At 36.1% G+C, this 72,089-nt stretch overlaps 3 protein-coding genes, 2 long non-coding RNA genes and 1 pseudogene across 12 annotated transcripts; 4 read left to right on the top strand and 2 right to left on the bottom strand.

Annotated features, from left to right (window-relative positions):
* Window positions 1-19,928: 19,928 nt before the first annotated feature.
* LOC126876117 (uncharacterized) lies at window positions 19,929-65,939 on the top strand. Its single transcript, XR_007693930.1, has 2 exons — window positions 19,929-20,566; window positions 65,383-65,939. It is a non-coding gene; the product is annotated as an uncharacterized LOC126876117 (long non-coding RNA).
* LOC126876101 (venom serine protease Bi-VSP-like) lies at window positions 25,183-42,913 on the bottom strand. The gene is made up of 7 exons (XM_050639011.1): window positions 41,137-42,913; window positions 29,239-29,942; window positions 28,327-28,617; window positions 27,622-27,819; window positions 27,356-27,451; window positions 26,460-27,283; window positions 25,183-26,049 (listed from the first exon to the last, which is right to left on the bottom strand). Exons 2-6 carry the CDS (start codon window positions 29,339-29,341, stop codon window positions 27,261-27,263), a joined length of 711 nt encoding a protein of 236 aa, XP_050494968.1. The 5' UTR covers window positions 29,342-29,942; window positions 41,137-42,913; the 3' UTR covers window positions 25,183-26,049; window positions 26,460-27,260.
* On the top strand, window positions 25,969-38,468 carry LOC126876108 (omega-amidase NIT2-A-like). 3 transcript variants are annotated; one of them, XM_050639019.1, is made up of 4 exons: window positions 25,969-26,051; window positions 30,717-30,901; window positions 31,296-31,464; window positions 37,773-38,468. In XM_050639019.1, the coding sequence occupies exons 2-4, from the start codon at window positions 30,818-30,820 to the stop codon at window positions 37,802-37,804; spliced, it is 285 nt and encodes a 94-aa protein (XP_050494976.1). In that variant the 5' UTR covers window positions 25,969-26,051; window positions 30,717-30,817; the 3' UTR covers window positions 37,805-38,468. The 3 variants fall into 3 exon arrangements, 2 of the variants coding, with proteins under 2 accessions (XP_050494976.1, XP_050494975.1); XM_050639018.1 differs by lacking the exon at window positions 37,773-38,468 and adding an exon at window positions 31,739-32,298; XR_007693928.1 differs by lacking the exons at window positions 31,296-31,464; window positions 37,773-38,468 and adding an exon at window positions 33,290-33,492.
* LOC126876115 (katanin p60 ATPase-containing subunit A-like 2) lies at window positions 42,980-46,397 on the top strand (annotated as a pseudogene).
* Window positions 46,703-54,928, bottom strand: LOC126876099 (survival motor neuron protein-like). 6 transcript variants are annotated; one of them, XM_050639005.1, is made up of 7 exons: window positions 53,481-53,825; window positions 53,324-53,412; window positions 52,961-53,143; window positions 52,745-52,835; window positions 47,148-47,403; window positions 46,948-47,027; window positions 46,703-46,879 (listed from the first exon to the last, which is right to left on the bottom strand). In XM_050639005.1, exons 2-7 carry the CDS (start codon window positions 53,375-53,377, stop codon window positions 46,821-46,823), a joined length of 723 nt encoding a protein of 240 aa, XP_050494962.1. In that variant the 5' UTR covers window positions 53,378-53,412; window positions 53,481-53,825; the 3' UTR covers window positions 46,703-46,820. The 6 variants fall into 6 exon arrangements, 5 of the variants coding, with proteins under 5 accessions (XP_050494962.1, XP_050494963.1, XP_050494961.1 ...); XM_050639006.1 differs by having other exon boundaries at window positions 53,333-53,412; window positions 53,481-53,823; XM_050639004.1 differs by lacking the exons at window positions 53,324-53,412; window positions 53,481-53,825 and adding an exon at window positions 54,722-54,928.
* LOC126876116 (uncharacterized) lies at window positions 54,331-56,194 on the top strand. The gene is made up of 4 exons (XR_007693929.1): window positions 54,331-54,661; window positions 55,077-55,189; window positions 55,354-55,486; window positions 55,862-56,194. It is a non-coding gene; the product is annotated as an uncharacterized LOC126876116 (long non-coding RNA).
* Window positions 65,940-72,089: the final 6,150 nt, after the last annotated feature.

Genomic DNA, 72,089 nt, shown 5'->3' with positions numbered 1-72,089 from the left:
CCGCTTGTATCAGATGCGGGATGTTGGTTGATCCTTTTTCACCGGTCTCGATTATCCTATTTCTCTTTATTCGCCTATTTTTTAAACACAAATGTAATATCGTAGAATAAATTTGAATTAGAGATCGGTTGAAAATAGAAAAAACCGTGTACGTCGTCCTTCTGTGGTTCGTTTACATTTAAGAGCGCCTATGTGACTAAAGTCACCTAGTTCTTACAGAGATATGAGAAAAACAATAAAGAACGCTAGAGCAGAAGGACGGTTTCGGGTTCAAGGAGCGATGACCGAGAGGTCAGAGTATGCGAGTCGAAAAGCGAGTGTGTTGCGAGAGTCAGAGCGAATTGAGTCGTTGAAGAGTAGAGTCGTTAGAGCTAATTGAGTCGTTGAAGAGTAGAGTCGTTAGACGTTTCGAGTCGTCGAAGAGTAGAGTCGTGAGAATTAATAGAGTTGTTAGAGAGAGAGAGTGTATGTGTTAGATTCGTTGTGACGAGAGTGATCAAATAACTGTAAAGTTATTTGATATAGATACGAGTATTGCATTTAGTTTCCGTTAAATATCGTTCTCTGTCCAATTTATATCCGTATATTCAGTTTAATATTAATAAATTGTAAGTAATCGGGAAAAAATTTCTATCCTTATTTTCCGATATTACACAAATATAGATTTTTTACGATTATTTATATTGTTCATGACATCATTTGACGAATTCTTCGAGAACTTCGCAAGGGAACCAAGACATAAATGATATTTAAAATGTTTATAGCAGTTCTGAAGTAAAGAGAAGCGATATTAGTTTGAAATGATGGATCATTTCAATGACTTTATTATTTATTGCCTTAATAGCTATCTACATATTATTTTAGTTGCGTTTTTCTTTTGGATCGGAAATGACTATCCTGTGTTTCGTCAATAATTTGTCTTGCTTCTCTTGGTGCATTTCTAAAAGTAGTATTGACATAAATGAATTTTTTACTGCAAGAGTTAACATCACTTTTTTTCGACTTCTCTTTTAGGTTACAAGAGTACAAAGCTATATATAGGCCAAAACATGTATGTATCTTTCGATAAAAGATAAATTTTTATTCAAAACCTACGAGACTGCACGCAGATATTTCAAATTGCAGCGAATATTATCACGAATACTTCGCGTTAAACATGTTATATCTTTTAACATTTTCAGAGACGCGTAAACATCTGCAAGCTATTTATCACTTTATTCGATTGCATATTGTAGCGGCATATGAGTCATAGGACGATGCGAATCGAGAGTAACTCATGTTGTTGTTTTGCCTCGGGGCATTGATACCGTCTCGAGGTACGAAACTTGATAATAAACAAACTCCGGACAGAACAATATCGCCGCTACGCGCAACCGTCAACCGAAGTCGAATTTAAATTCGTTAGAGGGAGATCGTTAGAAGAGTACTGCCGATAGTTTTAAATACATTTGACTACACCAAATATCAACTCGTCTCATCACTATATACACCAACGCGTTTAATCAACCTCCACATAATCGAGAAATGATTTCAAATTTGACCCACGTTTCTATCGACTTCGCTTTCTTCTTTATTTTGGAAGAAATGCACATTCACTATTTATCAGCTAAGCGAACTCGAAACGAATGAAAATTCCCAACCACCACGTAGACCAAAGCCTATCAGCCTTTTTCGAACCTGTAGGTTACAACGAGATTCTTAATTAATTAATTTGTTTCTTATAGGCTACAGAGTCTGAGAATAAAGAATTTTTTTGACCGTTTTGTTACGACCTATGTTAAAACCACATCATAGGAATAAGATAATAATACAGATCGTAATCATTATATATCGGTACATACTATCAATTTGATTGTGCAATTAAATAACATAATATCAAAAGTAATCAAATGTTGGGATACTTTTGCGCGATAGTGTATATGTGTAAAACAATATGATTCTATAAATTCATTCACAATAAATCAAAAACAATGTTGTCTTGCTTATTCTAGTAAACAATCCAACCATTTAACTGTAAGATATTTGGAAAGTTCATGTAACAAGCATACAATATGCCACCCGGAAGGTACCAACTACGTTCCTCTATGAAATTAGTACAAATGTTTCAAGACTTATATATTATTAACATTTCACGCAACGTTTTTATAAGATACGTTAATCCGTAGAAACGACCCGTCGCAGTAAATTTATACATAGATCAGAGTTAGAAAATACAAAAGAACGATATTTTCTCTGAGTATACGAAGTTAAAATGGTGTTGGACGCAAATTAATTGGTTGGAAAGAGGCGCCTTGAAGCGTACTAAAAGAGGTAGCTTACCTCGTTGAAATACCATGGAACGAAACCCTGTTGGGCAATGGGCATTCTGCTGTAGCCTGGAATTCCTTTTGCTCCCGTATTCTTCTTCTGTTTTCCGTGGTTTTTGTTACAACACTCGCGACGTTTTCATTCAAACGAACACACAACGCATAAACGGAGAAAAACAAACGTTGAAGGTTGCGTCGCGTCACGCGAATCACTGACGCTACACTTATACGTTGGAAACAGGAACGAAACCGACGCAGGTGCAACACGGGGCCCGTGAAATGTAAACTATCGAACTAGGTATAATAGCACACGAAAGTATTTCTATTGTTTGTATGTGTGTGTGTGTGTGCGTGCGTGCGTGCGTGCGTGCGTGCGTGCGTGCGTGCGTGCGTGCGTGCGTGCGTGCGTGCGTGCGTGCGTGCGTGCGTGCGTGCGTGCGTGCGTGCGTGCGTGCGTGCGTGCGTGCGTGCGTGCGTGCGTGCGTGCGTGCGTGCGTGCGTGCGTGCGTGCGTGCGTGCGTGCGTGCGTGCGTGCGTGCGTGCGTGCGTGCGTGCGTGCGTGCGTGCGTGCGTGCGTGCGTGCGTGCGTGCGTGCGTGCGTGCGTGCGTGCGTGCGTGCGTGCGTGCGTGCGTGCGTGCGTGCGTGCGTGCGTGCGTGCGTGCGTGCGTGCGTGCGTGCGTGCGTGCGTGCGTGCGTGCGTGCGTGCGTGCGTGCGTGCGTGCGTGCGTGCGTGCGTGCGTGCGTGCGTGCGTGCGTGCGTGCGTGCGTGCGTGCGTGCGTGCGTGCGTGCGTGCGTGCGTGCGTGCGTGCGTGCGTGCGTGCGTGCGTGCGTGCGTGCGTGCGTGCGTGCGTGCGTGCGTGCGTGCGTGCGTGCGTGCGTGCGTGCGTGCGTGCGTGCGTGCGTGCGTGCGTGCGTGCGTGCGTGCGTGCGTGTGTGTGTGTGTGTGCGTGCGTGCGTGAGTGCGTGCGTGCGTGCGTGCGTGCGTGTGTGTGTGCGTGTGTGTGTGTGTATTCATATATATATATTATAAATTGGTTATATATATATATATATATATATATGTATAAGATTTATAAAATGAATGCTCGGTAAAATGTCTGTGATAAATAATACCAATTAAAATGGAAAAATTTTTAATTGCATTGCTTCGACTATACATATACATATACTTAATGTGACTTACTTTGTATGAGAAAAATTCTGTTTGTCAATTCGATATCGAGAGCTGATAATGCTAACATACGATGAAACGATAACAGAAGAATCCGAATATTCAGAACTTTTCACGATATATGTTAAATAATATTATGAAATAAATTAAATAATTACCCTGCATTGCTTCAAGCGTACGTGTTCACGATTCTCGGCGAAACCGAATATGGCAGCAGGAAATCAACCAATCACAACTTCAGAAGAAAGTAAAGTGCGGGAAGAAATCGCGGCATCCAGCTTCCTGCGAATCTATTCTCGATCTCGATGTAAGCAGTAATCTTTCGATAATCGTTTTGCAAAATGGCGTGTCTTAAACGAAGTGTATAGTAAAATTCGTATTTGAGAGACGCATAAATAAACGATATCAGGCTATTTCCCGCGAGAAATTCACGTTCGGTTGCAACATAACATGTCACGTATGTATTTTCGTCGAAAACTGATTTCGAGGGACGTGTATATGTTACGTATCAAGTTACTTGGCGAAAGTTCAACGACAGACTGTGACTTTAAAACAGTATGTATGCCTATGTTTGTTGTCCGAGAATTGGAAGAATCTGTCATGTTTTGTTTACGTCGGCTGTAATGGAGTGGTGTTTTTGTCTTGTGGTAACTGAATGTCTCAAACAACAAACTCGAGATTTCAATCGATCTTCGAAAAGAAGTCATACCCATTGGCCTTGGGTGAGTTGTGATTTTATTAACTTTTTAATTCATAATTGATAACATAAGGTTATTGTAAGACCGATGAAAATATGGATAGCAACCAATTGCAATTGAATATCTGGCCTGTCTTGCACTATTGAAATTTTGCAAGTCACTAAAGTTACCAGCATTAATATGTTCCCTTGCACAAGTTTGACGATAAAACAAATGAAATTTTACTATTTGCAAGTTATTTGATTATTCTATTTAACGAAAAATTATAAAATCATAAAATAGAATTCTATATAACCTGTAAATCGTAACTTCAATCAACTACTAGTCAATCTACTAGTACATATATTATAAATTGGTAAACTTTTGTGTGTGGGGGAGGGGGTGCTAGATGTAACACTGATACGACATTTTGAAAAAATATTTAATTATAATCATGAAAGGCGTTATTGAAATATTGAGTTTTTATTAATGTTCCTTGCAACTTCGAGTTTGCGTACTATATTTAAAATGTACATAAGATATAAAGTATATTGACAAGTAACAGTCACAAAATTGTTTCAAATGAGGATAATCATCCTAATATCAACTTATCAATTGTGATCTGATAAACAAGAATTCAAAATACAGTTAAACTGTGTTCTACATACAATAATCTTTTTCGGAGGAGATTTAAATATATGAACATATTGTGATATTTTGTCCATAATAACATGAATAATATAAAGTTTCGTATTACATATACTCTATTTTTTAATATATTCTGCATATCTCATTTTATGACAACAGACAAGCAAACTATATTCCCATTATAAGCTTCGCTCTAATTTCGCATCGTTTCACCTGAATATATCGTGAAATTTCATCCCGTCAAAATTTTGCGTCAATCTTTTTTATCTTAAAGGATTAAAGACAGTTGCAAAACGCCACGGTGTTTCGGGGTTTGTTTAAATTTCCGCCAAATGAAAAAGAAGTTTCGCGAAAAATGGTAGTTACTAACGGCACGTCTGGTTACAATTTTCGTTTACAATTCTTTTGGCGAGTAAATATGACGTACTGGGTCGATACTAAGTAGTCGGTTGTCCCTGAAATTTGAACTGTTGAGAACGAGGTAATAACAGGGCGACTGGTTTGTTGCTGTGTAACGTATACACGTTTCTGAATAGTTTTCTACTTTAAATGAAATTAACTGCTACCCGACGGAGTTTCGACGTAGCGATAAACACGCCACTGAAAAAAGCGACGAATGGGAATGGAAAATACGTAAAGATTTTTTTGACAAAATAAAGAATCATTTTGTCAGATTTCAAGAAGAGTTTGGGTAAATTCAATTTATGCTCTTTGCTACTTGACTTATGTTTATAACACTAAAAGTTATCTTTACAAGCAGCGAAGTGATTTAGTTTCATCCGTAGTTCGGTTGCTTCCAATTTTTTCATTTTCACATTGTGTAAATTTCGACCAATTGCGGGGAGACGTAATCGCGAGGAGAGACGTCAACGGGGGTCGTAAATCCCCGTTACGATTATAACAATCGACACCACGAATTGATCGATCCCCTGATTTCCGTTGAGATAATAGGGGTGATTGAGTTTGTATAACACTGTGATTCACAGAATTATAAATTATATATTTCCAACACTTAGATTACACTGACGTAGAGAAATAAATAGTTAACAACTTGTCGCACGAAGATGCGATAGATATGTACGCTAGAGCAGGGCTCTTATAATGGAAATTAATGTATTAATGGACTTAGCACTATAATATATTTAGGAGAGAAGATGTGTGTTCGACAACACCGAGAACCGATAAAAGATTTGCGTGAAGTATGCGACTCTCGCGCTATGTGTAGACTGCCGCGTTAGGCGTTAGTTTTTAGACTGTCTGTCGCTCTTTTTCTAATACGGAAGAAAAGTTCGGTGTGGGTGTGCCCCTGTGCCTAAAGAACGCGGATTCGTTGTTCCCACTTTCGTTAGGAAAAGTGAGGGCAACGAACCGCGGTGTCGATTGGTCATGACCTGCACTACTGCTCGAAGGGATGAGTAGGGAGTCTCCTATCATCGTGGTGGATAGATGACTGTGTGCGTGAGAAAAACCTAGCTTGTTTTATTACAGGGCTATTCGGATTTTCCTAATGGGTGCATACCCGCTTTCTCCGTGTTTTAAGTGCGACTAATAAACCCAAGGACCTCTCTAAAAACCGACTGTGTTTCGAGAATATTTTTAAGCTTTAGAAATTCTTCAAGACAAACGGATTGAAGACACATGGCGAAACAATACAGGGAAGTGAAAGTTATGGTGGGTCTTTAGGTTTATTGAGGGTCGAAGTGACGTTACGCAGGTCGGTTGTTGTCCGGTCGCGCGGGCTGGCGTGCAGATGTTTTAGGCGGCGTAACACATTGCGTATTACAATATTGATGTTAAAATATTATTATAGAAAAACATGTTAGCAACTTAATTTTCTATTTGTTCGTTTCTCTGTTTTCCTTATTCTGTTTTTGGATTTGTGGTGGATGATTTAAATAATGACGTGACGAGTTGATACTTGATATTGTCAAATATATTTAAAATTATTCTAAATACAGAATTAATCGCACGGGAGACAAAGATTTTGTAACGAATCCTAGCGGCTGCCATTTGTCGTTCACGCGCTGTTGCCGATACCGGATGCGCTAATGTCACGTAAAATAACAAAATAAAAAAAGAAATTTGAGGTGTAAATAAAAAAAAGAAACTTTATTTTTTTTCTAACAACAATTCACTTTACAATCCACTTCCAAACTCTAGGCGTGACTTTCCAAGACTGAAGCTCTTATGATTTGACTTTCGATCGAATCCGATTACTTTCTTTTGTCATCCCTCAACATCCCCACCATGCATTTGTATTTGCTAGGCGTCCGCGACCGTTGCCACGTGCTCTTTCTTCTAGAACCTTCGGCGGAAGGACCGTTGGGATGTTGATGGTTCATTAGACACTTCAGCGATATTGCCGCCGATTGTCGCCGAGTGCCGCCACATCTTTATCTCCATCGTCAGTCCATCGGATTTGAAGTATGCCGGTCATGACACTAACATTGTGGCGTCAGAGACGACGCGTTTTGACTCGCGAAAGGCGTTTTCGGTTTGCTTCGACCACTCGATTCGCCGCGAACAGCTCGTACGTATCTTTGTTCGCGGATCCGCGTAGTTTGTTGCACGGGTATACGTTTATATTGACACCGGTGTTCACGAGGAAAGAGATCCTTGGTGCCCTGTCCGTCACGAAAATGCGACGGGATACTAAAGCCATCGCCACATGCCGCGTTTACGGACGGCTGGTCTCGTTTCACTGGGTCCAGTTGCAAGGGGCCCGGCACTTCCTTGCGCGGTCTCGAAAGGTCTCGTGGTAATAGCAGAGACCAGACATCTGCGGTCTGTCCTTCGAACTTGATATCAATCTTGCCTTCCGTATGTAGAATAACGATGTGAGGTGGATAGTGTGTGAAGAAAGAAATACTCTTGATGTTCAACAAAAAAATTAATTAAATTATTAACAATCAACAGTCAACAATTTATGATCAACAATTAACGACTAACGATTAACTGTCAACAACAATTAACGATTAACGATGAACGATCAAAAACAATTAACGATTAACGATGAAAAACAATTAACGATTAACGATTAACGATTAACTATCAAGAGTCAATAATCACGTATCTCTAATTGCGTTTACTTCGCTATGACGCTTAACCTTTCGCACTCCGCAGCTCGGGGCAGAATGAATCTTTGATTCGAAACCAAATGGATTCTTTTCTTTGTTGCCCCTCGATATCTCCACTACGCACGCGTTTATTAGATGTCTGCAACGGTTGCCGCGTATGCATCCTTCCGAATATTCGACGAAAGAACTGTAGGGATATCGATGGTACATTAGGCGTGTCGGCTTTACGCTTTGAAGGTATAGCGCTTTGTGTCGCGAAGCCGTTGGAAAGTTCCATGGTCGAGTGCCACCACAGATGCATGACGATTAGATACAAACGCTTCAAGTATTACAATTAATAGCTGATACAATTGCAACAAAACAGATGTCCTTTATGCAAGACTACTGAAATTACACAGCTACAATAAAATAAGGAATACGTCTGTACTATGGGAAACATAAATAAATATACACATAGTAGCTTATACAACATGTATGTGGAGGACGATTAAACGCGTTGTTGATTAATGACCAGACGAGTTGATACTTAGTGTAGTCAAATGTATTTAAAATTATTTGCAGTACAGAATTAGTCGTCGTTCGCTTAGTGTTGCTCGATATGTGTATACAAGGTAATGCTTACGTTCGTTCGATATTAATTCGCTATAAGAATGTTCGATACTAACTGTCTTAACGATCGTGTTCTTTTATTTATACTCGGGGGAGTATCGAAAACTTTAAATTCAACCTCGGTTGACGATTGCACGTAGCGGCAACATTGTTTTGCCCGGAGTTTGTTTATCGTTACGCTTTGCTTGTCACGTAAAAGTAATGGGAAAATAATAATAAAAAAATGTTGGTTTCTTGAACCAGAGTTCGAGATACCTCTATTCTATAATAGGATTACAAGTGTGCGATTAAACTGTTACCGAAAGACTGAAGCCTCGATCAAGAACCAGCCCTTCTAGATGTTCGTTTATCTTATGCCTACGTGCCGAATTCATAATCCTTTATTTTGGGAGTCGGTGTCGTGTGCAAGGCGGTTCAGGTTTCCTGAGTCGGTTGGAGATATTTGTTGACGTTACATTCCCCCAGTGTTAGAGTGCGGCTGGTCCTCCAGACTCTTATTTTCGGTGTAGTGCCTCCTTTTGTATGCCCTTTTGGAATCTTACATGCCTTGCTTCGAGGATGACTGAATTGGTGTCTTCAGGTAATTCTCCTAATGGTTGTATTTCAGGTGTGGAATATGTGTTTAAAGGTGCGCTAGGTGACTCTATTGGTCTAGAGATATTGCTTATACCTGTGTCTTTTTTTTTTCTTTGGTTTTACAACATAATACACGAATACATAATTTGGAAGGTAGGCATTTGCTTATAATATCGAATAATCCTATTTTGTTAAATATACATATGTTCCTAGTAATGCTAGATCAATATAACTAATAATTTATAAGACACTTAGTTCCTATTTCTTAAGATTTCTAATTCTATGTTCATAATTAAGAGAGTTTACTTTGTTGGAAATTTGATTGAGGTGCATTCTATACGATTATACATTATTAATGATTTTTGGAGCGTTTTCAATTTTTGTTAGGATTTCTTCTAGACTGTCAGTTAAGGGTAAAGCTATAGTTTTGAGATTTGTTTTGTAAGTTATATTGGTTTTTAAGTTATTGTTTTCATCAAAAAATTTATCTATATTTTTATTCATTAATTCTAAATTATCGTTATCCAGAGTTACAAATAGACTTCTATAAATGGATCCAACAAAATTCAATGACCCTCTTCGGTAACAAGTGTGTGTCATAAATTTAATATGCATGATTACATTGTCTAAATTTCTTTTGCGAGCGCGTGTAATCATTTCATTGGAATACGGGCATTCACTTTTAAAATGTTCTGTTAACATTAGTCTAAATCTTTTAATTTCGCTGAGTTTTGCATATATATCCTTAATGTCTAAACCTATAATTACGTTTACGGATTCGCTATATAAGTATGCATGAGCTAATTTTTCTTGATATATAGAACTACCATTAAGGGGTATAACGTTTAGCTTAGCTAACTATGAAGAAGGTGAAGATCGTCCTGGAAAGTAAGGTTTAATACGGTTACCATGTATTTTCCTAATCGAGTGATTTACTATTATTTCATAATAAGGGGTTTTTCACTTTTTCAATGGTGTATGGCCCTGGCTATTCAGTATCTATCTTGTGTTCTTTATGATCGTTATGAATTAATACTAAATGTCCTTCTTTAAAAGTAGATTGAGGTTTGGCAATTTTAGAGAAGTTTCTAATAAATTTTCTATAGTATCCAGCTAGCCCAAGGAATGATTTTACATCTGTAGGATTTTTTGGTAGTTTGAAATTCTTTACTGCTTCTATCTTTTTAGGGTTAGGTTTTACTCCATCTGCTGTCACTACATGTCCTAGATATTCTAATTCGGGCTTTAAGAATTCACATTTATCTGGTTGTATTCTTAGACCTACTTTCCCGAGTCTTTGGAATATAATGACTAAGTTTTTAGTATGTTCTTCTATCGATTGCCCGAATATAATGATATCATCGAGATAAACGAAACAATGATTGTTAATCAAACCTCTTAACGTGGTATCCATCATTCTTTGAAAGGTAGCAGGTGCGTTCTTGAGCCCGAATGGCATTCTATTATAGTGGAAGTGTTCTTGTGGTGTGCTAAATGTAGTGTATTTCTTTGAATTCTCGTCCATGGGTATTTGATGGAACCCTGAGGATAAGTCTAAAGAGGAGAAATATTTCTTATTTCCTAGCTGTGATAGTATATCGTCAATGTCAGGTAGTGGATACGCGTCTTGGTCTGTTAGTTCGTTTAACTTCCTAAAGTCAATCACTACTCGCCACTTTTGTTTCCCTGATGCGTCGATTTTCTTTGGAACGACCCAGACAGGAGAGTTATAGGGAGAGTCGGAGGGTTCTATAATCTCTTTGTTTAACATTTCAGTCATCTGTTTATTTATTTCGGTTTTATGATGTTCGGGAGGACGGTAGGATTTTACGTTGATGACCTTGTTAGGTAGATGATACATTTACACTGTACACGTGAATGTGTGTGTAAGCGTCAGAGGGCGTCCAGGTCTCAGTAGAGACAAAAGACGATTGGAGGCTGTTAGGAGAATCTAGAGGAGGTGGTTGACAACAAGCGTGCGTGCAAGAAGGTTATCGAAGCCTTCAGAGTGTAATATATATATGTATAGCTGTTGTGTGCGAAATAAAGTAAACTATTTGTATTTTCGAATCCTCTCTATACCTTAACATGGTAGCAGAGCGTGGTTACTAGTTTTGCAAGCTATTTAGTGCGTGGTTTTTAGTCTTGCGAGTTTAGTAAGGGAAGAAACGTTCAAAGAATATAAAATAAAAGAAAAAATACTTCAAGCACGTAGGAACGCTTGAGTAAAGAATAGGAAATCAATTAAAATGGAGAGATCGGAAATTATGCTATCGATATTTGATGGTGAGGGTTACGGTATGTGGAAGAAAAGAATAACAATGTTTCTGAGATATAAAGAATGTGATATTGTTATAACTAGAGTGAAGACTGAAACAGACAATCCAGACTGGGATAAAAAGGATCTGAAGGCGATAAATATAATTTACAGTGCCTTCTCAAATAGACAATTAGAATATATTAGGGAAGAAAAAACAGCGTATGAAATAATGAAAAAGTTCGACGAAGTGTACTTGAAAGAATCGACGGCACTAGATCGTGTGCAGAAGGAGATTGGAGAAGATAAGTCTTGATAAATACAGTGATTCAGCATCGTTTTTTAGCGATCTTGAAAAATTAATAAATGAATTAAAAGGTGCAGGCGCAAAAGTGAGTGAGAGGGAAAAGCTGAATTACATGATAAATACGTGTTACGTCGCGTAACTCTACCTAGCCCAGGCCACACACCGCGGGCAAGATGGCAACCAGATGTCTTCGGATACTCACTGCGTACCCTCAATAGTCTCAAGTATCTTCCATAAATCTTAGGAATTTCCTAGTCGAGGTCCTTCAAACTGAACAAACGTCTGTTTCCAAAGCATTTCTAAAGACCTTTGTCTACTACGGCTTGACAAGGGAAAGTTGGTTTTTCTCACGTATGATGCAACTTTCCTCCCACGAACCACTTTCTCTCGAGGGCGGTTAAGACCCTTCGTTTAACCAATTAACAACGAAGACTATTTCCCTCACTCCCTTAGTCAAAATCGTCACCAACAAATCCGATGGTCCCGTGCGCTAGACACACCCATCCTTAGCTTTCCTCCGCCACAGCATCGTCTCCGAACATCACTGACTTTACATCCTTCGAACAGTCAACATCCTTCGACCGGGTTTACACCCGAAGATCAGTCAGTCTCAATCAAGCATCTCGTCAAGCGGTCAGCAATTCGAATACAGTGAGTCGACAAATCCATCAGTATACGCGATAATCCGTCTAGAGACTCAGGTCGCACTCATTCGTAGTCATCTCATAACAAATATTCATTTTGTGTTACACCGAAGTTGTTGGTTTGTGAAAATATATAATAACCTGTTAGCAACAGCGTTATCCTTCATTTAACTACCCTTATTATCCTAAACGAAATAAGGGATCGAGCGATTCGCGGCGTCGATTAGCAAATCGTAACGGGAATTTACGACTCCCGTTGGCGCGCTTCTTCGAGATCGCGTCTCCCCGCGAACGTGCGAAAACAATACGTTACCCGAAGAGTATAGCTACATAGCGGATATAATAGATGCAGTGAAAGAAGAGAAACAAACAGTAGCGTGCGTGAAGAATAAAATAGAAATAGCGGAAAAGAAAGATAAGTCTAATCGAGGAAAAATGAAAACTAATGCCTTTGCTGCAAAAAAGGAAGGATGCTTCAAATGTGGAAGAGTGGGATATTTTGCATGAGAGTGTCAAAATGGCGTCCAAGCGGGAAGCAGTAACAGTTATCGGCGTGGGTCAACACGTGGTCGCAGCAGAGGAAGAGGAAACAAAGGCAATACGAACAGGGGGCGTGGAAACTTCCATCGTCAATCAGCAGCCGGCACGAGCGAATATGGCAACTCAGGAGCAGGCATATGGATGACAACAGCGCACGCAGCACACAGCAGCGAGATGAACGAGATAAGTGGTAACGAAATAACATACTTATTTGTTAGGGAAGTGATACATTTACACTGTACATGAGAGTGTGTGTGTAAGGGTTAGAGGGCGTCAAGGTCTTAGTGGAGACAAAAGACTGTTGCCAGATGTTAGAAGAATCTAGGATAGTCGGTTGGCGACCAGCGTGCGTGCAAGACGTTCTTCAGAGAGTAATATAGATGTATAACTGTTGTGTGGGAAATATAGTCAATTATTTGTATTCCCAAATCCTCGAATTTCCTTAACATGGTAGCAGAGCGTGGTTACTAGTTTTGCAAGATATTTAGTGCGTGGTTACGATCTTGCGAGTGAGTTTTCAGTAAAGAAAAAAAACTTTCAGAGAAAAAAAATATACTTCGAGCACGTAGGAACGCTTGAGTAAGAAAAGAAAAAAAGGAAGAATCAATTAAAATGGAGAGATCGGAAATCATGATACCTATATTCGATGGTGAGGATTATGGAATGTGGAAGCAAAGAATCACGATGTTTCTCAAATATAAGGAATGCGAGGTTGTTACAACTAGAATGAAGAACGAAAGAGACGATGAAGACTGGGACAAAAAGGATTTGAAGGCGATAAATATAATTTATAGTGCAATATAGAACAGACAATTGGAGTATGTTAGGGAAGGAAAAACGGCGTATGATATAATAAAAAGGTTCGATGAAATGTACTTGAAAGAGTCGACGGCACTGCAGATCGTATGCAGAAGGAGATTGGAAAACATAAGACTGGAGAACTACAGTGATCCAGCATCATTCTTTAACGATTTCGAAAAATTAATAAATGAATTAAAAAGTGCGGGCGCACAAGTAAGTGAGAGGGAAAAGCTGAATTACATGCTGAATACGTTACCCGAAGAATACAGCTACATAGCGGACATAATAGACGCATTGAAAGAAGAGGATCAAACGGTAGCGTATGTAAAAAATAAAATAGAGATAGCAGAGAAGAAAAATAAATCCAATCGAGGAGAAAGGCAAACCAACGCCTTTTCTGCAAAAAAGGAAGGATGCTTCAGATGTGGAAGATTAGGACACTTTGCGAGAGAGTGTCAAAATGGCGTCCAAGCGGGAAGCAGTAACGGCTATTGGCATGGGCCAACACGTGGTCGAAACAGAGGAAGAGAGAACAAAGGCAATACGAGCAGAGGACGTGGAAACTTTCATCATCAATCAAGAACCGGCACGGGCGAGCATGGAAACTCAAGAGCAGGCATATGGACAGCAACGGCGCACGCAGCAAACAGCAGTGAGACGAATGAAATAAGTAAGAACGAAATAGTGTGGCTATTAGATAGCGGTTGTACCGATCACATAATTAATAATATAAATTATTTCGATAAATCTATCGACCTAAAAGAACCGGTAAATATATATTTAGGCGATAATAGACCGATAAAAGCGACAAAAGTTGGGAATGTTATAAGTTATTTTGAAGCATTCGGAAAACAAAATAAAATAAATATGAGGAAAGTATTTTACGCGAAAGAAATGTCCGCAAATTTGATTAGTTTAGGTAAACCAGCAGACAATAAGAATACGGTTATTTCCAAAGGAAATATTGCGAAAGTAATAGATGAGGATAATATACTTACAGCTGTAGCGTTCAAAGAGAATGGGACATATAGAATAAAAAGTATATTGAAAGGGAAGAAGCACTTAGTAAACAGCGCCGAACGTAGTGGTATGAGTAAAAAGGAAAGATGGCATAGGATGCTAGGACACGTAAATTTTAAATATTTAGAGATTTTGGGTAAAGAGCAGCTAGTGACTGGCATACCGAATGAATTTGAAAAGGAACTTTTGAAATGTAGGGTGTGTATAGAAAGCAAAATGCATAACTTACCTTTCAAAAATAATCGAACTAAGGCTAAGGAAATAATGGAAATTATTCATACGGACGTATGTGGTGCCTTTAAGACTACCGGATTCAATGGAGAAAAATATTTCATTTCATTTATCGATGATTATAGTAAAATAGCTAGGATCTATTGTATAAAATCAAAAGATGAGGTCTTTGATTCTTTCGTACAGTTCGTAAATGAAGCCGAAAATTTAACGGGCAAGAGGTTAAAAATATTAAGATGCGATAATGGTAAAGAATATTTAAATAATCGAATTTATAAATTTGCTAGGGATAAAGGTATAAGAATAAATAATTGCCCAACATACGTACATGAATTAAACGGGACAGCGGAAAGGTATAATAGAACAGTGATGGACATGGCGCGTTGCTTGTTAGCGGAAGCGAAAGTACATAAAAGGTACTGGCCGGAAATAGTTTGTACAGCGGCATACTTGAAAAATCGAATATTAGCGAATACTATAGAAAGAAAGACACCTTTTGAAATATTCTTCGGGAGAAAACCAAGTGTTAAAAATCTACATCTATATGGAAGTAAAGTTTTTGTAAGAAGGCCAGAACAAAAAAGAGTTTCCAAATGGGATAAGAAGGCAGATATGGGAATTCTGTTAGGATATAGTGAAGTAGGTTAGAGAGTCCTATTAGGTGTAAAAATAACAGTAGCGACATGTAGAGGTCGTAGAAACAGACAAAAAATGTATCGGTTTTGAGGAGAATTCATTCGATGCAGTTAGCGATGATAGTAAAGATAATTATTTATTGGACAGCATGAATAAGGAAGAGTTAGAAAGTAGAGAAGATGAAAATGATAATAGTTCTGAAAGCTTAAAGATTCCTAGGAGATCTACACGTAATAAGAAAACTCCAGTAAGGTATCCAGAAAAGGAAAACAGTAGTGAGATTCACGCAAATTATTGTAGAGTAGATATGCTTTGCACATTTGAGGAGGCGATTTGTTGTGAAAATAGTGAAGTTTGGAAACAGGCTATGGATAAGGAAATAGAATGTCTCTGTAAGAATAAAACTTGGAAATTGGTAGAAAGGGTAAAAGGCAAAGAAGTATTAGATGTAAAATGGGTTTACACGAAAAAATCAGAGGACAGGTATAAGGCTAGATTAGTGGTAAGGGGATTTCAACAAAGAAACGTAGCCGATGACATACATTCTCCAGTGGCGAGTAATCAGACCTTTAAGATATTGCTATCATATTGTTGTCAAAATGGAGTAATAATTGAGCAAATGGATGTAGAAACTGCCTTTTTAAATGGTGAAGTAACCTCGGAGGTATATGTAAATCAACCAAAGGGATATGCGGACGGAACGAATAGAGTTTGTAAATTATCGAAAGCGCTTTATGGGTTAAAAGAAAGTCCGAGGGATTGGTATGAGTGTTTTGATAGGTATGTGACGACATTGGATTTTAAGAAGAATAACATAGAGTTGTGCCTATATACTCATGGAGAGGGGGAAAATGTTGTTTATTTGCTAATATATGTAGACGATTTGTTAATCTGTAGTAAAAACAAAAAAAAGGATACAAAATGTAAAGAAGCTATTACCTGATAAATTTAAAATGAAAGATTTAAGTGAAGTAAAAGAATATTTTGGAATAAATATAGAGTATGATTATATAAAAAATGAAATGAAACTAAGCCAAACGAAATACATTGAATCATTAGCGAACAAATATAAATTACAAAACAGCAAATTGTACTGTACACCAACGGAAACAAATTTAAAAATTGAAAACGCTGAGATAAATAGAAATGACATTGGATACAAGAATTTAATTGGCGCATTGCTGTATATTAGTACAAATACCAGACCCAATATAAGTTATAGTGTGAATTATCTTAAGTAGATTTCAAGATTGTTGTAGCGAGACACATTTTAAATATGCTTTGCGAATATTGAAATATTTGTACCGAAATATTGAAATATTTAATATTAAAGATTTAAGGTTACATTAGAAAAGGAATGAAAAGTGTGAAACGATAGATTGTTATGTGGACGCTGATTGGGCAGGAGATCATTTAGATAGAAAATCTACTTCTGGATATGTAATTAAATTGTATGGAAATGTAATCGGTTGGAAATCTAAAAAACAAAGGTGTGTGACAAAAGCCTGGACGTATGCAGAGTATGTAGCTCTATCGGAAGCGGTGAGTGAATTAATGTCTATTAGAGAAATTATGAAGGTCTTCAATGTAAATCTAGACAATAACCCTGTAAAAATTTATGACGATAACTCTGGAGTGATAAGTATAGCAAAGTACGGAAATTTCACAAAAAATTCTAAACACATTGAAGTTCATTACCACTACGTTCACGAATGCTTAAAGGAAAATAAGATAAATATAATTTAAGTAGGTACAGACGAAAATACTACATAGGTTCTCTAAGAGGTTTTTCTATGTGCGATAGTCGAATCAAAGATTTGAATTTTTCGATTTGATCTACAGTGTTTATATTTTCAATAATGTTAGAAATTTGGACTGAAAACTTACCACCATTGATAAAGCATACTGGCGTTGGCTTTCCGTCGAAGTATACAATTTTTTGAACGATTTCTCCCGATGCGAGGGTTGGTTCTTGCTGCAGCAAAAGGGTATTATTATCTAATTTTAATGTTTTATTGGAGAGTTCGAATCGATATTGATTTAAACCGGGTAAGCCTAATATGCCGTCTTCTATGATAGGGAAATTATCATCTACTAAGGAAAATTCTATCTCTTTGTTGAATAAATTTAGTTTAATTTTGGAATTGGATTCGTATTTGGAATGTTCCATGGAGAATTTCTATGTGTCTGGTATTATTGTTCTTCCTGGGTAGCATCCTCGTTTAAGCAAGTTGATTCCTGCTCCCGAGTCAACGAAAAATCGCAATCCTCGTCGTCCTGGTAATTGTAGTCGTATTGTGGATAATCTTCCTGAGGTAGCATTGTTAATTCTGATTGTTCTTGAATGTGGTTTATTCCTGGAGGGGCTTTTGTTTGAGGCGGTATTCGAAAATTTTGGCATTGATTAGCAAGGTGTCCCAATCGATTGCATTTGAAACATTTCGTTTGTGGCCTTTCGTTTAATGGTCGATTTTCAAGCTTTGTAAAATTATTCATTCTTGGTAGAATGTTTTGTGTGGGTGGAGTTTTGTTATTCATGTTACTTGTAATCGTGAAGCGGTTACCTACTGGACGAGACGTCTGGTTACGATAAGATGGTGGAGTGGTTGTTTGTCATGTCATCCGTCTGCGAGCGTTGTCTTCGCGAAAGTATTTTTCCACGTCCATTGCCTTTTTTTCTGCATCGATGATGTTTGGGGGGGGGGGGGATTAGCCAATAGCACGTGTCCTATTTCTGAACGAAGGCCTCTTACATAGTCAATCACAGAAACCATGTATAGTCGATCGTTCATCGCTCATCGAGTTAGTTCGTCTTTATATTCATTGGTAATGCTGTATTGAAGTTTATTGAAAACACGTCGAAATCTAATGTTATAATTTTGCACGCTTTCGGTTATTCCTTGCTTTATCACTCTTAACTGATCTTGGTGTTCTCTTACTGATGCTTGAGTAGCTACGTTACGTCTTAATCCTTCGTACAGAGTTTCGAATTCGTTAATATGGATATTGCGGATTGTCATTGCGGCTTTTCCTACAATTTTCTCTATTTTGATCATTTTTAATAATAACGTTTGTTCGCTACACATCATTCTCATTTCTTTTATTTCACGAATAAAATCTTCTACACTTATATCGTTTTCTCCGTTTAGTATCGGAGATACTAAACAGCTTTTAGATTTCCAGAGTTTCCAGCTGTTGGATTGGATGGTTGGACATATGTTGGTGGCTTTTGTGGCATAGATGGAGGTGGATTAGTATCGTGTTTTAATACTGATATATTATCGTCATCGTCAGTCATCATAGAACCGAATTCAGTTGATTTTACGTTTATTTGTGGTAGTTTAACACGAGAGAGGTTTCTACTTAATATTTCCATTTCGTTAGCGCGTTTTCTATTTTCTTCGTTCGCTAATTTTAAAGCATTCTTTATTTCGTTAAATTGTTGTCGAAATTCTTCGTTCTGTCTCTGTATTAAGTCTAAAATTGCTCTGGTAGAGGAATCGAGTGATCCCGTTTTATTTTGAACTCCACTTGTAGAGGGTAAACTTGTCTCGGCTTTTGTGTCTCTTCGCTAGAGTTACTAGAGAAACTAACTTTTCGCGTTCTATATTGTTTAAAAGAATTCTGACTTTTCTCACCTTGATACGTAAGTTCGTAGAATGAGGTTCCCTTGCGGTGTTTTCCTCTGTGGCGCGTTCAAATGTGTTGTTTGAGTGTCAAACTCGTTCTGTTGATTTGTTCTATGCTGACAGTGGCCCCGTTGATTTGGTCCACCGTGGTAAATTATTGACAGCAAAGTTCATAACACAAGTAGTTCGAATCCTTCGATCTTCAATAATGTCCGTAGACCGAAATCGTAACTTCGTTTACACTGAAACGAATGGATCCTGGCAGGATCGCCAAAATGTCACGTAAAAATAATGGGAAAATAATAATAAAAAAATGTTGGGTTCTTGAACCAGAGTTCGAGGTACCTTTATTTTATAATAGGATTACAAGTGTGCGATTTGACCGTTACCGAAAGACTGAAAGACTCGATCAAGACACAGCCCTTCTAGATGTTCGTTTATCTTATGCATATGTGCCGAATTCATATTCCTTTGTTTTGGGAGTCGGTGTCGTGTGCAAGGCGGTTCAGGTTTCCTGAGTCTGTTGGAGATATTTGTTGACGTTACATGTACGTCAAGACTGTGTAAGTGTCACGAGGCAAAACAATAATATGAGTCGCTCTCGATTTGCATCGTTCTCTAACTCATGCGCCGCTACATACTTATATAGCTATTATTTCTTACAACCTAGCGTATGCAGTTGTGTATGGGGCCTTAAGTTCACTGTTTATAGATACTGCTAGGAATTAATCGAACGAATTCAACGCAGTCGCGTTTACAGTGTTCCGTATTATCGGAAATGCCAAATTCGCGTGGTTTCGCTTTGACGTTCGTCCACGTTGACGATTGTTCAAAGAACAACCGAGAGGCCTCCGCGTCGCAGCTACGAAAGACATCGAAGCCGCGACACCCTTCAGTGACTTCCCTATCTTTTCCTAAAACCAAGGATGACGCAACTCAGGCAATTGTTACAAGCGTTCGAACTTCACATTTTCTTACCATACTATCAACAAAAAATGAAAGCTGGTTTTCAATGAGTCATTATATAATTATATGTCGGAGATGAAAGAACACCGGAGCCTTTGGAATTTTAGATAATCCCGCAACATTGTAAACTAGAGTCTACTATAGCTGTAATTGAACAATTGTAGTTATTCAATCCGATTGTAATTGTTCGAGATTAGTGACGGTGAGCTTTGGCTCGAGGTGACAGTCTGTCGCCCAACGTAGCCGCGGTCAAGGGATGAACGCTTTGCCTAACAAAGGTATGGAGTAATTCTATAGCTCTCCTTAAAAGAAATATTCGTGGCGACACGCGACAGTAAACATTCCAACGGTTTCTGTCCCGTGGCTCGCCACACGCAGACCCTATTCTTCGAGTAAGATGATTGCCAGATGTCGATGCGTCTCCGCAGTACATGTTCGGCTAGCCCGAGGGCCCGTTATAAATCTTAAGGTTTAGTTAACTAAAGTCCTTCAAACAGACAAACAGTCTTTGTCCCAACTACGGGAAGATAGGGGAGACATATTTTTCAACGAGCGGCGTCTCCCACTAGCAACTTTCCCTCGAGGGCGGCTAGCATCTTTTTCTAACCACCGATATGGAGATTGACCAATTAGCAGCAACGTCAATTTCCCTTACTTCCTAAACGAAGGCTTTCCTCGACGAATCCGATGATCTCGTGTCCTTAGACACACCCCATTATAGTTTTCCTCTGTGACATCATCGGGACGGGACGGGCATTCTTTTACGCGCTCCCGTCGACCAAAGAGTAACGTCTTTACGCTCAGCAATTATTTTTACGAGTCAGACTTAGATTCAGCGAGAACGCCCATCTGTCATCCCGTTGGCCGCGGATTCGTTATTGAACCGGAGACCACTGTCACTAGTGTCGCGGACGTCTCACCGCCGTGGTAGATTGTCAAAACCTGTGTTATTCATACCTGTGTCAATAAATCGTATCTTCGTTACACCGCAACGATGGCTACCTTCAATGAAGACTCCTCAAACACCGACAACCCTAACCCCAATGTCATTCCGACATATATATCCACCAAAAATGCGCTCTTGTAGACAAACGCTCGATTCGCGTCATAGCTTTTAAAGCTTGTCGCATCTCAATCCGTTGGAAAAAGTTTTTCCTGTAGCATATTTTATTTTTACGAACCAACAAGGTCTTTGTTTATTTCCTTCTTTTTTTTTGCTCCAATTTCCCCATTGTTTTTTCAAGGATAGTATTTCAGAGCCACTAGTCAAGTTTATTGTAACAATAAACTTACGTTTCGGAAACATTTTGTGCTGTGAAACAGAATACACTAAAGTTTGAAGGTCACATCGATTTTCGAAAGTTTATAAATGGAGGTGTATGACAGTATCACCAGCTGTTGCTGTCCAAGTAACTCCAACATCGAAATACTACAACGATTCCAATCGAAAGCGCTAAGAGCCTTAATAGACGCACCTTGGTATGTTACCAACGAAACCATCCATCGCGACCTCAAGATACCTACAGTCAAAGAGGAAATAGCAAAATATAGCGACAGATATAGCAAAAGAGTCAAGAAACACCGAAACCCCCTAATCACTGGACTACTCGATACGACGGACCAGATTCGCAGGCTGAAGAGGCACTACTCGCTAGACCTAAACGTTAGATTCATTTAATTATCCAAATTAAGCATATGCACTTACTTATAATACTTATAAATTATACCTATCTATAATAAGTATTAACTTATTGTAAATAAACAGCCATGTCACTGCGCCACGCCAGAAAAATTACTGAAAATTCTCAACGCGAGAATTGATTGTAATTTCAACAAATAAATAAAAACAAAAAAAAGCTGTTGCTATCCCCAAGCGCCAAAATACGTTCTGACTACTATTTTATGTATCTCACAGAAGTATGTCTTCATTCATCATCTCCCATGCCATCCACCAACGTGTTCTTAACATGTTATCTCCTAGTAAAATATTGATGTTGAGTCAGATATCCAACTGAATAATCTTTTCGGTGTCTACTATAAGACATTTAAAACCAAGGCTCGTACACACGTGTGCTTATACGTCAGATGTAATACTTAACAGGAAACCTGCTTGTATTAATATTAAATTTATGCATAGTAGGATGTTCGACCTTTGTAAAAATGAAATTATAATACATACAGTTTCACCGTGGAAAAGTGAATCTTTCTAGCATGTCCACGCAAATGCAGCGGAGGGGAGGACTGTGCATGCACCAAACAACTTTACGTTCGTAATTTTTCACACAAATGTACAACTGTAGGGAAAAAATTATCTCTGATTTTTCGGATGTTAGGAATCGACAATATCGCATAACGGAATGCTGTGTTCTACGTATTCTATTTTTGTTACGAAAGTGGTACAAACGAAGTCCACATAAGAATAGTACAACAAAATCGGTTGAGGTTAGGTTATCGTGCAGATATCGCGGCTTTTGCATTGGAAATCACGCAACTGCCAGTCTCGTCGTTCCTTGTAAACGAAAGAAAGGTATTGTAATCGGTCGGAATTAACATAAAACTCGTCGTTTCATGATAATACTGTGCATTCTGAATATGCTATGATTTGGTTTAAAATAATAAATAGTACATTCTTGCATACTATTGCTCCAGCTTTACTTGTATTTTCGATATTGGTATAAATAGAAAGACAATTAATGTCGTTCGAGTCTATTTTCGGATCATTTATATTACGTTTAATCCATATAGTTATTATATGAGACATAGTATCGTAAAATTTGGAAGAATAAAACGTTCGTACAGGAAGTACATTTTATAAGAACTCCAACAAATCTGCGTGTGTACCTAAAATACAAACTGATAGTGATTGTTCATAAGTTTATATACATTATCTAATGTCAATCGAAGGTATCAATTCTTTTTCTCCATAAGAGTACTTTTTCATTTATATGTGTTCAAAAATACATGTGTTCAACCGTGAAGCATATGTCACCTACAACGAAAAAGAGTTTTCCTATACTTAATATTTCCTTTATATACCTATGAAAGTCTATTCTTCGCGTAGTATGAAATTATGAATAAATCTGGAATATTGTTCAATCTGAAAAGAAAAATAACTTATTGACATCATTCATTGATACGAGATTCAGAATGTTTGTTTTGTCTTGCAGAAAAAGAAGGCAGCCCTCCCTTTCTTTTAATGTGAAATAGAAAGCGAAAATTTGAAAACAGATTTTTTGGAAATTTACTTGCAAATATCGTTTTCAATATCGTGATTTTCTTCCCAATGGTACTGTACTTTCAAATTTTCCAGTATCCCTCTAAAAACAAAAAGTCGAACCTCATTATTGTTAACGTAGGCATTACAAGGAAGCGAAGTATTAGAAAGCAGCTCCTTTTTATTATGGATTTCTCTATAATCATGTAAATAAGAAATTCCGGAAATTTTTTCCTCAAGAATTTAATTCTTGTGTTTTGATTGATAATTATTACACTGCATACTAACTTTTCGCATACTGTTCGCGTCTAACAGTTTCCTAATAATAACTACTTCAAAATTACATATGTTCTTGCACGAATTCAAAAGTACGTATGATACAATTACAATTGATTCTAAAATAATAATTATTTAAAGATATTAAGATACTAATTAAACGTTTCACTGTATTTCAAAATCTGGAACAACAAATTTTTATTTATAAAAAATGAAACTGTCTTTATATATTCTTTGTCATGATGCTATTTCTTATTACCGTGTCGACATTTTTTAAAATTCATTTTGTTATCTCTACGCAATAGGAAAATTCATATACTGCTTAATATTTTTTGCATATTATCCATCCACCGCATGATATCTTCTGAAAAATCAAAATATTAATGTTATATTATTACAATGCTTCTTAAATATCAATTTTTGACAAATTTGAAATCCAATATATTTTGCACAATTATTATTTATCAAAAAATTCCAAGTTAGTAACTTTCTTTTCAAATGGCAAATAACATATACTTTGACTTACCTGTAAGTTTTTGTTCCTAATCATCATTTCCTCTTATAGAACATCATTATTGTTCTTATAATTACTACCAGTGTCATAGATATTGTAGTGGCTACAACTGAATTAATAGAAAATGATAAATAACTGTGTATAACACTAACACATAATTGTGTATAACAATGACAGATAACTTTTACTTACATATCTGTCGATAAGGGATTACTTACTGTGATATCCTGTTGATGTTTCTTAAGGCACTTGATTAGGTGCGATACGGTATCATTCCTTATGGTATACTGTAGATAAGTATTTTAGAAAATAACAAGAATAAATCTAAATTATTCAGAGGTTCCAGTTTCGGCTTAGACATAAATACAGGACCATTTGCAAAGAAGAAAGGGTGCGTTTCTACAGCCTCGTTATAGTAACCATGAATACCAATCTCTGAATTACTGGTTACTAAACATAAATATCCTATAAAATTTAATATATTTCTTTAATTTTTAATACATACATGAGTTAGTAGTTCTAAATTATGAATCATCCTACCTGTGATATTACGCTTTTCCTTATAATATCATCACTCGAGTGAACAACATTAAGATCATGTAAACCATGTCATCCTATCTTACTGTGAAGATACTTAGTTATGTTATCTAACATTATAAAAATATCATCAAATTCAAGTCCTTTTATTCACATCACATGGCCACGACGATCTGGTTCTTCGTTATATAATGTTCTAAAATTTGTCGTATATATAGGATGTACAAACCGTGATATCAAGGTATCAGTTCTTCCTTCCCAAGGGACAGTTTCATTAAAATTCTGATAGAATTAAAAATTAATTATTAATATTCTAACAATCATATATGTTAAATACGTTATAGTCAACGATATATACCTGAGCGAATGTAGGGGTGATTCCTTGATAATTATAAATGTCATCAGCCCACATCATTGTGCCACTTCTTTGTACTCCAGCCTCTAGATTAACAGCCTAAACAAACATACGAAATTTTATAGAAGCTGTACAAAATATAGTATATATGCGCAATATTGAAGCGTTCAAGGGGATATAAAGGTAATGTACATCACATACACGTGTACTCTCATGCAACAAAATACAATTAGATTTAATAGTATAAGCTCTTTTATTCATCATAATAGATTGGAAATTTAAGTGTCTTACGAGGGTGAGTAAAAAGTTACCCGCTCTGTCGGTGTAGAATTTATTTTAAGCAATTGTCAAAAAAGACATACATCATTTTTTGACATAATCACTCGATTTCTGTATACACTTTGTCCATTTGCCGAAGGACCTTTGTATTTTCTCATTAAAAAATGTTTTGGGCTGAGCTGCGAACCACGAATGCATCGTCGTCTTCACCTTTTCATCAGCTTTTTCGGCATCCATCTCGCACAAACTTTTTAAAATCCAAATCTGTCCTGCACTATTGCATAAGCAGAGCCGTGGCTGATTTGCAAATGATTTGCCACATTATCCAGTGTCACTCGTCTATTCCATAGAGCATAAGTTCATGAGCACGTTCAATGTTGTCATCGTGGATGTGGACGGGCGTCCAGCTGTTTTTTCATAACACTCGTGCGATCTTCTTTGAACTTTTGTGCCCATTCAAACACACTTCGTGACAAAACACTTTCTCCATAATGTGCATTAAATCTTTGATAAATATAGGCATCAAACATAACCTCCGACCACAAGAAACGAATCACAGCATCCTGCACTGTTTTCCTGCAAATCACCATTGCAAAGCGCCATTACTCGCGCAACGGTCACAAACGAATTGACGTAACACAAAGAAACCTGCGCAGCAGCACTGAACAGATATTGACGTCATACGAAGAGTGCAGATGGATCAATACGGTCGACAGAAGTTTTAACTATCTGGAGTGCGGATAAATTTTTACTGAGAGTCGTATAGGAATCTATAATCTGTAAGTACACCTTTGGCTGAATGGAAATTTCTCTTACATATAGTCAAAAATGCTGAAACTGTGTATTGAATTGGAAAGTGATAAAAAATAAGTGAAGTTTCGAGGTTGCATGTGATTGCATGAGTACACAGGACGTTTTTAGCGAATAAAAAATAATTTTGAAAGACACGAGACTTATCTTGTATTTTATGCACTCTCTGTGTCCGAATTTCCAGAAGCTCTCTATCTTATGAAGTGTTTTAGATTAGCCGGAAAATTTTGTACGTACGTACAAGAAGTATACGATCTAAGTGGAATATTCCATTATTCTCTTGATACAACAGAAACGAAATTTACAGAACTTCTCAGAAAGTTGGTTTATTATTACCAAATTAATAGAATTAATACACGTTTATCATCTTTACATACCTAAGTCGTGGAGGTTTATCGTGCGTAAAAAATTAGTGTCGTTTCAAAGTTACATTTCGTACATTTTAAGCCTATAATTTGTAACGTACAAAACAATGTAAATTTGAGCTGTTTCTTATCTCCACAATAAGAAAATCCAACTTTACGTTTTTTACACAATGATATTTATGGAACAGTAATATCATATTATTGCATCGCTTGGAGAATGAAGTCAAGGTACGATGTGACCCTAGTGTAAACGCTGGGATACCCAGCTGTGCCGCACTTATAAGCATAAGACACAATACTTATTAAATACGAGGTTAATTCATGTTGTATCAGCAGTGGTCCGCCGCGGTCAGCCTGAAAGGATCGTTAAATTTTTAATCAAAGATACTGAAATATATCGATCGAATTGTATTGAAATTATACTTATATACAGTAATAATCTTCTATTGATTTGTGTATTGAAATACTCCAATTTATAACGTACATGTTATATGTATTTTGAGCAAAACTAAGATTAGAAGGAAATTAGATTAAATACCATAACGAGGTGTGAGAAGTGGGCAAAACTATTAAATTGTGTTTATCTATTATTTTTAATGTTTAAGACGTCGATTTGATGTTAATTCGAATCGACGTGTCTTCAGATACCGTATAGTTTGTAGTAACTCTGTAACTTAATTACCGTACAAGAATCCTCTCCACCCTGAGCATGTTCGGCGCATATTATACCATCAGTGATATCAGGTGCATTAGGAAATTTGGAATAAGCTATTTTGCATTCGGCGTTCTTAATCACTGGCATTTGTACTTCCATTAATGCATTACGTCGTGGTCGTCCTACGAAGAAAATAAGAAAGATATTTAAGACTGGAACTATTTAATTTTATTATAAAATTGATATCACTTATTATATCTTAATGCTCCCGATCCAGCAACAAGGGGGTTATAGCCGACGAAGTTGCTCTTTCGTAGGGGCTCTTTCGTACAAATGGGATATACGTACCCTGAAAAATAAAAAAATAAATGAAAATGCAGGAAACCAATGACCAAAAGTATGAGAAAGAATTATACACGCTTTATGACACAATATATGTGTACAGTAAGAAATTTCAGGATATGATACTTCAGTAATACTCAATAGCATATATATATATATATATATTTGAGGACTTACTCGAAAATGGCACCTCCTCCACCAATCTAAGAATGGCAATATTATGATTGTGTATGTTTTCTATTCCATCCATATGTGCACAATGTGCTGCGGTCAAAACATGCCTAGCCGATATCAGGGAACCTCCGCACTTCCATAGTGGTTTGTCTGGGTTTCGGGGATTACGAAAACCTAATGCAGCGATCCATGGCCAAGCGCCTAAAATGCAATAGTCATAGTTGTGAATATACATAATTTTTTCTCACATAACGGGTAACAACGATTATTACCTATTCGATATTCGATCATACAGCAGACGATAAGTACATACGTACAAATACTCTGAAATAGAGATTTGATAAAGACAGAAATTAAATTTTTATTCCAGTGGAATACAAATTATTAAATAATTCTATATAATTTCTATTTGAACTATACTGAACTATAAAGTTCAAACGTGTAATTTCTGCCCTAACAGTTTTTGATCTCTATCCATATTATTACTCCTATATCAATTTTTTATTTCAAGCAAAAAGATACTCTTCCTAACATGAAGTAAAAGAAAGAAATAATTCAAGTTAATAAGTAAAGTTACTACCGATAAAATCATAGCATTATTATTTAGTCTAATTGAAATGTACATTGATGTGCTGTTTAATGCCTTTAAAGTTCATTCTTTGCAGTAAATGGCTTATTATTAATCGGAAAGAAAGACATAAAACGTACCAAGTTCAGCTGGTTTACCATCGACCACCCTGGTATGAGAGACGTTGCTAAAACCACAGTATGGTGGTCGCAAAGCCTTATACTTATACACAGTTTTTATTAAAATTTCTCTCTTCTCTTTGTTTGGATCGTTCGGACAGCAAACGATCGTAACATTGCCCTGGTATCTGCACACTGATCGTCTATAAAAATCGGTGGCTGTACGGTACTGTATCTGCCATATTTCTTGCAGAGGTTTACATTTTCTGTAGTCAAGGCACCTGCCTTCTTGATTGTCCGGTGTGGTACATTCTGGATCAAACAATTTTAAAACATTTATACAGTTCAAAGATGCGTAAGAAAGCGACACCGATTACTCAACTTTCGAAGTAAAAGGCCGATCAAGTCCACCGGATTGCCCTACAGACACGTATTAATCCGTAAGAGTTAGTCATCATGTTGATAATAATTATCTAAAGAAACTTTTCACGTGAAAATATAAAATTTTAATTGATTAGATATTGTGTTAGCCATACTTAAGAAAGAAAATGAAAATGAATGAAATGAAAGAAAAGGACTACCTTCAACCTCATGTTTTAAATAAACACTTTGTCAGTTTTGCGGTAAATAAATTCTTAGGAATTCAGGACAGTTTTTAGTGTGAATCATTTTGTTTCGACCGTTCGCGGAGAGACGCGATCGCGAGATAGCACGTCAACGAGAGTTGTAAGTTCCCGTTACGATTAAATAATCGACGCCACGAACTGATCGATCCCCTTATTTCGATTATGATAATAAGGGTAGTTCAACGAAATTCCACAGAATTAACACAAATAAATTAATGTTTATTTCAACAACTTATTAACTAGAAAGATATAAATGGAACAAAAAAAATGTAACTGCGTTTTGGTTGATAAGTAATGCGCGACATACCACATGTGTTGACGGTTCGACATCTCGAAAAGTTCTGAACGCCTTTCGATTTTTTTCGTTTTTTCTGGAAGGCGACCCCCACTACGTTCGGATCACGCCACATTCTTTTACGCGAGGTAAAATACGGGCCACGAGTCGACGTTTCTGGAAGTCGCCCTGCTTAATGAACCATGCGCTTGCCACTACAATGTTTGTTTGCCGGGCAGACACGACGATCCGTCTGCGACATTATAGTGCCGCGATCGATAGTTAAGAATATGACCTATGGTAAGCCGCATGGCGTAACATTCTCCCCCCGTTGAGAGGGTACCGATCAAACTAGGGAGGTGTGGTTGAAGTTCCCATCTTATTTCGTCTCGGTGGCTAGTTGTTCGGGTTTCTCGAGATCGGGTTGAATTGGCAGTGGGACAAGCCTTTTGACGCCCCGATCCAAAATGCTCTTTGCCGTCTGAACTGTAGCTGTCCGGATGACACCATCGGCGCCTGGATGAATCTTGATAACTCGGCCCAGAGGCCAATGCATGGAGGGAACGTTGTCCTCTCTGAGGATGACGATTGTGCCCTTTTGGATGCTGTGTCCACCCTTGCTCCATTTATTGCGGTTGGTTAGCTCGTTCAAATACTCCTTATGCCAGCGGTTCCAAAAATGTTGTTTAAGCTGTTGGATATGCTGCCATTTGGAGAGTCGGTTCGATGGAATGTCCCTGAAATCTCGATCACGTAAGCACATTAATGAATCGCCAATGAGGAAATGTCCGGGAGTGAGGGCTAGGAGATCATTTGGATCGGTGGAGATAGAAGTTAGAGGGCGGGAATTGAGGACTGCTTCTATTTCTATGATAAGAGTATTACGGTGTTAAGCTCATATGTTTCTGTTTCTCCACTCGCGCTGCGCCATAATATCCTTTGATATTTCCGATCCTCTGGTCGTACGAGGAATTGCCGATACAGGAATTTTCTCGATGTCGCCAGTGAGTACGTACTGATGAGCGCGGAATCTAATTAATATGCAAAATAAATTGTGAATTGATTCGAGAATATAGGATTTCCCCATTTTCATGATTATCGTGATTTTTGTATAAATATATTTTTTAAGATACTAATAATTAGGTACTTATAAATTAGTATTATCAATTATTTTGCATTTATAATTCCGCCTCTAGTATAAGTGTTAATTGAAAACTAACTTTATGTTTGAAAAAGTACTAGCAAAGTCGTTGAGTAACAAGCCACTGATGCTAACACAAATAGCATTGTCGTAATTAAATATTTCTAAATATTCATTTTTCATTTTGAACCTGTAGAAACAATTTATTATATATACTATTAGCTAAGTAATTGCATATTTAATTAAGTCGAAATATAAAACTTAGTTATTTTAATAATTTAAAAAATAAAAAACTGACAAACATTTCAATTTAATTTATGGTTGGAACAAAAGACAGTTATTTTTCATTAATTGAAATATTGCAATGCAGAGTACTTTCCAAAATACGCCGAGAGTATTCCTGATGGTGAAACGAGCGTTGCTTCATCGAACGCAGCTAAAGAAAACAACATCTATGTAGTTGGTGGTACGATGCCTGAAATAGGGGGCGATAAATTGTACAATACCTGTACTATTTGGGGTCCCGATGGAACTTTGATAGCAAAACACCGAAAGGTAAGTAATATATTCCTTTATGGCTTTGAATTTGAAAATATTGGGGCGAAGAAAGTGACTCTATCTAGGAATAATTTAGGAATATACATATGTACATACGTATACTATAACCAATTCTATAATTTACGGTTTATAAAATACGTTATGATACGGGAAACGCCCATTTTTGTTGTAATGTGTAATATAAATTTTTCACATACTTAAAATATTATTATACTTATCTTTTCTCCTTTTTAAACATTATTAAATGATAAGATTTTTTAATAAAAGAAAGTGATAAAAACGCTGTCAGTTATTAAATAAAAAATAATTAAAGTTTAGGAGTTGGTAACTTTGATATTAAATTACAAAAGTTGCAGCAATAGAATTAGCGACTACATTTTTATGTTATTAGGTACATCTATTCGACATCGACATTCCTAATAAGATTACTTTTCGAGAGAGTGATTCACTCAGTCCTGGTAACTCCCTAACGACGTTCGATGTGAAGGGCTGCAAAATAGGTATTGGCATTTGCTATGATATTAGATTCGAGGAAATGGCACGCATTTATCGGAACAAAGGTACAGTAACTTAATCGATCAATACTTAACTAGCAAAAAATTAAATATCTTTCTTAAATATATTCTATATAAAATTAATATAATCTGTAACTCCGTATAAAAAGAAGCTTAATTTAAAAAACCAGTATATTTGCTGAAAATGAAACAAATAAAAGAATTAAAAGCACAATAAGAGGACTGTCCTCGCATATTCAGAAATGATGGAATGTGAACCGTGCAACTACGAAGTTAATTAGTATTCGGTGGCTTCATATTTCCTGCTTCTCTGGGTTAGGTTGCCAAATGCTGATATATCCAGCGGCATTCAATATGACCACTGGACCACTGCACTGGTCATTACTTCAGCGTTTCAGAGCGAATGATAATCAATTATACGTTGCCTGCATATCACCGGCTCGTGTTCCTTAAGCAAGTTACGTCGCATGGGGACATACACAGTTGACCAATCCCTGGGGAAAGATTCTTTACGATTTGGAAACTCAAGAGAATATGGCAGTCACCGATATCAAAAAAAAAAAAAAAAAAAAAAAAAAAAAAACTGGCGAACCGTGTGTTACCACAACGAGACACGCGATGCTATTTGTCGCTTTAAATTGTGCCGCAACTCGTTTTTGAGATCTTTGCCAGGGGCGCGTTAAAACATGCAGAAAATATATTTCTGGCTTTTCTGGGGTTTAACTGAAATATGACAAATAACGTTGTAAAACATATGTACTTATGACTTACAGAGTAATTGAGTGTACAAAATATATAGTATACAAAATAGCCAGCGATTTAGGGCTTTAAAAGATCAAAAGGAAAGAAAAGAAAAGAAAAGAAAAGAGAAGAAAAGAAGAAAGATAATATTTTGTAGCAGTCTAAGTCGATTTAAGAAAATAGATAAAGGGAGGGAGGGGCAAAGCTAGTTAATCTGGAAAGAATCCAAGCGTCAATTTCAAGCATTTACAGAGAATCAAGCGGGCTGGTTAAAGTCGTGAGTTGAGCAATTATCCCGCGTTAGGTTCAATCAGGTTAGTCCCACGCGAAATTGATCCAACCATGCGAAAACGAGTGTATTCTGATTTCTGTCGCAGATACTTCTGGCTAGTGCAGTACCTACACGGTGGTTGTTGAAAAAGCCTCTGCTCATCTATTTTCCCTAGCGAGGACATCATCCTTTGATCCCTTACGACTAACGAAGTTTTCGAAGATGTATGGCAGTTTGAGATTCTACTTGAAAATGATCATGATTGCGGTCTGTGTGTCGTCTGCTCTTCTTTTTGTCCTTCCGTTAAAGACTGGTAAGTTGATACTGATTAATTATGCGATCGAAACCATATATAATGGCTACAAAAATGCCGCTAATATAATATTCCTTCTTTCTTGTATCTGTCTGCCTCTCAGGTCGTTTTACTAATTACAATAAGTAATTTCGACTTCTTTGCGCTCTCTTTTAACGCATTCGAGACCGAAAGAAATTCATATCAGTCAGTAGGCAAGGGTATAATATACATATTTTATATATAACTTATGTAGTAATGTAATATATATATATATATAATAATTCTATATTGAAAAAAATATGAAATTAACATGATATATACATTACTACATAAGTTATATATAAAATATGTATATTATACCCTTGCCTACTGACTGATATGAATTTCTTTCGGTCTCGAATGCGTTAAAAGGGAGCGCAAAGAAGTCGAAATTACTTATTGTAATTAGTAAAACGACCTGAGAGGCAGACAGATACAAGAAAGAAGGAATATTATATTAGCGGCATTTTTGTAGCCATTATATAGGGTTTCGATCGCATAATTAATCAGTATCAACTTACCAGTCTTTAACGGAAGGACAAAAAGAAGAGCAGACGGCACACAGACCGCAATCATGATCATTTTCAAGTAGAATCTCAAACTGCCGTACATCTTCGAAAACTTCGTTAGTCGTAAGGGATCAAAGGATGATGTCCGCGCTGCGGAAAATAGATGAGAAGCGGCTATTTCAACAACCACCGTGTAGGTACTGCACTAGCCAGAAGTATCTGCGACAGAAATCAGAATACACTCGTTTTCGCATGGTTGGATCAATTTCGCGTGGGACTAACCTGATTGAACCTAACGCGGGATAATTGCTCAACTCACGACTTTAACCAGCCCGCTTGATTCTCTGTAAATGCTTGAAATTGACGCTTGGATTCTTTCCAGATTAACTAGCTTTGCCCCTTTATCTATTTTCTTAGATCGACTTAGACTGCCACAACATATTATCTTTCTTCTTTTCTTTTCTTTTCTTTCCTTTTGATCTTTTAAAGCCCTAAATCGCTGGCTATTTTGTATACTATATATTTTGTACACTCAATTACTCTGTAAGTCATAAGTACATATGTTTTACAACGTTATTTGTCATATTTCAGTTAAACCCCAGAAAAGCCAGAAATATATTTTCAGCATGTTTTAACGCGCCCCTGGCAAAGATCTCAAAAACGAGTTGCGGCACAATTTAAAGCGACAAATAGCATCGCGTGTCTCGTTGTAGTAACACACGGTTCGCCAGCTTTTTAAAAGCGCTCTCCGTCTGCTTTTTCCTCTCTTCCCTGTCTCTTCGTTTTTCCTTAACAAGCGAAACCATTTTCGCGAGGACGAGAGTACGGAATTGACGTACTGGCAATTTTGTTTTGTGATAATACAAGCAGCTCGGTTTCAGTGAATTAAACTTGACCCCAAGCTTCTACTTATCTATCTTCCTTTCCTTTATTTTCCCTTCTATATCGGTTTTGCGGTTTTCCACATTTCCATCACAATAAACCATGTTTTTTCTCGATTTTACATGTTAGCCAATGATTCACGGCAAAAGCGTCGACTGTAAAAATATTTGTAGTTGCAATAGCAACAAGTATGTTTTCTCAAATAGAAAATATTGGGAGCGTACACGCTGGCAAAACAATTCATGAATAGCTCGTCCTCTGCTTGTTATTTGTTTCGATACTGTTAGCAAACAAATTCATGAAACATACTGGTATAGCGTAAAATGAACATAAAAGTTTTGCGTACACTTGAGAGCTGAACTTTGGTTGTTATACGTATATTATACATATACGCATACAGTTATGTATATGTATATATATATATATAGAAAATTCCTTAGAACTTTGAGCTTAATAACATATTAAAATCATTAACATTAAGGAGGTGAACTTTACTTACCAATTACCAAAGTTTCTTCCGCCAAATAATACATAAAAATTGAATAAGATAATGTAACTAGTTTTAACTTTTTTTTGTGTTATAATTTGAATCACTCGATTTATCCGACTGAGGATGGTCGATCGCAATCTCAATTTATACGTATTCTCATCGCATGAAATAGATCACATGAGGGATTTTCAAAAGTCGATGGAATATTAATCGCGATTAATTATTTGTAGGTGTATTCTGTGTGGCTAAAGCAGTCACCTAATGAATTATTGAGTACCAGGAATGTTAGCGGTAAACAGGATTGCGGCTATGAATGATTCTCTAATGTCTATATTAGAGATGAATTTGATAATTTATCCTCATAATATGCAATCCGCTTTTAAGTGGAAATCATAATTAACAATTTCTGTTTGATTAAATATGAAGAGCAGATAAATCGATACGCTTAAATCAATATTAGAATTTCTTAACATTTTTATCAAATATTTTAGCACTGTAAAAGCGTCGTAGTAGAGAAATATTAGGTTGTTCCAAAAGTTTCTTTCGTTTTATAAGAAAGTAATAGATGTACAACATTTTTCGTTTTATATTATTTTATTGAATTACGTGTGATCCACCTTTTTCCAATTTAATGTAAAATAATATAGAATAACATAAAACAAAATATGTTGTGCATCTGTCATTTCTTTATAAAACGAAAGAAACTTGGGACAACCTAATAGGAATTTACTTTTATTATCCATTATAAAAATGGATTGTTAATCCTCTAGGAGATACGAACAATATAATTGCAATTAATAAGGAATAAGCTAGCATAACTTAAACCAGCTTTTGCAGAAAGCTATTAGCTGAAGATGTTTATTAAACAATGACAACATGAATTTTCTTAAGTACCCCATTTGGTACTTAATCTACTTCGTAAGTACTGTGTGTCCTAGCCTTCAAAGGATGCAATTTTAACCAGAATGTTTCACATTACTTACCCGTATTATTTCCTTGTAATATAATTTATATTTACATTATCTACGTTACGTTACATTCTACGCGTTAATGTAATGTGATTTTTATTTCTAATCGAAGTTATTCAAACTTTGTAGTATCTCAATAAAAAATTAACAGCCTGCAAAAACTTCACAGAAGCATTAGTATCTTCGAAACTATTTAATTCAAATGGCTAATATTCTTTAACAATATGCACTCGACGACGTTTATCGAGAGAAGTATGTGGCGTAATAGTTAAACTTTCAATTCATATACATATATCGTTTATGAAAAAGTAGTCATTCTGCTTTTGTGATCTGTGACACACTATAAATTCTCATAAGCTAACTAACGCGTAATCTTCTGTAACGTATTAATATAATATAGGTATGTATATCTCGACTTTGAGCAACCAATTGGTGCTAAATAAGCTTTAATACATACTTCTTACACGTAACAAAAGACCAGTTAACATCTCTGCTCTTAAAAGAAAAACGAAAGATGCTCTGAAAAGCTGCAGAGTTCAGGTCGAATAACACCAGCTCAGATAAATGACCCTCTAACTTACCTTTGTCCTCATCGACGTCAGTGATTTTAAAGCTAGTTATAAAGTGCACTTCTCAGCCAGCGTCCACGGCAGTCAATATTATTTAACGGGTCTTAACGCGATGTAAAAAGGGAAAAAGGAGGAAAGAGGGAACAGGGAAGCAAAGAGAAGAAACGAATTTTTCATTTTCTCGAAACTGGATCAAATTTCAGGCTGCTCGCCAAAGAGTCTGTAGCTAACGAGACAAGATTAGACAAACCACGTTTTAAAATTGCCACAGAACTATAATAATTCTCGAAATCAATACGATTCGTCGATCCATCGCCTGATTAAAAAATGAGATAGGATGAAGCTCACTAGTCGGCCTTTGAACTTTCAATAGCGCTTACGGCTCGTATACTCTAGTTTGAATGCTACAATGTAAGCCAAGTCAGCTGTAACTAGCGTTCGCGTGATTGTCGCTATCTATTATTCACGCGTTACACGTTCACCAGACAAACGCGTCTACCGGTTGACATTGTTTTCTGTCCTGAGTTTCAAAGCAATTATGTTGCTTCGTGTAATCAAATCTCGCCAAACTAACGATAAGTTCTTGTTTGACCTTACACAGTTATTAAAACTATACAAGTTAAACCAATCTAGCCTAAACAAGTAATGTCGTTATATATTCTTTTTTAAATCTATATATTGTTTAATAAATCGTGGTTAGGATATAGTAGTTGACAAAAATATTCGGATAAATATATTTGTAGAAACATTTTAGGAGTGTATTATGCATAGTGGCACTATTTAATACTGTACTGTGACTATCATGGTCGTGTTGGTATTATTCGAAACTAATCTGAAAATCTGTATGGAATTTGTAAGATATTTAGTACGAGTACTGTGCATTACTGATATGTACACAACCGAGACGAGATAACGAAGGTACTGCTCTCCATCGTTCATCGCTACGCGTTGCTAATAGCAACGTATAATGCATATATATCTCGCAAAGACCATAAAAGTACCCAATGGAACCACGTTTAATATTTGATAATAATGTCCCATTACAGTTTCGTCATTTTCAATTAATTAAACACGACCCTCTCTTTAAAAATTAGAAGATAAAATACGTAATACAAATCTACTCGAAATCTTTTAAACCTTACGGACGACTACTTATGGTCTTTAAAAGCAGCAGGGATTAGCAGAATATTAACTGCGGATTTTTCTTGGACCGCAGCATGCAATATGAAATATGGTTATTAAAATGTACACTGAAAATTTCATATCCATAAGATACTCGTGCTTGTAGAACCTTGAAAATGAATTCTTAACCCAAATAGTCGACCGCGATACTCGAGAAATTTTGTGAAGCTGACGTCAATACCAATATGTACCGTCGTTGTGCTATTATTTCGTGATAAACCGTATTGATTGCACTTCCATTCACGGAATTAATTTTTCCACACAAAAAGTGATAACGATAATCGAAAAAAGAAAAATATACTACCACATTTCGTATCAGCATACACAAGCGCACTCGATTTTACACGAGTATACAATTTGCAAATTCGACGGAACGATCGGATTTAATTATTTTTTCGATATTTCAGGCATCAAGTTCTATTTACACATCGAACGTTGAAATACGGCGAAATACAAAATGTACAAACCACTCTGGACATTAATTAACTTTAAACGTTATTGATTAATTAAAGAAACCAACCATTGTGTTGATTTTTACATTTTGAAAAATTGTTATCCACTTTTGCTTTGTTTAAAAATTGAAAAAAAAAATACTTTTATTGTAAGTCACGAGTATCTCTTTTATTTATTTAAACTTTAGATCAAATATTACAATTTATAAATATATCATTTATTTAGATATACTTGTAATATCTGTTTTATAAGTTTGTACAACCATTTATCTATTTATCTATTTTATTTGCACATAATCTTTATAGACTGATTTTGTAAAGAATAAAAAATTGTGATTCTATTTAAAAACGATCGTGTCAGACTCAAGTGATAAGCGATATATATTTCAGCGATATATATATATTCAGATTTCACCATCACATAAACGGTGCTATTGGAAACGTTTCACAATAGACGTCTTATAAGCGCCTGCGATGTCCGTCATATGTAAAGCTATACCACTGAATCACGGCCGCCATTTAGTGATTAAGGTCGATCACTTAGAGTTGTTAATCCGACATAATGGCGAGCAATACATCGAAGACATTATTGGAAACACAGTTACAGTTTAATTTCATTGAGCTTATTTGCAAATAAATGTGTACAATATATTTTAGAGGTTTTAAATATTATTGCTGACTAAACTTCGCATCTACGCATCATCTTTCTTTAACTTTTTTTGCATTTTCTTATCGACGCATGAAGACGAAATGCGTAAATTTTATTATTTATTTAAACATTACTATATTGTGCTCAAAGTAGCGGAATATCGTTCTATTATCAATATATGAAGAACTAAAAGAATTAAAAAAGAATTAAAAAAATATGTAGTTCAATCAATACTTCGTGTATTTTTCTATCTCCACAAGACAATATCCGGACCAGTTACGCTTACAGTATCAACAAAGATTTGTCCAGCCATACGGAATAAGTCGTACTCAGTAGTTTAAAAGTATTAACCGCACAAACTCCAGAAACACTTTTGAAGTAACTTTCGAACCAATAAATCCCCGAACTAAGAACTGTCATATTTCGTCTCTATTTATCGAATATTGTGAGAAAATGCAAAAAAAAGAAGTTAAATAGAAAAAGTACTTGGAAACTTAAAAGAAAAAATCTCGAAAAATCTCTTAATACTTTTTACTGTCGTCTTGAGACGCACCATGTGTTAAGCTTCTTCGTAGTTACAACTTTTACCGCAGATGTAACGAACTGACAAATGCTTCGAATGGCGCGCGCGCGTCAACGCCTACACTTAAATTTTAAATAAATGTTTTTAAATAAATGTTTAAAATAATACATTAAATGTATTAACTTTCTTGCGCAATTTCATTTAATTTCTTACGATATGGAGGGTTTAATTACGTTTAAGATATCTATTTGAATTTTTTAAATTCGAAGTTTTTTAAAAAATTACCTTAAACTTTATAAAATTAAATCGTTTTTCCACTTTGTTGTATCATAAAATAGTTACTTAAATTCAAACCTTACCGTCGTCTTGAAATATTCTATATTTTCCTCGTCTTAAAAAATCTCCCTACAGAAAGAATAAAGAAGAATAAAATCCCATACGTTAAATTTCGCGTGATTGATGGAATACATAACGATAACGAGAACTAACTAGCGACAACAAGCAACCATTAGCAAGGACAACTGGCGACTATAACCGTCGTCTCTATGATGTATGGCGACTAAGGAGAACAGCCAGCAACTACGGATGACATGTAACAACCAACTGCCCCACTTCTAAAAGGCAACTAACTTGCAAACCCTTTGATGGTTTCTGTAGCGTGATATACCCCTTGAACGTGGTTAAAGAATGTGGTCGCCGCTGGACGGCGGTTTGACAGCAGAGCGATCTCGCCAATTCAAAGCTTGACATTACAAACTACCGAGAATCATTAGGCTCGTTATCGAGCATCTAGCTTTCAGAAGGTGCTTTATCATATGATATGACTTCACGATATTTTTATAGCAAGAAGAATGGCCAACCTCTAACAAAACAAATTTTTACTAAGTACTGCATGTGAGCTGCAGGCCGGCCTACTAGGGAAATTTGACGAATGAATAAACTAAAATATATACGAATATATTCGTTATATCATAAAATGCTCGCATTATGTTCTCTAACACCATAGAGGAAACTAAATTTATATATTAAAAAATTGGAATACCTGTTATAAGAGAGTTAATTAAATTCTAACTTATCGATGACTCCATAAAAACCTTTATTTCCTAAAAATATATATCTTCCAAATTCTCCTTAGAAAGTATCATAGAGAAAATATGAAACCTGAAAAGTACATCACGCTGATGCCTCGATCAACCCTCGTGCTTCGCAGTCCATGTGTCCGAGCGATGAATTCCCTCCAAACAAGGAAAAACCAAAGGGAGGTCTTCTTCGAAGGACGTGAGAGGGTAAGGGAAGCAACGGGAACGATGATCACGCGATATACTGGCGGCGTACGTATAGAACGGCTGTTGCGAGAGAGTTCGCAAGAAACAAGAAGAAAAAAGGAATCGTAGGCCGACGCGACTATACGCTGTCGACGGACAAACAGCGACTGAGCCTAACTGAAACGAACTCTGTCGCAGTATGAGCACAGGCTACGTTCGCGGGTCGATCGAACACGTTCTGCGCCTTTCCTCGGCACCAGCGTCAAAACCACCCTCGACGAGCGCAACGCACTGGTGCACCTGCAATATTAACCACTGGTCTTTCCTTTTTCGCGCGATATTATATCAGCACCTATGATACCATTTCAAAGACCGCAATCAAAACATTAAATACCGCATTAAAGCCATACAATAATTCGCAATATTCATTCGTAAACGTTATTGTATATGTGCTTAATTAATCGTTATTATGTTTCGAATGATTTACTACCTCATATTCCATAAGCAGATATATGGTTCATTTTCACCTCAAGTACGATATAATTTGTAACAAATATTTATAATTCACAATGTAAAATATTTATAATTCATTGGAAATATTATTCTATCACGGTATAGTGGTCAAATTTCACATAAATCACAAACATATGGTAGTCAGAAGCTATACTCACGACATGACAAATCATGATGATGTCATGAAAAATGGCGTCCGTCCATATATATTCAAACGCAACGAACAAGTTCGAACTTTTCGAGAATAAACGATTTGTTCGATAACATCTGTCGCGAGCTTCTCTTCCTTTAACGATAACAATTGACAACTAAAGCTCGAGAGGCTCGTAAGGATGAACAGCGACGAGTATCTAGAAGCTATGTACTCACCTGGGCAAGGAGACTCCAACACCAAGGACGTTGGAAGTTTCAAGAAGCGAAGATGGAAACTGAAGTAGCACGTCAGGTCAACTCTGGCAAAAACTGCTAAAGAAAGAAAAATCCAACTAATTTGTTTCCAACAATAAAATGAAATTAATTTGTTTCACAAATTATTAACTGGATATTATTCAAAAATTATTCAAAATTCGCTTGATTGATTCACGGCCCGGGACACTTGGGTCATACCATTTTGGTAATGGACGAAAATGGCAGAAGGAAGAACGACCGTTTTTTTCATATTTCTCTTTCCCCGGGAAACGAAAGAATACCCGAGCACCTTGTTTCATTTCTTCTCGACATCAATTTCAATCTTTTTAAACGAAATATAATCTGAACGATGAAAAGTTCATTCAAATAATGCTCCGCGCCAGACACTCACGAAAATTAAGAAGAAACACGGAAAATTCGCGAATAAAACGGATTTCTTTGTCCCAGTGAGATAATAAATCTCGTACACGTATTGGTTTTTAAAATCAATATATCCACCAATGTGCACTCGTTTAACAAGGGTGATGGAACGTGCCAAAAATCTCTCAAGAGGGTCTTGGCAACGGAAGAGTCGAAAATGTCACAATTATGAATGAAAAATTCGAATAGTTGCTGATTTTACAGTCGAAACCGATAAAGAACTCCAGATATTCCTCCAATTAATTTACAATAAATTCGCGAAAATGATCGATTGCTGACGTCATTGTATTCTAGAAAAATTGTAAAACGATAAGAATTTATTGAAAAAACTTATATTCGATGATAACACTTCTAATAAGAGTACTAAGAGGAGCGATTCTGTACTCACCTTCCTGCCTCGAAGTACCGAACGCAATTAACCGTCCGCCCAGGATGGAACCGTTCGGAACTTTTGTAAGTCACTGCACGGCCGCTGCTTATGGTGGAAATGTAATAGATATAAGTACAGAGCGCGTGAGCGAACTAAAAGCGCGATAGAGAAGTAGAGAGAGGATGTTCCGTCCTTGTCTAATGACGCGCACTTGTACAGGAAATATGTAACAGCGGTATACGAGCAGCGTCAGTGTCCACTAGTGTGCATGCCTGATTAAACAAGGACAGGAAGTATCTATACATGGTGTTCTCTTTCTATTTCCATGTTGCATCCATCTTACTATACAGTACACACACTCAGCTATTCTATCATTATATTTGTGCGTTGCTTATGTGTGAACCAAACATTTCCATGACAACAAATCGTTTGTCTCTTGTTTGATGCTCGGTTTTCAACGGAGTTGAAAGAATTTTTTAAGAGAAACGTAATGGACGGGTTGTTTTTAAAGTAATAAACGGAAATTCTCGTATCCATTGAGAAACGATAGGCGATTTGAAAGTGTCACTATGAACGGTGATTTATCGATGCAAGGTAGTATGAATAAGATATTTTATAATCTGCGAAAAAAGGTAAGGAATATTCTAGATTTTAGATTTTAGAATTTCCACGTCACAGACGAGTGTGTTTTGTTATTTGATTTGTAATATTGCTGCAGTTCTCTTAATAGCTGTTCGTTTCATGCGATACTCGCACATAGTATCTATGACTTTTGCTTCTAACAATTTTTATAATTAGGCTGTATCAAATATTTTTAACGTTCGTGTTTCATGAAAAATCATGTGTAACTCGTTGAATTCGCAAATGTAACAAAAAATTACATGAGAAACCTTATATTATTGTAATGAAAAAATAATTATATTAGGAGGATAGTCGTATTTCGGAACGTCATCGGAACATATTATATTATACCTTATTAACATATTATACCTTGCTATTTGGAACACAATGGGTGAGTATATTATAATTAAAATATATTCCTAGTTCCAATTCTTTTGAATAGTGTCAGTGACCAATCGAAATAGAAATCAGTGGACATCATGGAGAGAGAAGGCGAAACCAAATTTGAAAATTCGACATCGGTAATTCAGTAGTTAAGAATAACTCAATCGATTATGTAGATTAACTAGTTATAAACAAATATATGAAGTATAAATTCAAATTATTCTTATCCATCTAAAAATTGGAAATTAAAAAGCAGAAGACAAGAAATTATCTTCGAGGATTTATATAGTAAATACATTCTTTTGCCTGTCTTACCTAGAGATAAAACAGTTGTTTGATGGTTATCTTATAGTGTTCAGTCATTGCGAAAAATATTTTTAATTAGTTAAAAACTATAATTAATTAAAAACTACATTTTTTTATGTATATAGACGTTAGCGATGTATTATTCCGGGAAGCTCGTCTATCTCCCGAACATCGGGTTTGCGACAACATCGATTTGGAAATTATCGTTGCAGAGTATGAAAATTATTACAAGATGAAATTTCAAAAATATCCCATATTGTGTAAGAAAATAACTGGAAGGGAAATGACGAGGGAAGTGACAAATGCAAGCAAAACGTAAGAATTTAAATTATTTAACGATATTAAACGGTATTCAACGTATTCAACGTATCGTATTCAACGTATCGTATTACAATATGATCCAGTGTTTGTAGAAGTATTGAGACAAAAGCCAAATCTATTAGTAAACAAGCGAGAAGTGAGCCTGTGAAAGAGACGAATCTACAGCAGAAGATAACTGATGACAATACGAATCATATTAATCTCGCAATGACAGTGACGTCAATATTCCCCAATGAGAGTGATGCACGTTCATCAGAAGAGCTATTTAACGTCCCAATGGAACAATCCATGCAATCGAAGATATTGAAATGCATTGAAAAGCTTTATTCAGATAATCCGGAATTATGAAAGATTGCTGAGGACATCTCATGCGTAAGTTATTTTCGATTAATATACGTATCGTAAAGCTTTTAAACGATAAAATTCCCGTCGATAAACCGTCCAACGTATATCGACGATGACGTGATTTCAGTAACGCTTCAAATATCAAATTACGTAACACTTACTTAATATAGAGAAGACGCCATTTTATCTTTGTATCGTCACAGGAGATCATAGTAAACAAATTAAATGTACATTGGGATGACGTTATAGGCCTAGAGGAATGTAAAACCGCTGTTAAGGAGGCCGTTGTGTATCCCCTTAAGTATCCTATCTTTTTTGATGGCCCGTTTTCCCCCTGGAAAGGTATTTTGCTGTACGGCCCACCTGGTACAGGTAAGATACTCGTATTCTTTTCATTTCTGTACGTGTTTACAAGAAATATACAAAACAGGGAAAACGAAGTTAGCGAAGGCAGTCGCGACAGAATGCCATTGCACCTTTTTTAACATAACTGCCAGCTCATTGGTCAGCAAATGGAGAGGCGATTCCGAGAAGTATATACGTGTAAGTTGCTTTGTCTATGTAAGTTTCTTTGTTCCTTTGTCTATGAAGGAGAGATTCTAGGTATAAAAAAATTTGATTTTATTTTTCGTCATTTATATATAAATAGAATAGTTGTTTGGAAAACGAAATGATATCATATTCGTGATGAGGCAATGAATTTAAGGAATTTCGAATATAATATTTAATGAATAATACATTTGTTAAACTGAACTGGTTTTATTTGAACTTGCCTATAGTCATTCGCCTACAATTATTTTTATCGACGAGATTGACTGGATCGCCACAAATAAAGGAGACTGTATATTGTCTGAACCTGCAAAGAGATTCAGATCAGAACTTCTTTCTAGATTGGATGGATTAGTGTCTAATGAGAATTCTAATGTAGTTCTTCTGGCTACAACTAATTCCCCTTGGTACGTATATCACGTTATTTCAATGTTTTCTAAGTAGAAAATATCGTAATATTTCTCCAAATTCCAAATATGTTATTGTGTTGTTTGAAGTATTCCTTCATCATTATTAGTATAATAGAACGATAATATTTATTGTAAATATGTTATTAGGGGCATTGATGCAGCTTTACTCAGGCGTCTCGAAAAGCAAATATACGTATCATTACCCAATGAAGTTGCTCGACTTGGTATATTCAAATTATACCTTAGCAACCACTTATTAGAAAATACAGATATTGTAAACCACATAGTAAAATGTACTGAAAGATATTCTTGTGCAGATATAAAATTGCTTTGTAAGCAAGCGTGGCTACTAGAAATAAGCCCGATATGGAGGAGACTTGAAAAGAAAGAAACACCTGTTACCACTTTGAAATATGAATTAAAAAGTTATGAAATATTAGCAAAATTGTTAAAAAAAATGTCACCTACAGTTACGTAAATAGATAAATATGATACGTGGAACAAATAAATACGCAATCGTAAGGACAGATATTGAAAAATATAAATAAATGGATTATCGTTCGAGAAATCATTCGTATGTGTGTGCATGTGTGTGCGCGTACGCGCTATAGGCTAAGTTTAAAATGTTCGGTTGTATTATATCCTTGTATTATATATGTCGGAGATGAAAGGAAAACCGGAGCCTTTCCTTTGCAATTTTGAGGAAGCCTTCTAATGCTTTAGCCTAGATTTTATCATAACTGTAATTAAGCAATTGTCATTTGTAATTGTTTGATATTTGTGAAAGCGAAAGTGAGTTCGAGGTGACAACTGGTCGCCGAACGTAGCCACGGTCACGGGATAAACGTTTTGCCTGACGAAGGTGTGGATCGGTTGTATTGTTCTCCCTAGAAATCACATAGAATTGTACTTTAGAGATGTCGATATAATGGGACACACGTTGTATTAGGAATCAATCTCCAGACAGAAACTGCCTAGTAACGGCGTTTGAATCTTTCTCGATGTTTCCAAAGAGTATACAACAAACTTTTGACAGAAATTGCCTAGCAACAACGATTGGAACCTTCTCGATGTTTCCAGCGAGCATATAACAAACAAATGCAGTCGTATAGCGAAAAAGATTTTCATCAGATATTCATTCGTGTGATCGCCTTGGAAAGTGATACATCGAGCAATTTACCGAGTGTCTTAGCAATCGTATTTTTTTGTGTTTAAAATTATTCTACGCATAGTAAAAAGTTATCCCGTTGACCGTGGATTCGTTTGAACCCAGGAACATTGTTAATAGCGTTAATTAAATTCATTATTCGTTAAATTTATTATTCGTAAAACATATTATTCGTTACTCTTATTATTCGTTAAACTTATTATTCTTTAATCTAATCATTAGTTAAACTTATCATTTGTTAATCTTATCATTCATTAAACTCAATATTCATAATATTTTGCAAAATCTTGTATATTCGCGTAAATATAATCTCTGTTTCGTAAAACAATGGCTAATTATTCGTTCCTCTTATTGTTCGTTAAACTTATTAATCTTTAATCTAATTATTAGTTAAACTTATCGTTTGTTAATCTTATTATTTATTAAACTCATTATTCATAATATTTTGTAAAATCTTGTTTATTCGCGTAAATATATTCTCTGTTTCGTAAAACAATGGCTAATTCAAACGAAGGATCATTACGCGCCTTAAATCCTAATGATAACCCGACATATATATGTGAGTGTATTTTATCAAAAATATGTTTTTTATGTTTTCTTATCTTAGTAATTATTTTTAAAAAAGTCAAAGTCTTATATGAAAATAAAGCTGTTCTTTATTTCAAATAATTGAAGTAAATAAATACAATGAGTTTTATATTTTATTATATCTTATATTATCGTTATATTGTTATTGAAAAAATTGATATAATCAACAGTTCTTCCTGTTCTCTTGATTGTTTCTTGCTTGTTTCAAACCATGATAATAACCTACAAAAGAAATAACATAGTCCATTGAAAATTTAATATACAATAAAATACTTATATGAAATAATTACCTGTGTAATATACCATGTAACCACTAATATACCATGACATCAACATACTTGAAAGTGCGTCTGTATCATTATCTGGTAATCTAGTACATTTTATTAAAATTTCGTATTTTTTTTCCAAATAAAATGTTAAACTTATTCCAAATTACTTATTAATATTAGAAGTATTCAGCATTCCATTAGAATTTTTAAATTGTACTTACTTGGCCATTAATTGTGGTGGTAAAGGAGGTGCAGGTGGCATTATATCAGTCATCGAATTGAAAGATGGTCCCGGTATGAAGTGATGTTTATACGCATTTGCTTCTTCAGAGTCACAATCCATTTTTTCTACATTATATTTTTTCGAATTTACATTTGTAGAAAAATTAGTCTCACAAGTCTCATCGTTCTCTTCATTGAATTTCTCTTCCAAAGCTTTCTTTTGTTGTGCTATTTGACTTTGCAAACCTTCTGATTCTAAAAGAGAACTCAACTCGACTTTCTGTGTATTACCATAGTCTAAACACAGAGTAAAAGAAATTTAATAGAATGACTGAGTGCCATTCGGTTACTGTCCTTACAGGCAATGTATTAGAATTTCCCGTGCATAAATGTATATGTATAAATGTTTGCCTTGATATATGTAGTAATAATCACTCGTCTAATGAGGAGAATTATATTCCAAGCAGCTAATAATGAACAATAAGTAACATGCATGTTTATGGTTCATGACCCTATATCCCACGGGTCTCCCCATAGACATTGACAGGTACTCCTGCCCAGTTAAGGACCTGCTGAATGACACTGTGATAGACTATGCGAAAGCCTTTACTTCATATATATATGTATTTTTAGTACATTTCTTAATTGACATAACCATCATGCTAAAGGTATTACCTACAAATTTTACAACACACGTGCTGTTGAGGTTATTCGGTGTGTAAACAGAGAAAACACGTGGATAAATTGTAAGGTAGAAAATATATTTAAATAGAAGTGTAATAAGTAAAAATACAATTTGAGCTGGTCCAGATCCGCACGCTAGCTGTGTTACCTAATAACTGAAAAACCCCGAAGCCAACGTCGCCTGTCTACTGTTTATGGCCTGACTTCGTCGCAGTCTTTTGTCTACACGCTGTCGATGGCTTCAGTGCTTGAGAAAACTAAAAAAGACCAGATGTAGAGTTTTCTTAGAAGTGAACTTCAACACCCCCCCTAAAACTCTACATCCCTACAAACAATTATCTCAAATTTACAAATTATCTCTTAATATTTTCTAACTCTTGTCGTAAATATCTGAAAATTAATTTGTCAATGCCTTCTCAAGTACATTTGCCAGCCGCCTTTCTCTTTTCCATACAAATTAATTTATTACACAAAAAAAAAAAAAACTAGAAGACTAAACAGATCATGTAGAGTTTTTCCTCTTTTTTTTTTTTGAGAAGTAATAATCACTTCGACACCCTCCCTAAAAACTCTACATGTTTACAAACAATTACATCTTAATATCTTTTTTACTTTTCAAACCTAACTTTTTCCTTAAATATTCAAATCTCGGTTTTGGCAACGCCTTTGTACATATATCCGCCAATTGCTCTTCGCTTGTTACATACGTTATATCAATTTCGCCTCTATTGTATAAATCTCGCAAGAAATGATATCTTACGTCAATATGCTTACTTCTTTGATGGAATTCTGGATTCTTAATTAATTTTACGGCACTAGTATTGTCTACACATAGCATATACTTAAGGATCTCTAATTTACATTCAAGAAATATTTTCTTTAGCCACATAATTTCTTTTGCTCCTGAGGCTGCACTGACATATTCAGCTTCGGTCGTAGATAAAGCTATACATTGTTGTCGCTTACATTGCCATGTGATGGCCGCATTCGCATACTTACATACAACGCCTGATGTCGACTTTTTTGTTTCTTTGTCGCCTGCATAGTCAGCGTCGCTAAAGGTTTCGAGACTGCCTGCTTTTGTATATAAGAGTCCCATGTCTGCGGTCCCTTTTATGTAGCGCAAAATTCGTTTGACTAATTTCCATTGATACTGGTTTGGATTCTCTAAGTGTCTCGCCGCTATATTTATTGCAAAACTAATATCTGGCCTACTTACGGTTTGTAAAAACATTAAGTTCCCTACGGCTTCTCTGTATGGTGCGTTACAATCATTATCGCCTATGTTACTTTCGTTCCAATTAGTCTCGATAGGTGTAGAAACACTGTTTGCCTCATTCATATTAAATTTTTCCAATATGTTTTCGATATACCTACTCTGATGAATGAATATTGAACCATCTTCTAATCTATTGATTTCAAGTCCAAGAAAACTCTTTACTTCTTTCAAACTCGTAATTTTGAATTCTTTATTTAAATCATCGAAGAATTTATCAATTAAAGATTCGTCTGAAGCTGCTATCAGTCCATCGTCTACGTATATGGTCATCAACATTAATTTGTCGTCTTTTGTATAAATATAAAAACAAGGATCTGCGTTACTCTGATAAAATTTTAAGTTCGAGATAAATTTTGTGAAACGTTCCGTCCAACATCTTGGAGACTGCTTTAAGCCATATAGGCTTTTTAGCAATTTACAAACCCGATTTGTACCATCATCATAACCTTTAGGTTGTTTCATATAAATATCTTCTTTCAGACTTCCATATAAGAATGCGGTTTTAATGTCGAACTGTCCGAGGTGTAAATTATTTTTGGCTGCAATACTGAGCATTAATCTAATTGTGTCAAACCGAGCAACGGGACTATATGTTTCCTTATAATCTATGCCTTCTTTCTGTGAACACCCTTTTATTACAAGTCGCGCTTTGTATCGTTCCGAGTTGTCCGGATTTAGCTTTATCGTTAAAACCCACCTATTGCTAAGTACCTTCTGATCTTTAGGTTTTTCTACAAGTATCCACGTCTTATTTTCATGGTGCGATTTCATTTCATCATTCATAGCTGTTTCCCATAACTCTTTCTTTTCGGATCTCATCGCTTCATTAAAATCCACCGGTAATTTTTCCGCCACGTACGTTACTGGGTTACCATAAAAATCGGTTCGTTTGATCTTATCTCTATCTCTCAATTGTCTCACATTGTCGCTAGTTCCATGAGGTTGTTTTTCATGTTCACTCTCTGCACTTTCATACGTACATGCTCTATCGCTCTGCGCACTCACATCTTCGCGCTCGACAATTTTCAGTAAACTTAATTTTACGAATTTCGCATTTTCTAGTTCAGGCTTAAATATTACGTCACGGCTTAATATTACATTTTTTACTGTTGGCACGTACACTCGATACCCTCGTCCGTTATCTAAATAGCCTACCAAATATCCTTTGTTAGCCTTTTTGTCAAGTTTTGTCCTTTTCTCCGCAGGTATGTGAGCAAAGCACTCAGTACCGAAAACCCTAAACTTTTCTAAATTCGGCGGTTTCCCGTACCACAGTTCATATGGTGTTTTCTTATCTTGTCTTGTCGGCCCCGTCTTATTTATGACATGTACTGCTGTGTTCATGGCTTCGGCCCATAAGAACAGCGGTAGATTTGGTTTCGAATATAGCATCGACCGACCTGCCTCTACTATTGTTCTATATTCCCTTTCTGCGACACCATTCTGTTCAGGAGTGTATGGGACGTTAATCGTGTGCCTAATTCCCTGACTTCTTAAAAATTCTTTGACTTCTTTATTTTGGAATTCTTTCCCTCCATCACTATGAATTTCTTTAATTTTATCCTTAAATTGATTTTCAACTTCTAGGCAAAAGGTTTTTAGTTTTTCAATTACTTCTGACTTACGTCGTAAGAAGTAAATCTTTGTGAATTTTGAAAAATCATCTTTAAATGTCAGAAAATACAGTTTCTTGCCTAATGACTCGACTTCCATAGGTCCACATACATCCGTATAAATAATTTCGCGAGGTTTAGTCGCCCGATTGATTTTCTCGTGAAAACTCGATCTATGCTGTTTCCCGTACGCGCAACCTTCACAGAAAAAGTTATTATCCTCTACAACTTTCATATTTGAATTCTTTAAGAATTCTTTAACATGTCTGATGTTCTGATGACATAGCCGTTCGTGCCATAACTGCAATGTGTCCGCGTTTGACTCCGCTCTATTGCTAAAATTACAAACTGACGGTATGATAACTCGCATATCTACTTTATACAAATTTCCGATAACAGAACCTCTTGCTATTATTTTCTGATTTTGTAAAAATATGCAATTGGTCCCTTCCTTTGAAATACAAAAATCTATGCCCCTTCTTGCGACAGATCTAATCGAAAACAGATTTCTTTTCATACCTGGTACGTATAGAACATCGTTCATTGTACATGTTACCCATTTGCCGTCCACAAAAGTCTCTACTCTGATTTTTCCTTTGCCGCACGCATCCATGAACGGACCATCGCCGATCTCTATCTTCACCGTGTTATCGAATTCTTCGAAAACGCTAAACCATTCCCGTCGTCCTGTCATGTGATCCGTAGCTCCTGAGTCGATTATCCAAACATCAGCGTTTGCCGTTTGTATCGCTGAGGTACTTCCTAATAGACCAATTCCGCTGTGATCCCGATTTTGGTTTCTAGGTTCCTGGTTGTCTCTATTGTTGCTTCTTTTGTTATTTTTAAAACAGTTTTTGCTGGTGTGGCCTTTCCTTTTGCATATAAAGCATCTAAAGCAATCCTTCTTTAGATGGCCAACTTTTCCACAGTTAAAGCAACTTGGTCCTTGTTTCTCGTATTCACGTTTACTTGACTGCTTCTGCTGTTCCCTTTTATAATTATTACCTTTTGTTACCAGTGCCACCGATGTTTCCTGGTCGTCTTTCTTCCATCTAATTTCTTCCGTCATCAGCCTGGTACTAAGCCTGTCTAAGGTCTTCTTTTCTTCTTCCACGGAATCCCACGCACTGTGAAAATGATCGAATTTGTTTGGTAACACCGATAAAATGCGTGTTATCAGCATTTTCTCGCCAATTTCACTCCCAAGGACTTTCATCTTCGCCGCTATGAGTTCCAACTTTGATAGGTTGTAAGAGACATTTTCAGATTCTTCCCATTTAAAATCGAAGAACTGCTTCTGGACCATATTTAAATTCTCATCCGACTTCATGTCATATACTGTATTCAGCTTTTTCCACATTTCATGTGCTGTCGTGCAACATAAAAGAAGATCCAACGGTTTCTTTCCTACCGAGGTCACGATTAATTTTCTCGCTAATCGATCTGCTTTCAAAAATCTTCCACGAGCGATTTCTTTCTCCGCGCTGTTACCTGGATGACACAAATTCCCTTCACACACGTTGATCAGGTCGTCATCTTCCTCCAAAAGTGTACGCATAACAAAACGCCACTGGAGCCAATTTTCTTCGCCGCGTAACATCTCGACCTTCGCACTTGCTGATTCCATTTTAGCACTATCCCTTATTTTACTAAGCACAACACTTTAACAATTTATTCATTTCACGTTGCTACCTTGCAATTTACAGCCCTGGGCCCATAACCTGTTGAGGTTATTCGGTGTGTAAACAGAGAAAACACGTGGATAAATTGTAAGGTAGAAAAGATATTTAAATAGAAGTGTAATAAGTAAAAATACAATTTGAGCTGGTCCAGATCCGCACGCTAGCTGTGTTACCTAATAACTGAAAAACCCCGAAGCCAGCGTCGCCTGTCTACTGTTTATGACCTGACTTCGTCGCAGTCTTTTGTCTACACGCTGTCGATGGCTTCAGTGCTTGAGAAAACTAAAAAAGACCAGATGTAGAGTTTTCTTAGAAGTGGTAACCACTTCAACACGTGCCATTGTTTTCGTAAATTTTTGATATTATAGCTTCATAAGTTTCTCCATCCTCTGAGTATATTGCACGATAAGGTGCTCCTATGATCCATTTCTATAGAGAAAAGATGTGTATACAAATAAATATAAGTAAATAGCAAAATAAAATAATTTGCTTCTTAATCAATATATTTAATAATATTCTGTATCAAATTTGTAATATTCTATCAAAATCACAACCTTGTGTAATTTACTTGCGTGTTTAGGCTGCTTAAGATTTTGTAGGTTTTCTTTCGGTTGAGAATTTCCAACATCCATTCCCATTCGCTTGATAACTTCTTCTTTTGCTAAATATATTGCTTTATCATATGCTTCTATTAATGCACTATCATCCCAAACATTATCATTGGCTGTGTCTGTATCCTTTTGAGATAGCAAATTATACGTTATTAATATTGATACAAGTATTTTATTATCAAACTATTGCAAATTATCATATATGTCATTTTTCAAAAATTGACTAAAAGGTAGTGGATACTGTTAATTACTATTATGCTAAGATCTTGTACTAAAATAATGTTAAAACCATTACGTTTCCATTACCATACATACGTTTCCATTTCCTCGTATAAAAAGAACATTCATATCATCTGCCATTTTAAAATAACATCATTTAAATATTGAATTTGCTTCTGAAATATTAATTTGTCTCATTTCTTTAACTCTAACACATTGTAAACAATGATGACATTATACCAACTATAATACTAAAAATCTATTCCCCATTCATTCGAAAGATTATTTTTTGAAGCAAGGTTAACATTGAATGTTCCCAAACTTCAATAACTGTACTTTACTTTCTTTACAATATCTAACAATATATTAGAATACTATAAAAAAATATTGTATGCACAAGAAACTGTTTATAGCGAAATAGCAAAAGAATTAATCACATATTATAACTAAAACGAGATTGTTAAGTAGATTATATTATACTGCATATGCGTTAGTGTTTCAGCTGGTAAATATAGTTTTTATATCTGAAGATAAATAAGATTTAATTCTATAAAATTGCATAATGAATTATACATATATCTATTACTATTCGCATTTCCCCTTAGTTGTATGTTGTCAATAGCATCAATCACGAACATATAAATAAATATAGAAGAAACCGTTCGGAAATGGAAAGGGAAAAATGAACATGGAAGACAAGAAAGTTTTCTTCATGTTTAGCGTATGCGTGATACGCTTTGACTGTCTCAGATAAAGATAAAGATACTCTGCTCATTTCTATTTGTTCCGCAGAACGAGAAATTTGTTGTCTTTCATATTGGTTTTTACGATTCAATTTTTGGGCAGTTTTCCCTAGCGAGTGTCGGTCCCTGTTTGATATAACCAGACCGTAATTTATACAGATATGTAATATAGATATATATTTGTAAAACTGAAATCAGATGAAATAAATGTTGCCTGAGGTTTTAAACGTTTAATAAAAACAATATTTCATTTGGAAAAAATGTAAGATATGTAAAATTACACATTGATCATTTTGCTGGTCTTGTATCATAAAACATGTGGCCCGAAGAGCACGTGTCCGGTAGGGATACGTCACTTGTGTTAGGAATCGTTTTATAACCTATCACAGTAAAGGAACGTCCCAGTATAGCAGCCGAAGAATGCCGTGAAAGTTTTTGCACAAAGTACAATTGATCTACAATTGATATTTTCCGCAATACTTATCTGGTGTTTGGACAGGGTGTCCCATACTCATGATATTTATGACAGTGGAATGGCGTTAGTAAATCAATTACAAAAATTTTCGAGATCAATTCTCGGTATTGCATCAAATTATTCAAAATATACAAGCAACACAACGTTGCCCTTTTTGCAGGCAACAAGAGGAATATCGACCACGCAACCACTTTCATAAAAACAAGAGTAAGTGATACAAATTTTCTTGTGCTTTCCTTCTTTTTTTAATAGAATTTCAGTACTTACCTTCCAATATAAAATTGGTGTCAAAATAATAATGCTAATAATAATGTCTAAGAAATTTTTCTCTTTGTAGGAGTATAACATCTAGAAAAATAACATAGTATTAATAGAATAGTATTAATAAGAACAACATTGACAGTGAACAACTAAAAATATAACACTGTTATAAATATATGATATACGAATTTTATTTATGTATTATTAAGACAAGTATATCTTATTTTTAAATTATTTCTATTATCATAAGTGATACATATAATTAAGGTATAATTAAGAGAAGATTAATTGAAGAAACACAAAAAATAAAGAAAATAATTATATTGAGATAATTTTTATCTTTCATAAATATTATTTTCAGAGTAAATATAACGTTTGTTAAAGCAAGTGGAGAGAGAATCAAAGCAAAAGGGAAAGTTGGAGATACTATATTAGACATAGTAGTAAATAATGAAGTTGATTTAGGTGGATATGGTATGTTTTAAAGAAGCATAATTTACTTAATTTGAAATAAATAATTTTGAGGTAGAAAATATTTGAAAATTTTCATTTTTATCAGGTTTAATATTCTTATTATTTTTAACTTTTGATACTTTATTATATAAGTATGTTGTAATCTTAAAATATAATTGATATAGGTGCTTGTGAAGGAACATTAACTTGTAGTACGTGCCGTTTAATATTTTCGAAAGAAGTTTATGATGCACTTCCTGACAAACCAACAGATGAAGAATTAGACATGTTGAATTTAGCATATGAATTAACAGATACGTTATAATCAGTAATATTAATAATCAGTATCAAATCATTCACATTATTAATTCTATTACTTTTTAATATTTTATAAAGTGAATTTTTCTATTTAAATTTATGTAAAAACAGGTTAGTATTGGGTATTTCGAAATCTGCATCTCAATGTAGAATTTCAAATCGCTATCTCTGAATACTACGAAACTGAAATTATAATAAATTTTCATAGTTTTTTATTTATGACCCTATAATCATTACAAATCTATGTTGGGATTAGCATATTTACAATGTTGATTTTCAAATGGATAAATAGAAATCTTATTGTGTATTAGTATTAATTTGTATAGCAATAAATATATTTATTGACATATTCAGTTATATAATATTTAATCTCAGGTCACGGCTAGGCTGTCAAATAGTAATGTCTAAGGAACTAGATGGAATTGAGGTAAGAGTTCCATCAACAATTAATGATGCAAGAGCATAACTGAAATTATCTATAGGTTTTTGAAAATTTGTATACAATGTTATACATCTCTTGTTAAAAAACCCTTGTTATAATTATTAAAATATTGGTATTAAAAAAATATAATAAAGAATCTTGTGTTTAAATGTGAAGCTTATATATATACATATGTTATAGTATAATTGCAATTTTGATATTTGTACATTGCCATTGTAAAAAGCCTATCCAATTATGAAGAAAATATATCTTTTATTTTTAATATACAGGGTGTCAATTTTAAAACGTTCATCTAAATTATTTTCGTTACTATTAAAGATAAGAAGAAATTACTAAGGAAGACTTAAATGGTTTTAAGATGTGTACTTGGTTATGATAAAAAAGACTCTTGTGGAATAAATTTTGCAACTTCTGAAGGATTAGATAAAAGCTTAGAACCTAAAAAATAATTTGAAATTAATTTCGTTTAGATATACCGTTTGATTTCTTAGCTATGGGCAAGTTTAAAAGATCATCAAACTCATGGTCAACAAAACAACAGAAATGTACATGCAATGCTTTTTCGTTTCACAACAAGTTATCTGATACTATCATCATTTTCGTGGCACATGCAACATTATCGATTCAGTATAGTAATGTTTTGGATTAAAACAAATGTCTCGACATTGGAGCAAAATATTTCAACCTTTAAGGACTAAAATTAAAACTTATGAGTTTGTTTATAATTTTAATAGATTTTATTAATATTGTGTTTACTGGTTTATTAATTACAAGAAAGTTTGTAAAAGACTGAAGTTTTGCGTAAAAAGTACAAATATTCTTTCAACAAAATTAGTCAAATCACATCATTATTTATACATATTGTATATAAATAAAATATGCGGATATATTACTTTACCCTAGAATTAAAATTCAATAATATTGAAGAATCTTATTTATTCAGATTTTGTACATTATCGCTTCTAACCTCGGATAATAGAACAACAAATTAAATATTTTTAAACAAAAAAACTTTGTTCCTTTGTTTGATTTCCCTTGCTCGCGTTTCTTAACTACTTAGATATAAAATACTTACGTTTTCGAAAATTCATACTTCACAAGCTACTAAACGCTTTATCTGTTCAGAATAATTTATTGTTTTCTTAACTAGGTACATACCAAATACATCTATTAAGTTGGTATTTCTCATAATTACCAGTACATAAAGCAAGTTCGATAAAGTGTACATTACACATCGTGAAATTTACATATTTTCACTTGGTTACCCTGCCCAATTCGAATACAATTCAGAACGTATGTGCTATATTTATATATTCTGCATTTGTTTTGTATATTATGTACACTGATCTGATCTTTGTAAACGCGAGTTTTACGATATTAATGAGAAATTTGCCAATTTAATGGAAGTTGTTAATTTTTTCTGGCACGTTTCACGTTAGCAGACATGTTTCTTAAGTTACAGTCGAAAAGTGTTTTTATGTAAAAGAATAGGAATGATCAAGTTATTTTAAGATGACAAGATATTTCACGTTTTCTATTTAAATATAGCGTTAAATTTTAATTCCGTCAATTCGTATATACTCATACATCGAATTTCCTTTTCTCATGTCATTTCTTTTCTTTCATTTCACATTTAATTACAAAGATAAAGTGTAAGTACGTTCCTCATAAAATTAATATCAAATGTTGCAAAATATACAAAAGTAAACTAAGAAGAGGGGTACATATTATTACACAAACTGTCGTTCATATTGCATATGTACATATGCAGTATAAAAACAATACTTTTTAGTTTTTAATCTCTTGTTTAAATAATCCTAATATCTAAATTTGTATCGGTCATTGATTCGATATAACTGCGTTTATTGGAAGTAATTAAGCTATAGCCTGCGCACAAGAGAAGAAGGAACAAACACATATAGTATACACGCTTAAATAACAAAATTAAGTCAGTTTACGTTCAATGTGAACTTGATCAAAGTTCCAGTCTCGAATTATAGAGTTTCTTACTATCAGTTTACAAAATTCGATATTACGATTATGTACCGTATTTGAAAAACATAAAATGCTTTGTTCAATTTTAAATAAAACTAATATTTACCAAAGCGAATACGAAAAAAATGTTATCATCAAACTCAATTTTCAATTATCAAACTTAATCCAGCACAAATACAAATGTTATTCGTGCATTTTTACTTTTACTACTTTTTAACTCTCTATAGTTCGAGATTTGAGTTCCGCTAACTTTCTTTCTACTGCGCATGCGCAACAGGAAAACTTGAATTACACGTAATAGTCAAAAATTCGAAAATCTTATCCTTTCGTGGCAGCGAAAGTAACCTAGGACTAGAGGTTCCATAACATTAATAATAATAAGGCAATAATATTAATATTAATAATAATGTAATCGAGTACTACTAACAATATTAATAATAATAATAATAGTATGGTAATGGCAAGATACACGCGGGTATAAGTTAATCATTCCTTTCGTAATATCTACGACGTCTTCGGGATATTCTTTAGAAATTACTTTATTTCTGGTCAATATTCATTAACGAGCAACTTTTCTCTCTGTTTCTTATCACGATTTTTTTCACTTCATCACAATTGTACCGTTAGAAATTATTCAAAACATTGTTAAAATGTCCATGAAATATATGCAATTGCCGTATTGAATAAGCGAGTAATGAAGTTGCTGTTTCACTGAATAAAAGTGAAATCTCCAATGCGTGTGCTCAAGTATATAAGTTAAAAAAAGATTGGTACATCAATGCCTATTATTCTTAATCAATATTCATCATTTAACAATTAGGACCGAATTTTTACAAACCAACTCTAAACCACGACCCAATTTACAAATAAAAAGATCGATGTGTAAATTAACTATCAACTATTAATCTCCAATCCTATGTGAAGATATAATGTTCGGACCAAATTTCTAAACTAACGTGGACAATTCATGCGGACTATTGGTGGTTGCTGCGCTACTTAGATCCAATGTGGCAGCCGGAAGACCAGGACTGACGCTGCCGGTTGCTTCCCGTGGCAAATGCTGCGATCTATTTAGCTTATTTCCAGGACTCGGTGGCGATCTATCTGCTGGTGTATCCGGTGGCGTAACCACGTTTCTGTGTCCGCTCACGTTCAGATGATTGTGCGTCGCCGCGATCGGAGCTGGCGATGAGAGCAACAAGGGCGGTGGAGACATTGACACGTGTCGATGATGATGATGGTGATGATAGTGTTGGTACTGTGCAGCTCGGCCGTGCGTTGCGTGGCTGGTATTTAGTTGGTTCGTCACGGGCCCGACTTTCGTTGGGCAGCCAGCATGGTGGATGGTTAACGGGCCACGTAGTTGTTGTTGCTGTTGTAGCTAGTGCTGGTTCTGGTGCTGTTGCAGCTGCTGCTGACGCTGCAGCTGTACCGCCGCTTCGCACTGTTCGCGCGCTAACGCCTTCACGGCATTCGTCTTCTTCTACGAAATAAGAATGATAGGTTAGGTTGTAGTCAGGGGCCATAACAAATTAAAAAAGTTATAATATAAGAATTTACATTTTAGTTGAAATGATTCTAGTTACGAATAAGTATTGAAGATGATTCAAATCTTTTTCGTTACCGATAACCATGGTGAAAACTCTTTTGGATTACTTTCAGCCATTGTCAATCTTATTGTCAATACTACATGCTTGAAGTAGAAGGAGGGGTACAGAGAAAAATACTTTTTCTCAGCAAATATAATCGTTACTCAATTATTTTGTTCAACAGTTTTACAAATCTCCCAAAAATAAACGAGAATACGAAAATACACTGAATATCGTGTGTATGGTTATTTATAAAATCCCCTTGAAATAGTTGCGATCGCGGATCACATAAACAAACGAACCTGTCATTCTACAGAGTATCTTTTTCGGTGAAATTATGCAAACGTAAATGTAACTTCGGTAGAACTCCTCGAGAACTTGTAAGCTTATATCACTCTGACCCAACCAGTCCACTCTAAAGTGTATAATTTATAAAAGGGGATTATATTAATACGCGGAGGATGTGGTAGGTGGTAAGTTTTGCATATGAATGTTCGTTGATACAACGAATGGTTAAATGGAGGTTTTCATGAATGTGATAAGGACTAGATCGAATGTTTTAACACTTATAACTAGAATGCGTATTTTTATACAAGTTTGTAGTTTTACGAACATAATCAAAGAAATAAAATTTTAATCGAGATTTGTTTTCTTATATACGTATATTTTAGCGCATTTTATGCATTTTGCGCCATTTGCGTACTTTTCAATTTCGCACGAATAAAATAAAGATCAGCAATATAATTATAACGCTTCTTAAAAATGTGAAAAATCCTGGTTTCCTAAAAGCTTGCAATTGATTTCAGAAAAATTTTTATGAACTCTACCAGATAAATTATGGTAACTCTGAAAACAAAATTTCACCATAAAATGATTTCCGAGTAAAATACACATAAAAGATAATTTAGACGTGTTTGAACGTGTTCGTTTTCTTTTTTAATAGCGATATGTTCTTACCCTCTGCCACACGAAGACGTTATGGACCATTGCGCATCCACAAAACACGATGCCAAGGCCTATGAAAACCGACGTAACGATTGCCGGTGTGACACCAATTACCTCTCAGAGAAAAGACATCGACTCCCGACTGTCGGACGCCAACGCCGCGACGCATCTTAGTCCCCATCAGAGATAAGGCCCCAACCCCGACTTTCGGACTCCTTGGAATCCACACCAAACCCCCCAACATCCCCAAGCCAGGGTGTATATAAGCCATCCAGCCTTCATCCAGGCCGGGGAGTTCTCGTTCTAGTTGCTGTTCTTGTACAACACCCCTTTCTCTGTTCAACGTTATTCTACTGTAAGTGCCAAAGTCATAATAAAGTTCGATAAAAGAGAATTAATAGTTGGGCTACGACTCAGCTTTCTTTTCTCTCGCAACCCAAGTATCCATTTTACGTGACACCGGCGTCGAATGAAACTGGATGAATGTATACAATATCATACCTGAAAGCATTGTTAGAGGATCATTATAACACGTATGCCATAACAAGCGGGACAAAGAATCAGCGCAAATACATATTCTCAATACATATAATTCTCGAAGCGTAAACTATATACATATGCTTTTCATTGAAATTTTCAATACTAGTCGCAAATTATTTTTCAATTAATTTATTATTTAAGTCTTTATATATCAATTCTCGACGAATAAATTACTTAAATTATAGAGAATCTATCTTCAGACAATAGAGAATTCAATATTTTTGGTCGTTAAGTAATTTACAAATTTCTAAAACGATTACGTTCGAAGTTTTGGACAGTATTTGAAGTTTCTAACATGGCATTAAAAAAAAATAAATAAATTTTATGATATAATTAAAAAAACATTGTAGTCTATCATAATTTCTATTCAGTCAAATTTATTAAAACACAGTTTTCTTCTGAACAGAGCCAAAATGTCCGTCTTGAATCGAGTTCAACAGCTTAACGATCGATCGAGCGAATGATAGCTGTGTAAACTAGCATGACACAACGTAATCTTTAGATTAGATCTCGATCCATCCACCAGCCGTATTCATGCATGACATGAATATTCTGTTTCAGCTCTTTATAAATTAATCTGTTAAAACTTCCCTAAAAGACGATCGTTTTTTATTTTTCTAAGAAAAATAATGACTATTCGGCGTTAAAATTAACTTTATTTCCATTGGATTTCTAAACTGATTTCATACACTCAGAGATAGTTCACAGTATCTTTTAGATTCATGCCTGAATTCAAGAAAAATTAAACGTATAACTTATGTACTAGTATCTTTCAAAAGGTTAAAGTTGACAGAATTGAAGGAATTGGTTCTTACCAGTTAGAAAGACAGGAATGCTAATGAAAAACCCTCCGACAGCACATATCCGGCTGATGGATGATTTTTGCAGGTACTTGTTACTCCTGAAACAGACAAAATTTGAAGTGAAAGTCAGTTTCACGATTCTATGATAATTGAGCGAAATATAAAGGAACCAGTTTTTTGTTTAACAGCCAAGAATCTTTCAAAAATTCTACTGTAATTGATACTTCAAATATATTTAGTCAGACAAAGGATAATCATAATCGCAACGTTAATCTTAACTTTAATTCAAGGATCAAACAGTATCATTATACATATAAAAGTAAACATAAAGTCTATCCACATTATTGTTATTATTATTATTATTATTATTATATGTTATTCTATAATTGATTTTTATTTCTTTATTATCAATATTATTCTATTTTCTATAATGATTCAATTATAGATCTTATTTTTTGTCAATCATATTTCACTGAAAAGATCACTTTGAAAATAATCTAATGGTAAAAAATGAAAAATAATCTTTTTCTACCTTGTCTTCATTTTTTACAAACTCTGTCCACCACCGTAAACCTATTAAATGCATGAAACGACAAAGCAAAGCTGCTTCACATAATTCCCCGCTCACGCAGTGTCAATCAGCTCACGACCGCAAACGATACTGCTAATTTCCAGCGACCACGAACGATTTCACCGTAATTGCCGGTGTGAAATTTACCAATACGTGCTCGAATTGGTCAATAATGGATAGAGCGCTCTTGCACACACTAATCTACCAACAAATAATATTGACTCAATTGAACAACAGCGCCTAGATTAACGGACAAACCGCATGTTCCAAACAGATTTACAATCACGGCAGAAAATACATGCCGTTATAGATGTTTCCTGGTCAAGACTAATTTCCACGCGTTAAGAACATTGTAACCGGAATCTAGGAAGAACTAGCACTTCCTGGAATAATACTATTGTGTCCTCGATTAATCTTTTCCCACTCATTTTCATCTCTAATTTCTCATGAGGCTAAGATTCCTGCATCTTTTATCATAATAATTTATTAATACTATTAATAAATTGAGACAATTTTATACGTCGTATTTTGCGTTATAAGATGACTTGTAATTTGTAAAATTTACCTGTAAAATTCCTTTGTTTGTTTTACCAAAGCAATAGTTGGCATTTCTATACGACAATAAGAATTTGTTAATACTAATAATTTGTAAGGTTATCAGGTTATCATTCTTCTAATGGATAGTATATTATTGAAACTTTTTTAATATTGAAACGCGATATTTTTTTGGAGAAGAAGTGCATAGTAGTAAAGAGTTGAATTCTACGGACGTAAAAAGTGGACATAACATTTTCTGTACATGGAGTCGCCTGGCCTAAACATTTTATGATTTCCGGGCAAAATACAGACGAATCCAGCGCTGATTTTAAAGTAGCTTCATCCAAATAAGCCACAATAAGAAATTCCCACGAAACAGTTGCGTTCATCCCCTTTCGAGGTCGCCGACCTCTTTGAATGCGTTTCAAGAGCGTCGTACCAATGAAACTTCGAGTTCTAAACTAATTTCTCAGCCTTTTGCGTTAAATTTAACCTTCCGCGTTAGTGTATTTCGGACGAGTTCCTATTTTACGCTTTCGTCGACTTCACCAACGTAACAGGCAGCATCCGCAAGTAAAACTGTCTCTTAAATTTGATGTGACACCAATACACGACGAGAAGAATCACAATGCCATTTTTATTCCACTTCGTTAATTTTTCGTCGTAAGGTTTAGCTGTAAATAGGATTAAAAAAATTTAGATTAACGAGGAATTTAGAATTGATCTGTTAAATCAACAATTTCCATTAGTTGTCAATAGATTTTATAAGCTTCAGATTACTGAGAAATTATACACATTGCAAAATATTTACCATTGGTTACCCACGCTACACGTAAATTTGATAAATCTACCAATGCACTAACACTGCAATAAATTTCTATTGCAACATTCCACGCTCCTTTGCCGCACCTTAAACTCCTCGCTAGATTTATTCCACCTTAAAGTGTCACATAACTCCTACGACACCGATATCAAATTCCAGAGAAACTTGATTTCGTCGAAAGTAAGAGATTAAACTTAAAAAGCAATTTATTTCATCTTTAAACTATCCCAAACTTCTTAAATATAATTTATATATGTCGGAGATAAGAGGACACCGGTGCCTTCCCTCTGAAACCTCGGGAAAATCCATAAAAACATTGTAATTAAAATCTACAGTTGTAACTAAACGATTTGCCGTCATTCTAACCAATTGTATTTGTTTGAGACTTGTGACAATGAGCTTGGGCTCAAGGCGACAATTAGTCGCCGAACGTAGCCGCGGTCAACGGGACGCCATCTAACAAAGGCATTGAGTAATCCTATAGCTCTCCTTAAAAGAAAGATTTGTAGCGGCACGTGGCAGTAAACATTCCAACGGTTTCTGTCCCGTAGCTTGCCACACGCAGATCCTATTCTCCGGGCAGGATGTTTACCAGATGTCGACGCGTCTCCACAGTACGCGATCGGCTAGCCCGAGGACGGTCATAAACACTAATATCTAGTTACCTAAAATCCTTCAACAGATACACAGTCTTTGTCCCAGTTACGGGAAGACAGGAGAGATCTATTTTTCCACGAACGACGTCTCCCACTAGCAACCCTCCCTCAAGGGCAGCTAGCATCCTTTTCTAACTACCGATATGGAGATTGGCCAATTAGCAGCAACGTCAATTTCCCTTACTTTCCGAACGTAGGATGTCCCCGACGAATCCGATGATCTCGTGTCCTTAGACACATCCCGTCATAGTTTTCCTCTGGGGTATCACCGGGACGGAAAGTAATTCTCTCTTGCGGTCTCATCGACAAAAAAAAAGAGATTAACGCCAGCGACTATTAACACAGAATCCGACTTAGATCTTTGCGAGTGCGTACGGCTACCGTCCCGTTGTCCGCGGGTTCGTTATTGAACCTAGGATCATTGTCATTAGTTTCTCGAGTATCTAATTACCACGGTTACTTGTCCGGTTCTATGGTAATCGTATTTGCACTAGCCAATGTCTTCTCTATTGCATAACGACGACGTGTAATCCAAACGAAGATTCGCTTTACGCCCCTAACCCTAATTCTAATGTAAACCCGACATATATATATGTCGGAGATGAAAGAACACCAGAGCCTTTGGAATTTTGGATAATCCCGCAACATTGTAACCTAGAATCTACTATAGCTGTAATTGAACAATTGTAGTTATTCAACCCGATTGTAATTGTTCGAGAGTCGTGATAATGAGCTTGGGCTCGAGGCGACAGTCAGTCGCCGAACGTAGCCGCGGTCACGGGATGAACGCTTTGTCTAACAAAGGTATGGAGTAATTCTATAGCTCTCCTTAAAAGAAATATTCGTGGCGACACGCGACAGTAAACATTCCAACGGTTTCTGTTCCGTGGCTCGCCAAACGCAGACCCTATTCTTCGAGTAAGATGATTGCCAGATGTCGACGCGACTCCGCAGTACATGTTCGGCTAGCCCGAGGACCCGTTATAAATCTTAAGGTTTAGTTAACTAAAGTCCTTCAAACAGACAAACAGTCTCTGTCCCAACTACGGGAAGATAGGGGAGACATATTTTTCAACGAGCGGCGTCTCCCACTAGCAACTTTCCCTCGAGGGCGGCTAGCAACTTTCCCTCGAGGGCGGCTAGCATCTTTTTCTAACCACCGATATGGAGATTGACCAATTAGCAGCAACGCCAATTTCCCTTACTTTCTGAACGAAGGCTTTTCTCGACGAATCCGATGATCTCGTATCCTTAGACACACCCCATTATAGTTTTCCTCTGTGGCATCATCGGGACGGGAAAGGCATTCTCGCTCGCGATCTCATCGATAAAAGAGTAACGTCTTCGCGATCAGTGGTTATTTCACGTTTTAACCAGACTTAGACTTTGTGAGTACGTTCTGTTGTCATCCCGTTGGCCGCGGATTCGTTATTGAGCCCGAGAGCATCGTCACTCGTGTCGCGAGTGCCGAACCGCCGTGATCAATTGTCGAGACTGTACTAATTCTATCATTGCAATAAACTACACCTGTGTGTACCGTATCAATGGCTAATCCTCGAGAAGATTCCTTTGACGCTCACAACCCCACTCCCAGTGCCAATCCGACATCAGAAGTGGGATCAGAACGGCTTCGAGCGCTGGAAGGGCAGGTCGCTGTCATGAACAACCTAATTCATACGCTAATGCAAAGGCCAAATACGGGAGCCACCAAATTACCACATTTTAACCCAGAAGTCGCAGGCGCCGACCCAGCCGCGTGGTGCGCGGCTGTTAGTAGGGCCATGAAGAACAACCCCCTACGAGATGACGCGCTATACTCTGCCTTAAGTGACTCTCTACAGGGTTCTGCAGCACATTGGCTGGCACGAATGACGGGAGACGGAGAGGTTACTTGGTCTACCGTTAAGGAACGATTCCTTATACATTTCGGTGGCCGAGAGACGACGTCCTCATCGTTAATCAAGGTATCCAGGGAACCGCGGGGAGTGGGCGAATCCACGGGGGCGTTTGCCGGCCGTGTCCGTTCCCTCCTGCAGACGCGGTGGCAACATCCTACGCTAGACGAAATACTTAACGCTGTCACTCTCTACATATTAATTCCACACGACCAACGTCTTAAACGATTGGCCCTCACGAGCGATATCAGAACGGAGGACCAATTTCTGAGCGAAATGCGACCCTTTTGTTACGAAGAAGAGTCGACATTTTCGCCGAGAGATGCACCGGCGGAACCCGAAGCTAAGCGACGCAAGTTATCGGGCCACCAGACGAGGTGTCATTACTGTGGTACTCTCGGACACAGAATAAAGGACTGCCGCAAGAGGATGCAGAACGAACAGCAGAGGGATGCACGACGCCAGGAAGGAAGCCGACCGGCCGCACCGTCCAAGGCGGTTTGCTACAGGTGTCATGCGGAAGGCCATATCACACCTAACTGCCCGGCACGACGGGACGGTAGACCAAGCCCCAAGGATGAGCGTAAAGTCAACTCCTGCGTGGTGGAGTCCCCAGCCGGTAGTTCAAGTCATCTGGGTGAGTCGTTCCCATTTTACTTCGATTCCGGAGCCGAGTGCTCATTAATTAGAGAATCTGTCGCTCCGAAATTCTCCGGTAGGAGAACGACAGATATAGTAGTTATGCGAGGAATAGGAAACACCTGCGTTAAGAGTACATCCCAGATCTTATCTACGGTACGCATTAACTGTTTTACATTGGAGATAACCTTTCACGTTCTGGCCGATAGTCACTTGCATTATGATATCATGATTGGCCGCGAGATCTTAAGCCAGGGTTTTGATGTAACTATTACACGAAATAGTGTCGATATTTGTAAAACGAAGACTATTAATGCCTGTAGTAAAACCTCCAAAAACGAGATCAATATCAATGCGATTGACACTGACGTGGTTGGTAACGATAAAAGTCGGTTAATTTCTGTTCTCGAGAAATTCAAAAATTCATTCATTACGGGCTTTCCACGTACTCGCGTAAGCACGGGCCAGTTAGAAATACGGTTAATCGATCCTAATGTCACCGTGCAAAGAAGTCCTTACCGACTTAGCGAAGAAGAGCGTAGGATAGTGCGTGAGAGAATAGACGAGTTAATTAGAGCAAAAATCGTGAGGCCGAGCAACTCACCGTTCGCGAGCCCTATCTTACTTGTAAAGAAGAAAGACGGCTCAGACAGACTGTGCGTAGATTTTCGGGCATTAAATAAAAATACGGTCGCGAACCGGTATTCCCTACCCCTCATCGCGGATCAAATCGCGAGATTGCAGAAGGCGAGATACTTCATTAGCCTGGATATGGCCAGCGGATTCCACCAAATTCCCATTCATCCTAATTCGACGGAATATACGGCGTTCGTTACACCCGACGGGCAATACGAGTACGTGACTATGCCGTTCGGATTGAAAAATGCACCATCCGTTTTCCAGAGGGCCATTCTCAACGCCTTAGGCGACCTCGCGTATTCGTTCGTTGTTGTTTACTTGGACGACGTCCTAATTATTGCCGACTCAGTAGATCAAGCCCTAGAAAGGTTGAGTACCGTATTAGATACCCTCGTGAAAGCCGGATTCTCCTTTAACTTTTCAAAATGCTCCTCTTTAAAGACATCGGTACTCTACTTGGGATATGTAATTCGTAACGGAGAAGTCCGTCCAAACCCGGGTAAAATACAAGCCTTGAGTTCTTTACCTGCACCGTCGACCGTCACACAACTTAGGCAATTCATAGGTTTGGCCTCTTATTTCCGAAACTTCATTCCCAAATTTTCACAAGTAATGAAACCCCTGTATGCACTTACCTCGAATAACAAGAATATACCTTGGACGGATAGGCACAAACAGATAAGACAAAAGGTAATTTCCGTCCTGACTGACGCGCCGGTGCTAATGATATTTGACCCCAATTACCCCATAGAACTACATACGGATGCTAGCTCGGAAGGATATGGAGCCATTTTAATGCACAGGGTCGAAGGTAAAAATCGAGTAGTGGAATATTACAGCAAAAGAACTAGCCCTGCGGAGTCTAGGTATCATTCCTACGAATTGGAAACGTTAGCAGTTGTAAACGCCGTCAAGCACTTCCGTCATTACTTACACGGACGAGAATTTCTCGTTGTCACCGATTGCAACTCCCTTAAAGCATCCAGTAATAAGGTACACTTGAACGACAGGGTTTACAGATGGTGGGCTTACCTGCAAACTTTTACCTTTGACATTATGTACCGGGAAGGTAAACGAATGGCCCACGTAGATTTCTTTTCGCGAAATCCCGTAGACTTGGATCGCAGTACGTTCAGCAAAATTGTAGAGAAAGAAATTAACCTAACCGAAATCTTCGACGATTGGCTACTAGCGGAACAACGTCGCGACCCACAAATTTCTGAGATCGTCGATAAATTACAGAACGAAGAGCTCGCGGAAGACGTCGCGAATACGTATGAGTTACGGTCCGGCACCCTTCATCGTAAAATACAGAGAAAAGGTAGAACTCTCTGCCTGCCCATCGTTTCGAGAGGGTTTAGGTGGTCTGTTATTAACCATGTGCACCAGTCCATTATGCACTTAGGTTGGGATAAAACGCTTGAGAAACTGTACGAGTATTACTGGTTCGAAGGAATGGCGAAGTATGTTCGCAAATTCGTAGAGAACTGTCATGCTTGTCGAGTTTCAAAGGCAAGTTCGGGTAGAGTACAAGCCGAATTACACCCCATACATAAGACCAGTATACCTTGGCATACGGTTCATATGGACATAACGGGCAAATTAAGCGGTAAAAACGATTCGAAGGAATACGTCATTGTGTTGGTCGACGCCTTTACTAAGTTCGTATACTTGCACTATACCCGTAAGATAGACTCCGTTAACACCATTAAAGCGCTTAAGTCCGCTATATTTTTGTTCGGCACTCCCTGCCGGATAATAGCGGATCAGGGAAGATGTTTTACGGGCAAAGAATTTCGAGACTTTTGGCAAGATAAATACATTAAACTCCATTTAATTGCGACCGGAGCTAGTAGGGCCAACGGACAGGTGGAGCGTATTATGAGTACGCTAAAAAACACAACAATAGAAACCACTGGCAAGACGCGATCGGGGAAATACAACTGGCCCTAAATTGTACCACCAACCGCGTGACTAAGTCAAGCCCGTTGGAACTACTAATCGGTAAAACAGCGAGACCCTACGGCTTATCCCTACGCGACAATATCGAAGAAAGAGAAGTAAATATCTCCCATGTAAGACAGCAGGCGATAAAGAATATAGAAGCAAGCGCCAAATACGATAAGGACAGGTTCGACGAAAACAAAGCTAAAATAGTTAGGTTCAACCTTGGCGATTTCGTATTACGTTCTAACGTCATACCATATAACGTAATACGTTATAACGCCATACCATATAACGCAATACGTTATAACGTCATCCCATATAACGTAATACGTTATACCGTCATCCCATATAACGTAATACGTTCTAACGTCATACCATATAACGTAATACGTTATAACGTTATACCATATAACGTAATACGTTATAACGTCATACCATTTAACCTAATATGTTATAACGGCATACCATATGAGGTATTACGATATAACGTCATCCCATATAACGTAATACTTTATAACGTCATACCATATAACGTAATACGTCATAACATAGTCCCATATAACGTAATACGTTATAACGTCATACCATATAACGTAATACGTTATAACGTCATACCATATAACGTATTACGTTATAAAGTTATAGCATATAACGTTATACGTTATAACGTCATAGCATACAACGTATTACGTTATAACGTTATAAAATATAACGTAATACGTTATAACGCCATCCCATATAACGTAATACGTTCTAACGTCATACCATATAACGTAATACGTTATAACGTCATACCATATGACGTATTACGTTATAAAGTTATAGCATATAACGTATGACGTTATAACGTTATAAAATATAACGTGATACGTTATAACGTTATACCATATAACGTAATACGTCATAACGTCGTTCCATATAACGTAATACGTTATAACGCCATACCATATAACGCAATACGTTATAACGTCATCCCATATAACGTAATACGTTATACCGTCATCCCATATAACGTAATACGTTCTAACGTCATACCATATAACGTAATACGTTATAACGTTATACCATATAACGTAATACGTTATAACGTCATACCATTTAACCTAATACGTTATAACGGCATACCATATGAGGTATTACGATATAACGTCATCCCATATAACGTAATACTTTATAACGTCATACCATATAACGTATTACGTTATATGTTATAACGTTATAACGTTATGCCATATAACGTAATACGTTATAAAGTCGTCCCATATAACGTAATACGTTATAACGTCATACCATATAACGTAATACGTCATAACATAGTCCCATATAACGTAATACGTTATAACGTCATACCATATAACGTAATACGTTATACCGTCATCCCATATAACGTAATACGTTCTAACGTCATACCATATAACGTAATACGTTATAACGTTATACCATATAACGTAATACGTTATAACGTCATACCATTTAACCTAATATGTTATAACGGCATACCATATGAGGTATTACGATATAACGTCATCCCATATAACGTAATACTTTATAACGTCATACCATATAACGTAATACGTCATAACATAGTCCCATATAACGTAATACGTTATAACGTCATACCATATAACGTAATACGTTATAACGTCATACCATATAACGTATTACGTTATAAAGTTATAGCATATAACGTTATACGTTATAACGTCATAGCATACAACGTATTACGTTATAACGTTATAAAATATAACGTAATACGTTATAACGCCATCCCATATAACGTAATACGTTCTAACGTCATACCATATAACGTAATACGTTATAACGTCATACCATATGACGTATTACGTTATAAAGTTATAGCATATAACGTATGACGTTATAACGTTATAAAATATAACGTGATACGTTATAACGTTATACCATATAACGTAATACGTCATAACGTCGTTCCATATAACGTAATACGTTATAACGCCATACCATATAACGCAATACGTTATAACGTCATCCCATATAACGTAATACGTTATACCGTCATCCCATATAACGTAATACGTTCTAACGTCATACCATATAACGTAATACGTTATAACGTTATACCATATAACGTAATACGTTATAACGTCATACCATTTAACCTAATACGTTATAACGGCATACCATATGAGGTATTACGATATAACGTCATCCCATATAACGTAATACTTTATAACGTCATACCATATAACGTATTACGTTATATGTTATAACGTTATAACGTTATGCCATATAACGTAATACGTTATAAAGTCGTCCCATATAACGTAATACGTTATAACGTCATACCATATAACGTAATACGTCATAACATAGTCCCATATAACGTAATACGTTATAACGTCATACCATTTAACCTAATATGTTATAACGGCATACCATATGAGGTATTACGATATAACGTCATCCCATATAACGTAATACTTTATAACGTCATACCATATAACGTAATACGTCATAACATAGTCCCATATAACGTAATACGTTATAACGTCATACCATATAACGTAATACGTTATAACGTCATACCATATAACGTATTACGT

Source organism: Bombus huntii, unplaced genomic scaffold, assembly GCF_024542735.1.
Source record: "Bombus huntii isolate Logan2020A unplaced genomic scaffold, iyBomHunt1.1 ctg00000064.1, whole genome shotgun sequence".
Classification (NCBI taxonomy): Eukaryota; Metazoa; Arthropoda; class Insecta; order Hymenoptera; family Apidae; genus Bombus; species Bombus huntii.
Note: the sequence above shows the minus strand (reverse complement) of the source record. Positions and strands in the feature narration are given on the sequence as shown.

Excerpts from the sequence above, each read along its gene's own strand:
- LOC126876101 (XM_050639011.1), bottom strand. The coding sequence starts at position 29,341 with ATGTGGCGTGATCCGAACGTAGTGGGGGTCGCCTTCCAGAAAAAACGA. Across the intron at positions 28,618-29,238 it reads TCGAACCGTCAACACATGTG|AATGTACCACACCGGACAAT; the intron begins GTATGTCGCGCA and ends TGTTTGATCCAG. Across the intron at positions 27,820-28,326 it reads TGGTAAACCAGCTGAACTTG|GCGCTTGGCCATGGATCGCT; the intron begins GTACGTTTTATG and ends ATTGCATTTTAG.
- LOC126876108 (XM_050639018.1), top strand. The coding sequence starts at position 30,818 with ATGCCTGAAATAGGGGGCGATAAATTGTACAATACCTGTACTATTTGG. Across the intron at positions 30,902-31,295 it reads TGATAGCAAAACACCGAAAG|GTACATCTATTCGACATCGA; the intron begins GTAAGTAATATA and ends TTATGTTATTAG. Across the intron at positions 31,465-31,738 it reads ACGCATTTATCGGAACAAAG|GTTGCCAAATGCTGATATAT; the intron begins GTACAGTAACTT and ends TCTCTGGGTTAG.
- LOC126876099 (XM_050639004.1), bottom strand. The coding sequence starts at position 54,802 with ATGTTATACTCCTACAAAGAGAAAAATTTCTTAGACATTATTATTAGC. Across the intron at positions 47,404-52,744 it reads AAAAATTTACGAAAACAATG|AATCAGAAGGTTTGCAAAGT; the intron begins GCACGTGTTGAA and ends GTTCTCTTTTAG. Across the intron at positions 47,028-47,147 it reads CCACCACAATTAATGGCCAA|ATTACCAGATAATGATACAG; the intron begins GTAAGTACAATT and ends AAAATGTACTAG.